Source organism: Macaca thibetana, chromosome 11 (assembly GCF_024542745.1).
Source record: "Macaca thibetana thibetana isolate TM-01 chromosome 11, ASM2454274v1, whole genome shotgun sequence".
In the NCBI taxonomy this organism is placed as follows: Eukaryota; Metazoa; Chordata; class Mammalia; order Primates; family Cercopithecidae; genus Macaca; species Macaca thibetana.
In genome coordinates, this window is record NC_065588.1 from 70027096 (window position 1) to 70099184 (window position 72089).

Sequence of the window (72089 nt, forward strand, 5' to 3'; positions counted from 1 at the left end):
GGCTGGAGTACAGTGGCACGATCGTGGCTCACTGTAGCCTCGACCTCTTCAGACTCAGGTGATCCTCCTGCCTTACTCTCCAGAGTAGCTGGGACTGCTGGTGCATGCCTCCCCGTCCCACTATTTTTTTTTTTTTTTGTATTTTTTATAGAGTCAGGGTCTTGCTATGCTGCCTAGGCTGGTCTCAAACTCCTGGGCTCAAGCCATCTTCCTGCCTTGGCCTCCCAAAGTACTGGAATTACAGGCATTTACAGGCATGAGCTACTATACCTGGTTTAGTTTGTAAAGTTTCTATTAACCTATCTTCAAACTTTCTGATTCCTTCTCAACTGTGTTAAGTTTACTGACGAACCTGTCAAAAGCATTTTTCTTTTCCGTTGCTGTTTTTGGTTTACAAAATTTTCCTTAGTTATTTTAGCTTCCATCTTTCTGCTTATATTATCTTAATAATATTGCTTTCTGTCTACTTTTTTATTAGAGCATTATAATATAAAGAATAATTATTTTTAATTCCATGTCTGATAATTACAACATTGTGTCATATGTAAATCTGGTTCTGATGATTGTTTTGTCTCCTCAAACTGTGTTTTTCCTTGCCGTTTTACATCTTTTACAATTTTTAGGGGGTGGTGAAAGTTGGGCATGTATTAGTAATAGGAACTGGGTAATAGATCTATAGTGTGAGGGTTATGTTAATCTCCTTAGGAGATGGGGATGCGTCTAACATTTATTATAGTTATATGTAACAGATATTTCAAGTTTCTCTAGTGTCCTTATTTTTGTTTCCCTTCTTGGTTTTGGGACTTTGCTTTGTATTGTTTCTCTGAGAGGGTCTGTGTCTTACAGCCATTTCCGCTGTAATCTACTATTACGCTGCTGTTGTTACCCACCGCAGGTTCCTGAGTTCTCAATGCAGCAGAAATTAACATGAGACCAAAACAGTTTTCATTGGAGTTTATGTCCAGGCATAAGGGAGGAAGCACATGAAAGAGGATAATCCCTTGACTAACTCTTCAAAAGGAGCTGGTAAAACTTTTTATTAGGCAAAGTCTGGGAATTGACGTCAAGAGTATGGTATGCAAGCTGGACTGGGCAGCCTGGCTGGGCTATGAGGGGTAGGGTATGCAGAGATGCATTATCTGATTTCAATGCTTATCTTGAGTAATGGGCCAACTGGTGGTCTGATGGGGTCAGGGGCAAGAAGGCTGTAAATGAATTGTGTAGCATTACTTCCTGAGGTGGGAGACTCCACAAGCTTGGTTATCTCCTAAATTCCAGTTCCTGGAATTATTTAAGTAAAAGGATTATTAGCAGTGGGGTAGTGGAGTGGGTTTTGTGATCAGTGGAAATGCATGAAAAAATGCTGTTGTCGGGGGTGTGAGAACATCTTTATCTCAGTATGATGTTAAAGTATGGGAAGGAGTGTTCTATAATCTTCTGATTACAACAAGTCTCTTATAGGCCTGTGTCTCAAGAGTGTGGCTTTTGTGAGTATTTCTGGTTTTTTGTTTGTTTGTTTTTTCTAAAGGGATCTCTCTTTTTTTTTCCTTTCCATTATTTTCCTCCTTAGTTGCAGTATTTCCAGTCTAGTTATTTAAAACCCTCTGTCATGTTGACTACGGATTTTTATTTTCCGCCTTGGGTGAGACAAGAAGACCATAGCAGGCTAGAGTGACACAATGTTCCCTTACTCTAGCTGGGATAAGGTTTCAGTACTGCCCACTAATGACATCTTTTTCCCTAGAGACTAGGCTTTTGTTAGGGAGAAGGATCTATGAGGGTTTTATAGTGATTAATCTTTTCCTCCCACTGTTACAGCCACAAGGAGGATCATTTTTGAATCATGGACATGAAAACCTAGTGAAGTTCCTGGAGGAAAGTTAATAAGAATGTGGAGCCCCACTATGATTATTGCCATTGTATTTGCCTAATCCCATGTTAGTCCACACTCACCCTCTAAGAACTAGTCAAAATTACTAATTAAGCAATATCTTACTCTTCCTACCATCTTATGGTATTGGGCAGCTTCTACTTTAAGTAAGCAAATCACGGATCTTTCATCTCTCTGGATGTGTCTGCCTCTTCAGATTTTATGGTAGACATTTGCTTTGTGACCTCAGTTCTCTGATGGGTTCAAAAAAAGTTATTGATATTTTATTTGTCCAGCTTTTTCTGATATGAGGAAAGGAGTAGTGACTTCCAAACTCTTTATATATTAGGTCTGAAACTAGTACCCTAATCTTTAAAAAAAAAGAATTAAAAATACACGTTGCAAAAGATTGAGTATTAATTTTGAGAATGAGTATTAATTGGTTTTATAAGCTATTAAATATTATGAAAATGTTAGATACTCTTATCAGATTTAACTTAAAATGTTTTTACAATTAGAAACCTTACTTTTTTTCCTCTTCATAATCAAAGTAAGTGGATTAAATAATATTTTTGATTCTTTCTAATATGAGAAATGACTGTTTTTCTTAACCTTTTTAGTCAATATCTTGCTTTTAAATATCCATCAGAAACTGTGACCATTCTTGGTTCACTTTTTCATGTTTGTGTTGAAACTACTGGGAACAATAATTTGGAATCATAAAAATCAATAAGCCTTTTGATCTAACTCCCTCTAATGTCACTTCCCCATCTGGAGTTTTAGGTACTTTTATGATTCTTCTGACTAAAAATATTTCTTTTATATGTATACTTTTTTTTTTTTGCTTCTATTACTTGAGGGAATGATTGATCCTCATCAACTTGCTAACATTTACTTTTATTTGGTTGGCAGGATGCCTGCTCTTGTTCTAGAACTCTCTAAATATTTCTCAGCTTTATAGAAATAGAATAGATTTATGCTACTTGCAGTAAGCTTGAACATAGAATTGTGAACTGTGGTCATCAAACTAGTATGGAAGATAAAGTAGTGCTAATTAGCATGGAAAAGTAGACAATCAATGAAACTCAGACCCAGGATACTGGCTGTGTGTTATTGCATAAGATAGTGTACCTGTCTGAAACTCTATTTCCCAACACCAAAAAACGTGTGTTCACACTGGAAGTTTTCTATGGTTATTTAACAAGCATATGTTGAAAACCAACTCTTTGCCAGACACCATTCTAGGTGCTGAGAACAGTGATGAACAACAAAGTCAAGTTTCTAGCACTCATGGAGATTATTTCTAGAGTGAGGTTAACAACACATAAGAAATAAATGAAGACTCAAGGAATTATCAGATGGTGATGAGTATTATACAAATGATTAAAGAAATGGAATTTGATAGACTTCATAGATGCTACTTTAGATCAGGTACTTAAGGAAGAAATCAAATCTAATGACCAGGAATTAACCGTGCAAAGATAGAAGAAATTGCAGGCAGTAATAAAATTGGCAAAATTTGGATCTGTAGAGAAGACTGTCTTTGCTAGAGGATAATAAGTAAGAGGGAAAACATTATAAATTGAAATATAGAGGGGGGCGGAGCAAGATGGCCGAATAGGAACAGCTCCAGTCTCCAACTCCCAGCGCGAGCCACACAGAAGACCAGTGATTTCTGCATTTTCAACTGAGGCACTGGGTTCATCTCACTGGGGAGTGCCGGACGATCGGTGCTGGTCAGCTGCTGCAGCCTGACCAGTGAGAGCTGAAGCAGGGCGAGGCATTGCCTCACCTGGGAAGCGCAAGGGGGAAGGGAATCCCTTTTCCTAGCCAGGGGAACTGAGACACACAACACCTGGAAAAGCGGGTAACTCCCACCCCAATACTGCGCTTTAAGCAAACAGGCACACCAGGAGATCATATCCCACACCTGGCCGGGAGGGTCCCACGCCCAAGGAGCCTCCCTCATTGCTAGCACAGCAGTCTGTGATCTACCGGCAAGGCAGCAGCGAGGCTGGGGGAGGGGCGCCTGCCATTGCTGAGGCTTAAGTAGGTAAACAAAGCTGCTGGGAAGCTCGAACTGGGTGGAGCTCACAGCAGCTCAAGGAAACCTGCCTGTCTCTGTAGACTCCACCTCTGGGGACAGGGCACAGTAAACAATAACAAACACAGCAGAAGCTTCTGCAGACGCAAACGACTCTGTCTGACAGCTTTGAAGAGAGCAGTGGATCTCCCAACACGGAGGTTGAGATCTGAGAAGGGACAGACTCCCTGTGCAAGTGGGTCCCTGACCCCTGAGTAGCCTAACTGGGAGACATCCCCCACTAGGGGCAGTCTGACACCCCACAGCTCACAGGGTGGAGTACACCCCTGAGAGGAAGCTTCCAAAGCAAGAATCAGACAGGTACACTCGCTGTTCAGCAATATTCTATCTTCTGCAGCCTCTGCTGCTGATACCCAGGCAAACAGGGTCTGGAGTGGACCTCAAGCAATCTCCAGCAGACCTACAGCTGAGGGTCCTGACTGTTAGAAGGAAAACTATCAAACAGGAAGGACACCTATACCAAAACCCCATCAGTACATCACCATCATCAAAGACCAGAGGCAGATAAAACCACAAAGATGGGGGAAAAGCAGGGCAGAAAAGATGGAAATTCAAAAAATAAGAGTGCATCTCCCCCGGCAAAGGAGCGCAGCTCATCGCCAGCAACGGATCAAAGCAGGACAGAGAATGACTTTGACGAGATGAGAGAAGAAGGCTTCAGTCCATCAAATTTCTCAGAGCTAAAGGAGGAATTACGTACCCAGCGTAAAGAAACTAAAAATCTTGAAAAAAAAGTGGAAGAATTGATGGCTAGAGTAATTAATGCAGAGAAGGTCATAAATGAAATGAAAGAGATGAAAACCATGACACGAGAAATACGTGACAAATGCACAAGCTTCAGTAACCGACTCGATCAACTGGAAGAAAGAGTATCAGCGATTGAGGATCAAATGAATGAAATGAAGCGAGAAGAGAAACCAAAAGAAAAAAGAAGAAAAAGAAATGAACAAAGCCTGCAAGAAGTATGGGACTATGTAAAAAGACCAAATCTACGTCTGATTGGGGTGCCTGAAAGTGAGGGGGAAAATGGAACCAAGTTGGAAAACACTCTTCAGGATATCATCCAGGAGAACTTCCCCAACCTAGTAGGGCAGGCCAACATTCAAATCCAGGAAATACAGAGAACGCCACAAAGATACTCCTCGAGAAGAGCAACTCCAAGACACATAATTTCCAGATTCACCAAAGTTGAAATGAAGGAAAAAATCTTAAGGGCAGCCAGAGAGAAAGGTCGGGTTACCCACAAAGGGAAGCCCATCAGACTAACAGCAGATCTCTCGGCAGAAACTCTACAACCCAGAAGAGAGTGGGGGCCAATATTCAACATTCTTAAAGAAAAGAATTTTAAACCCAGAATTTCATATCCAGCCAAACTAAGTTTCATAAGTGAAGGAGAAATAAAATCCTTTACAGATAAGCAAATGCTTAGAGATTTTGTCACCACTAGGCCTGCCTTACAAGAAACCCTGAAGGAAGCACTCAACATGGAAAGGAACAACCGGTACCAGCCATTGCAAAAACATGCCAAAATGTAAAGACCATCGAGGCTAGGAAGAAACTGCATCAACTAACGAGCAAAATAACCACTTAATATAATGGCAGGATCAAGTTCACACATAACAATCTTAACCTTAAATGTAAATGGACTAAATGCTCCAATTAAAAGACACAGACTGGCAAACTGGATAAAGAGTCAAGACCCATCAGTCTGCTGTATTCAGGAGACCCATCTCACACGCAGAGACACACATAGGCTCAAAATAAAGGGATGGAGGAAGATTTAACAAGCAAATGGAGAACAAAAAAAAGCGGGGGTTGCAATACTAGTCTCTGATAAAACAGACTTTAAACCATCAAAGATCAAAAGAGACAAAGAAGGCCATTACATAATGGTAAAGGGATCAATTCAACAGGAAGAGCTAACTATCCTAAATATATATGCACCCAATACAGGAGCACCCAGATTCATCAAGCAAGTCCTTAGAGACTTACAAAGAGACTTAGACTCCCATACAATAATAATGGGAGACTTCAACACTCCACTGTCAACATTAGACAGATCAACGAGACAGAAAGTTAACAAGGATATCCAGGAATTGAACTCATCTCTGCAGCAAGCAGACCTAATAGACATCTATAGAACTCTCCACCCCAAATCAACAGAATATACATTCTTCTCAGCACCACATCGTACTTACTCCAAAATCGACCACGTAATTGGAAGTAAAGCACTCCTCAGCAAATGTACAAGAACAGAAATTATAACAAACTGTCTCTCAGACCACAGTGCAATCAAACTAGAACTCAGGACTAAGAAACTCAATCAGAACCGCTCAACTACATGGAAACTGAACAACCTGCTCCTGAATGACTACTGGGTACATAACGAAATGAAGGCAGAAATAAAGATGTTCTTTGAAACCAATGAGAACAAAGATACAACATACCAGAATCTCTGGGACACATTTAAAGCAGTGTGTAGAGGGAAATTTATAGCACTAAATGCCCACAAGAGAAAGCAGGAAAGATCTAAAATTGACACTCTAACATCGCAATTAAAAGAACTAGAGAAGCAAGAGCAATCACATTCGAAAGCTAGCAGAAGGCAAGAAATAACTAAGATCAGAGCAGAACTGAAGGAGATAGAGACACAAAAAACACCCCAAAAAATCAATGAATCCAGGAGTTGGTTTTTTGAAAAGATCAACAAAATTGACAGACCACTAGCAAGACTAATAAAGAAGAAAAGAGAGAAGAATCAAATCGACGCAATTAAAAATGATCAAGGGGATATCACCACCGACCCCACAGAAATACAAACTACCATCAGAGAATACTATAAACACCTCTACGCAAATAAACTGGAAAATCTAGAAGAAATGGATAATTTCCTGGACACTTACACTCTTCCAAGACTAAACCAGGAAGAAGTTGAATCCCTGAATAGACCAATAGCAGGCTCTGAAATTGAGGCAATAATTAATAGCCTACCAACCAAAAAAAGTCCAGGACCAGATGGATTCACAGCTGAATTCTACCAGAGGTACAAGGAGGAGTTGGTACCATTCCTTCTGAAACTATTCCAATCAATAGAAAAAGAGGGAATCCTCCCTAACTCATTTTATGAGGCCAACATCATCCTGATACCAAAGCCTGGCAGAGACACAACAAAAAAAGAGAATTTTAGACCAATATCCCTGATGAACATCGATGCAAAAATCCTCAATAAAATACTGGCAAACCAGATTCAGCAACACATCAAAAAGCTTATCCACCATGATCAAGTGGGCTTCATCCCTGGGATGCAAGGCTGGTTCAACATTCGCAAATCAATAAACATAATCCAGCATATAAACAGAACCAAAGACAACAACCACATGATTATCTCAATAGATGCAGAAAAGGCTTTTGACAAAATTCAACAGCCCTTCATGCTAAAAACGCTCAATAAATTCGGTATTGATGGAACGTACCTCAAAATAATAAGAGCTATTTATGACAAACCCATAGCCAATATCATACTGAATGGGCAAAAACTGGAAACATTCCCTTTGAAAACTGGCACAAGACAGGGATGCCCTCTCTCACCACTCCTATTCAACATAGTGTTGGAAGTTCTGGCTAGGGCAATTAGGCAAGAGAAAGAAATCAAGGGTATTCAGTTAGCAAAAGAAGAAGTCAAATTGTCCCTGTTTGCAGATGACATGATTGTATATTAAGAAAACCCCTTTGTCTCAGCCCAAAATCTCCTTAAGCTGATAAGCAACTTCAGCAAAGTCTCAGGATACAAAATTAATGTGCAAAAATCACAAGCATTCTTATACACCAGTAACAGACAAACAGAGAGCCAAATCAGGAATGAACTTCCATTCACAATTGCTTCAAAGAGAATAAAATACCTAGGAATCCAACTTACAAGGGATGTAAAGGACCTCTTCAAGGAGAACTACAAACCACTGCTCAGTGAAATCAAAGAGGACACAAACAAATGGAAGAACATACCATGCTCATGGATAGGAAGAATCAATATCGTGAAAATGGCCATACTGCCCAAGGTAATTTATAGATTCAATGCCATCCCCATCAAGTTACCAATGAGTTTCTTCACAGAATTGGAAAAAACTGCTTTAAAGTTCATATGGAGCCAAAAAAGAGCCCGCATCTCCAAGACAATCCTAAGTCAAAAGAACAAAGTTGGAGGCATCACGCTACCTGACTTCAAACTATACTACAAGGCTACAGTAACCAAAACAGCATGGGACTGGTACCAAAACAGAGATATAGACCAATGGAACAGAACAGAGTCCTCAGAAATAATACCACACATCTACAGCCATCTGATCTTTGACAAACCTGAGAGATACAAGAAATGGGGAAAGGATTCCCTATTTAATAAATGGTGCTGGGAAAATTGGCTAGCCATAAGTAGAAAGCTGAAACTGGATCCTTTCCTTACTCCTTATACGAAAATTAATTCAAGATGGATTAGAGACTTAAATGTTAGACCTAATACCATAAAAATCCTAGAGGAAAACCTAGGTAGTACCATTCAGGACATAGGCATGGGCAAAGACTTCATGTCTAAAACACCAAAAGCAACAGCAGCAAAAGCCAAAATTGACAAATGGGATCTAATTAAACTAAAGAGCTTCTGCACAGCAAAAGAAACTACCATCAGAGTGAACAGGCAACCTACAGAATGGGGGAAATTTTTTGCAATCTACACATCTGACAAAGGGCTCATATCCAGAACCTACAAAGAACTCAAACAAATTTACAAGAAAAAAAAACAAACAACCCCATCAAAAAGTGGGCAAAGGATATGAACAGACATTTCTCAAAAGAAGACATTCATACAGCCAACAGACACATGAAAAAATGCTCATCATCACTGGCCATCAGAGAAATGCAAATCAAAACCACAATGAGATACCATCTCACACCAGTTAGAATGGCGATCATTAAAAAGTCAGGAAACAACAGGTGCTGGAGAGGATGTGGAGAAATAGGAACGCTTTTACACTGTTGGTGGGATTGTAAACTAGTTCAACTATTATGGAAAACAGTATGGCGATTCCTCAAGGATCTAGAACTAGATGTACCATATGACCCAGCCATCCCATTACTGGGTATATACCCAAAGGATTATAAATTATGCTGCTATAAAGACACATGCACATGTATGTTTATTGCAGCACTATTCACAATAGCAAAGACTTGGAATCAACCCAAATGTCCATCAGTGACAGATTGGATTAAGAAAATGTGGCACATATACACCATGGAATACTATGCAGCCATAAAAAAGGATGAGTTTGTGTCCTTTGTAGGGATATGGATGCAGCTGGAAACCATCATTCTTAGCAAACTATCACAAGAACAGAAAACCAAACACTGCATGTTCTCACTCATAGGTGGGAACTGAACAATGAGATCACTTGGACTCAGGAAGGGGAACATCACACACCGGGGCCTATCATGGGGAGGGGGGAGGGGGGAGGGATTGCATTGGGAGTTATACCTGATGTAAATGAGTTGATGGGTGCACCACACCAACATGGCACAAGTATACATATGTAACAAACCTGCACGTTATGCACATGTACCCTACAACTTAAAGTATAATAATAATAAATAAATTTTTAAAAAAATAGAGAAGACTGTGATCTGATATTATATGTATTTGTAAGCTAGGTGAGGAGTTTAGACTGTATTGCAAGTATAATCAGAAACCATTGACAATGAATTGAAATTGGAATTTTCTTCCAATTCCATGATTCAGTACTATTTATTTAATCTTCATCTTCATTCTTTGAAAATATGGAAGTTAATATATACTTGAAGATTACAATTGTAAATAACTTGCAAATGAGATAATATATTTGAAGGTATTTGTAGCTGTGTAAAAATTTATATTTATATGTTCTTGTGTAAAAGTCATATAATTTTTTAATACTTATTTTATATATGAGAAAAATCTAGCTCTTGATTTTTAAATTATGTGTCATAAATTATTAAATCAGGCAATGTCAAAGATATGATCTGAACCTAGGTTTTCAGACAATACGAACTCAGCTCTTTTTATCAACTATGTATTTATCTGTGTAAAATGTGAATCATTGGGACCCAAATCTCTCTTCATTTGAAAAGTTGATGCATCTTTCAACTTCTTCCCATTTTTTAATGGATTTACTCAACTCCCAAAATTGTTTGCTTTGCAGACATTTTTCTTTATTTTTGATTTTGTTATAAAACCATCTAGTTTTCTTCTTCTAGGTTTTCTTTTCTTTTTTTTTCCAGTTAGAGTCGTTTTATATGGCCCTGCTATCTGAGCTTTATATTTTATATCTTTTTTCCAAGTCCACAAGTAATCATGTTTTCCCTTACATGGAAACTGTTCATTTCCTTTTTTTTTTTCTTGAGATGGAGTCTCTGTGTCACCCAGGCTGGAGTGCAGTGGTGCGATCTCAGCTCATTGCAACCTCTGCCTCCCGGGTTCATGCCATTCTCCTGCCTCAGCCTCCCGAGTAGCTAGAACTACAGGCACCCGCCACCACGCTCAGCTAATTTCTTTTTTTGCTGTTTGTTTTTGTATTTGCAGTAGAGATGGGGTTTCACTGTGTTAGCCAGGATGGTCTCAATCTCCTGACCTTGTGATCCACCCACTTCGGCCTCCTAAAGTGCTGGGATTATGAAACCATGTATTTCTTTTGTTTATTTAAGAATTCTATTTTTCTTTTCACTTTCTCTCTCTTTTAAGTAATCCATGATAACTGCTAAGGTCTCAAAATCTGTGTTCCTCCTAAATTCGTATGTTAAAATTCTTGCCCCTGAGGTGATAATATGACTTTAGGAGGTGGGGCCTTTGAAAGTTGATTTAGTCATGAGGGCACAGTCCTGGTGAATAGGATTAGCACCCTCATAAAAGAGGTCTGAAAGAGACAAATTGCTCAGTCCAGGATGTGAGGACACAGTTAGATGGTGCCATCTATGAACCCATACACTGGCTCTCATCAAACAACGAATTTTCTGGTGCCTTAATTTTGAACTTCTCAGCCTCTGGAAGAATGAGAAATACATTTCTGTTGCTTAAATGCTACCGAGTTTATGGTATATTTTTATAGCAGCCCAGATAGACTAAGATAATAACTTACAAAAATTTGAAACCTTGTATTATTATTTTCCTGTTTATTTTTCCTTTCACAAAATATATTACTGATAATTTCCACTAAATTTGTATTCATTCCTTATTCCTTGTGAAAAATTCACACAAGTTAATTTATTTAACTTATTAAACATTTATGATTGCTTACCAGGTGTCAAACACTTGCCAGGTATTGTGAAAATAATGCAAAACAGAATACAACTGATCTTCAAATGATGGATTTCCCTTCAGTTAGAGTTTTCAAGTGACTTTTCTTTATTAATTGAACCCTGGAGCAGAGCTATGGCTGCGGCATGGTGACTTGAATTTTGCCTCCAACACTAGGGAGAGAAACATTTTAAACCTCTGATTGTTGTGTCTCTAGCCACAGTTGCTAGCTACTCCTAGGTGCTGGTTGACCCTTTTAGTAGCCTTTGTAGCTGGACTGAGATTAAAAGCTCAGGTGAAAAGCAAGAATAAATATGATTGGGGCCCTTAGTGTGTGTATGCCTCCTCTCTTCATAATGCTACAGATTAAAGGATGAATACGGCTATTTTCTGTGATTTAAAATAACAAATCTTCCTATTTTCTTACTACATGTAAAAATAATGTTATTTATTTAAAAATTCTATAGCTTTCTCAGACAGCCAAAATCCATATACTACAAGAAGTCCAGTACATTTTACTCACCAATAGCTAATAAATAGAACAAGGACAGAACTCTGTTTTGCAACCAAAAGCCTAATCTTTTTATTCACTATTTTGACTACAATTTTTTTTAAAAATCCCATTATACTATCTAACTTCTAGACACAAGTATCATCATGACAACACTCTAAAAGTATGGGTACTTTATTTTGTAATCTGTTTCAGACTTCTTACATGATACACTGGAAAGAACATTGATTTGGCAGTGATCTCATTAAATGATTTGTATGCAATAGTAGCAGCATCATCTATCACAGCTGACTATAAGAATCACCTGACATTTATTAAGTGAAGTTTTATTGGTAACATAGATACATATTTGTCACTGAGTATAAAACTGTTAGTTTATACATAGGCAATTTGTAAAATACGGTACTCCAAAGTTTGTTCTGTTTTGTTTTAATCAGTTATGGAGACAATATGATACAGTAACTAAAGCAAAAGGGAGGACATGGTTAGAATGTAAAGAAGAGTAGTAAATTCCAGGAACTTTTCAAATATAATTGAATTTGGGAAAATATATTTTACATGTTAATCCATTAACTCTTGATGTTGTAAAATGATAAAAATATGCACATTATACAGTGTTCCCTTGAAGATCAAGTGGGATAATACAGATAACTATATTAGGCTGTTGTATTAGCCCATTTTCACACTGCTATAAAGATACTACCTGAGATTGGGTAATTTATAAACAAAAAATGGTTTAATTGAATCACCATTCCACATGGCTGGGAAGACTTCAAGAAACTCACAATTGTGGTGCAAGTGAAGGGGAAACAAGGTACATCTTACACGGTGGCAGGAGAGAGAGAGAACAAGGGAAAGTACCACTTTTAAACCATCAGATCTTATGAGAACTCTCTCACTATCCCAAAAACAGCAAGGGGAAAGTTTTCCCCCATGATTTAATCAACTCCCACCAGGCCCCTCCTTCAACACACAAGGATAACAATTTAACATGAAATTTGGATGGGGACACAGAGCAAAACCATATCATCCAGTCCCTGGCCCCTCCTAAATCACATGTTCTCACATTTCATAACACAATCATGCCTTTACCAGCAATCCCCCAAAGTCTTAACTCATTCCAGTATTTACTTAAAAATCCAAGTCCAAAGTCTCATCTAAGACAAGGCAAGTCCCTTCCATTTCAGAGTCTATAAAATAAAAAACGAATTAGTTACTTCAAAAATACAGTGGGGATACATGCGTTCCCTAAATGTTCCTGATCCAAATGTGAGAAATTGGCCAAAATAAAGAGGCTACAGGCCCCATGCAAGTCTCAAATCCAGCAGAGCAGTAATTAAATCTTAAGCTCCAAAATGATCTCCTTTGACTGAATGTCTGACATTCAGGGCACAATGATGCAAGGTGTTGGCTCCCAAGACCTTGAGCAGCTCTTCCCCTGTGGTTCTGCAGGGTACAGTCCACACAGCTCCTTTCATGAGCTGGCATTGAGTGCCTGTGACTTTCCCAGGTACCTGGTTCAAGTCGTTGGTGGATGTACCATTCTGGGATCTGGAGGATAGTGGCTCTCTTCTCACAGCTCCACTAGGCAGGGCCTCAGTGAGGACTCTGTGTTGGGGCTCCAACCCCACATTTACCCCCTTGCCCCAGTAGAGGCTCTCCATGAGAACTCCATCCCAATAGCTGACTTCTGCTTGGGCATCCAGGTATTTCCATACATCCTTTGAAATCTAGGTGGACGTTCCGAAAGCTCAACTTTTGTCTTCTGCACACCCACAGGGCCAACACCATGTGAAAGCTGCAAAGGCTTGGGGGTTTCATACTCTGAAGTCATGGCCTGAGTTGCACCTTGTCTCACAAAACCATTTTTTTCCCTTCTAGACCTCAAGGCCTGTGATAGGAGGGGCTGCCACGAAGATCTCTGACATGTCTTGGAGACATTTTTACCATTGTCTGGGCAATTAACATTCAGTTCCTCATTACTAACATAAATTGCTGCAGCAGGCTTAGATTTTTTTCCCCCAGAAAATGGGTTTTTCTTTTCTACTGCGTGGTCAGGCTGCAAATTTTGCAAACTTTTATGCTCTGCTTCCCTTTTAAACATAACTTCTAATTTCAAATCATCTCTTTGTGAATACATGTGACTGTACACTTTCAGAAAAATCCAGGTCACCTCTTGAATGCTTTGCTGCTTAGAAATTTCTCCTGCCACATACCCTAAATCATCTCTGTAAAATTCAAAGTTCCATTGATCTCTAGGGCAGGGGCAAAATGCTGCCAGCCTCTTTGCTAAAGCATGGCAAGAATAGCCTTTGCTCCAGTTCTCAATAAATTCATCATCTTCATTTGAGACCACCACAGCCTGGACTTCATTGTCCATATTACTATCAGTATTTTGGCCAAACCCATTCAACAAGTCTCTAGGAAGCTCCAAACTTTCCCACATCTTCCTGTCTTCTGAGCACTCGAAACTGCTCCAGCCTCTGCCTGTTACCCAGTTCCAAAGTTGCTTCCACAGTTTTAGGTTATCTTTATACCAGTACCCCACCCTACTGGTACCCATTCTCTGTATTAGTTCCTTTTGACACTGCTATAAAGATACTACCTGAGACTGGGTAATCTATTACAAAAATATCTTTAATTTACTCACAGTTCTGAATCACTGGGGAGGCATCAAGAAAGTTACAATCATGATGGAAGGTGAAGGAGAAACAAGGCACATCTTACATGTTGGCAGGAAAGAGAGAGAGTGCAGGGAGAGGTGCCAGTTTTAAACCATCATATCTCAGGAGAACTTCCTCACTATCACAAGAACAGCATGGAGGAAATGTCTCCCATGATCTAATCACTTCCCACAAGGTCCCTCTCTCAACACATGGGGATTACAATTCAAGATGAGATTTGGGTGGGGACACAGAGCCAAACCATATTAGTTGTTCTTGCATTGCTATAAAGAAATACTTGAGACTGGGTAACTTATTTTTTAAAACAGGTTTAATTGGCTCTGCAGGCTGTACAGGAAGTATGACTCTGGCATCTGCTCAGCTTCTGGAGAGACCTCAGGAAATTTACAATCATCACAGAAGGTGAAGGAGGAGCAGGCATATCACATAGTGAAAGCAGGAACAAAAGGGTGAGGTGGAAAGCAACACAGACTTTTAAATGACCTGAGAACCCATTCACCATTGCAAGAACAGTACCAAAGGGGATGAAGCTAAACTATTAATGAGAAAAACACATCCATGATCCAATCACCTCCCACCATTCCCCATCTCTAACATTGGGGATTACAATTCAATTCAGATTTTGGCGGATACACACATCCAAATTTTATCAATAACTATACAATGCATGTGAAAATGTTTTACACACTTACAAATCTCTACTAAAAAAGCATCATTTGTTATTTCTTAGAACTCCAATAATAACTTAAATAGAGTTTACCAATGATTGACATATTGTGTGACAGATAAAATTTTTGGCTCAAAGTTTTACTCTTTGACTGTAAGTCTTGTCATTTAAGCTGCTTTTGGTTAATGGTATGTTGGCAGAAGTAACGGAGTGTTGATTTCAAGCCTGGCTTTAAAGAAGCATCACAGATTTTCACTTTTTCTTTTCCACCACTGTTAATCATCATAAGAAGACCATGCTATAACTTGCCTGCTGGCCTAAGGAAAGTTAGAGAATTAAAAATAACTCCTAGGTTTTTGAGCAATGGGCTAGCCAGTGACTTCATTTATAGAAATGGGTAAAATTCAGAAATGTTTGCATTTGATAAGAAAGTGTTTTGAACACATTAAATTTCAGATGCCTATCAGGCACCTGAGTGGAGACATCAAACAGGAATTTACATATCTGGCTTGCAAGTTCATTTGAAATGTTTAGAATAGAAATGCAAATTTGGCACTCATCTATTTTTAGACATATTAAAAGCACAGGACTTGATTAGATCATCTAGGGAGTGAAAACAAGATATTTGACTAAGCCGTGTGGTACTCTTAATATTTAGAACATAAGCAAAGAAAAAGGAGACAATGAAAGAGACTGAGGAAGGATGATAATTTAATAGTAAGGCTAAGATCATGATGGCCCTGAAGATAAACTTAAAAAATTGTTTCATGAGAATAAGAGAAAATGAGCACATATGCAAAATCAAATTAAGAACTTAGCTGGTTAGGAGAGTTGATGACTGAACTAATCATTTGTTTTGGTAAAATTAAATTTCTTAGTGATGTTGTCTAGAATTGTTTCAGTGAGTGGAAGGTGTCAATTAGTTTTAGAAATTTTATTGAAAAGAGGAGCAGAGAAGGGATTAAAAAGGAGGTCAAAATCTTTTTTAAAATATTAAAAAAAATATGTAATACATGTCTGTATGTTCTTGAAAGTGATCCAAGAAAAGGAAAAATGCATTAATGCAAACAGAGAAGATAATTCTAGAAACCATTTATTATTATTATTATTATTATTATTATTATTAGAAGAAGAAGAGATGAGATTCCATTATACACATAAAATTTGGTGGTTTGCTTAGAGAGGAGCAAGAATAGCTATTCTACTTTAATAAGAATAAAAGCAGAATATGTGAGTATAAATTTAGATTGATTGGTAGACTTGGTATGCTGGTATATTTGGGAGATTTGGCATTTACTTCATCATGGCTTCTAAATCTTCAGTAAAATAAATAAAATAAAATACAAGTAAAATAAAATGAAAAAAAAAAAAAAAAAAAGGATGCAAACTGATAATAGAGTAAAATTGGATGACTGGAGGAAGAGCCGGAATTGTGAAATGGTAATCTTGAAGAGTTGTAGCAATAAAGTAGTAAAAATATAGAAAAAGCCACTGAGATTCATGGTCATAAATTTAATGTAAAACCAGTCAACAAGATTATAAGTTTTCTCCTGTCATGTTCTAGCTCAACTAGAATGAAAATAAACTGACAGTTAAAATTAATCAGGAATAGAGATTTTCTAGGTAGTAGTATGGTTGATTTCAGTATATTAGTGACTAATATGGTTTGGGTGGGTCCCTACCCAAATGTCATTTAGAATTGTAATCCCCATAATCCCTACATGTCTCAGGAGAGACCTGGTGGGAGGTAATTGCATCATGGGAGTAGTTTCCCCATGTTGTTCTCATAATGGTGAGGGAGTTTTCACAAGATCTGATGGTTTCATAAAGGGCCCTTTTCCCCTTTCTCCACTCTGGAGTAGTATCTTTACAGCAGTGTGAGAATGGACTAACACAGTAAATTGGTGCCAGTAGAGTCTGTTACTGTTATAAAGTACCTGAAAATGTGGAAGTGACTTTGGAACTGGTTAACATGCAGAGGTTGGAACAGATTGGAGGAATCAGAAAAAGACAGGAAGATGTGGGAAAGTTTGAAACTTCCTAGAGACTTGTTGAATGGTTTTGACCACAATGCTGATAATGATATGGACAAGAAGTCCAGGCTGAGGTGGTCTGCATGAAGATGAGAAACTCATTGGGAACTGGGGCAAAAGTCACTCTTGTTATGCTTTAGCAAAGACACTGGTGCCATATTGCTCCTGCCCTAGACATCTGTGTAACTTTGAACTTCAAGAATGATTTAGGGTATCTTGCACAAGAAATGTCTAAGCAGCAAAGCATTCAAGAAGTGACATGGGTGCTTGTGATGGTTAATATTAAGTGTCAATTTGACTGGATTGAAGGATACAAAGTATTAACCCTAGGTGTGTCTGTGAGGGTGTTGCTAAAGATTAACATTTGAGTCACTGAACTAGGAAAGGCAGACCCAACCTTAATTGGGTGGGCACCATCTAATCAGCTGCCAGTGAATATAAAGCAGGCAGAAAAACGTGAAAAGGAGAGGCTGGCCTAGTCTGTCAGCGGACACCTTTCTCCAGTGGTGGATACTTCATGCCCTCCTGGAACATCACACTCCAAGTTCAGTTTTGAGACTCAGACTGGCTCTACTTGCTCCTCAAGCTTGCAGACAACCTATTGTGAGACCTGTGATCTTGTAAGTCAACTGTAAGTCAACACCTAATTAACTTCCATCTATCTATCTGTCTATCTATCTATCTATCTATCTATCTATCTATCTATCTATCTATCTATCTATCTACACACACACACACACACACACACACACACACACACACACACACACACAGATCCTATTAGGTTAGTCTCTTTAGAGAACCCTTACTAATAGAGGTTTTGGTACCAGGAGTGGTTCTAGAGGAACAGAATATTAAGAATGGGGTTCTTTTGTTGGTTTTGGGGTTTCTGGAGTTGGCTGCTTCATATGATTAGACCCCAAAATGCTAAGGATTCTACTTCTAAGGATTTTGCTTCTATGGAGAACACCAGTAGTCCTTGGCATGAACTGTTTAGAGAGTTATGCAAAATAAATGCATTTGACACTCCTGATTCACCACTCATGAGAGGCAAGGGGTTGAGTGACACTATACATAATACCTTTGACCATATGTGGAGAACCAAGGAACTTAAAGAAGCTGGTTGGTTGTTCCTAAGTTCAGGGAACAAAGTAATGAAAGAAAATGATGAACTCAGGGGTTCTGTCTCTTAGCTTCAAAACCAGATACTGAGCCTCAAATCTGCTAAGATTGCCCTGAGTGAGAGTCTTATCTCCTGTAGAGAAAGAGCTAAAAGTGGAAAAACAGACACAAGGTCTTATGTGAGTGGCTAACCTGCAATGAAAAGGGCATGCACAGCCTTGCCAGATGTCTCCCGTTAAAGTGAGGGCATTGATTAGAAAAGAATAGGACCCTGCAACTTGGAATAGGGATGTGAGAGGACCCTGATGAAGTTGGGAACACTGAGCTCGTAAACTCTGATGAACTTTTTTTGACAGAAGGAACAGCTTCCTCATCCCCAGTAGTGGTAACTTTCCCTCCCCTACCCATGCTGCCATCAGCCTTTCCACATTTGTCTGAGGAGATAAACCCTGTGCTTCCTAAGACAATAGTGATGGCCTCCCCCGAGGCAGTTGCCAGGCCAAATAATGTTGATTCTCTTCAGGAGCCATCCCCAACACCCCTGTTGGCTTCTAGATCTATAACTTTACTTCTAGGCCTAAAGTCCTGGCAGGATCCCTGATGTGAGGTTGAGAGTGTGACCCATGAGGAGGTGTGGTACACTCAAAAAGAACTATTTGAGTTCTCTAATTTATATGAACAGAAATCTGGAGAACAGGCATGGGAATGGATATTAAGGGTATAGGATAATGGTGGAAGGAGCATAGAGTTGGATCAGGCTGTATTTATTGATTTGGGCCTACTAACTAGGGACTCTCCTTTTAACGTTGTAGCTAGGGGAGTTAAAAATGTTCTAGGCCAGGCACAGTGGCTTACACCTGTAATCCCAGCACTTTGGGAGGCCGAGGCAGGCGGATCACCTGAGGTTGGGAATTTAAGATCAACCTGACCAACATGGAGAAACCCCATCTCTACTAAACAACAACAACAACAACAAAACAAAATTAGCTGGGCATGGTGGTGCATGCTTGACTGTAATCCCAGCTACTTGGGAGGCTGAGGCAGGAGAATCACTTGAACCTTGGAGGCAGAGGTTGTGGTGCGCTGAGATCATGCCATTGCACTCCAGCCTGGGCAACAAGAGCGAAACTCCGCCTCAAAAAAAAAAAAAAAAAAAAGAATAAAATAAAAAAAAAAAGTTCTAATAGTTTATTTGCTTGGTTAACTGAAATATGGATTAAAAGATGGTCCAAAATGAGCAAGCTGGAAATGCCTGATCTCTTGGTTTAACGTAGAGGAAGGGGTGCAAAGGCTTAGGGAGATTGGGATGGTGGAGTGGATTAGTCAGTTTAGACCTACTTATCCCAGCTGGGAGGGTCCAGAAGATATATCCTTGACCAATGCCTTGTGAAATAGATTTGTGAAGGCAGCACCTGCAGTTTTGAAGAGGCTTGTAATTGGTCTTCTCTGTATGACAGATCTAACAGTGAGAACTGCAGTCACTTGACTACAAAATTTAAATACAATGGGAATAACTGGATCCCAAGGTAGTAGGTCCCAATTGGCCACACTCAATGGTCAAAGGCAAGGTGGAAGTAGGTATCATAACGAACAGCAGAGGCAAAGCAGTAATCAGCATAGGTTGACTCATGTAGACCACTGGCACTGGCTAATTAATCACAGTGTTCCGAGAAATGAAATTGATTGGAAACCTACTGCATTCCTACTTGATGTATATAAGCAGAAAGCAAAAAGCTTCTAGGTTGAATTTAAATTTTATAATTTAAATTATAAAAACAGAGAATCGTGGTCTCTCAATCAATTTTCAGACTTGAGCCAGTTTACAGACCCAAAACCCCCTGAATGAAGGGGAGGACAGATCCCCTTGACGAAGGACCCCACTATATTACCGACAATTTATGCAGTGACTATTTTTCCTATCCTTCTGCAAGAATACCTCCGGCCTTTTACCAAGGTAACTGTACACTGGGCAAAGGGAAATGATTACATTGAGCAAAGGGAAATGATTAGACATTTCGGGGACTACTGGACACTGGCTCTGAGCTGACATTGATTCCAGGAGACCCAAAAATGTCATTATGGTCCCCCAGTTAAAACAGAGGTTTGTGGAGGTTATGTAATTAATGAAGTTTTAGCTCAGGTCTGACTTACAGTGGGCCTAGAGGATTATATTGTACCAAGAATAATTTATAACTATATATGAGTTAATAAACATAAAGTTATAGAATAGTCACTGGTACAGTATAAAAACTCACGAAATGCAGCTATTACTAATATCATATATTAAGCCCTTCAAGGAAAAATATATATTATACTATAAAATGTCACCCATTTGCTTTGTTTACCATATATGTACCTATTTTTAACTTTTTAATGTCACTTAATTTCAGGTATGACTTTTTCATACATCGCGTAGTTATATTCTACCTTTTGTCACTTTGTTTTATTTTAATAAGTACAACTCCTTAAAATTTAATGTTTTAATTGATAGAAGTTGTGTTGCATTTATTTGTAAGCTTGTCATATGTCTCAATTTTATTTTTTTGGTTTTGTTCTTATTTGCTTGAATCTTTTCCAAAGTGATTTTTAATAGCTTTTTAAAGTTATTTTTCTAGTTGATAAAATTAAGAAAATACTAATTTTGACTTATCTATATCAACAAAAAAAAATTAGCCCACTTTTGTTTTGCTCTATTGAATCCAGTTAAAGATTTTTCTTAATGCTCTGTCATTTTACATACAGAAAATTTTTCATTATTTGATATTTTTACCATCTGCCATCTTTTTTTGACAGATTAACAAAAATGACTATAATTTTTTTGCCATTTATCTTTTTTTAGTACTTCACTTTATTCACTTACACTGTAATTGTTCTTTACATTTTTTTCTCTATTTTCAATCTCCTTTCATTAGATACATATCTTAAATTTTGGAAAGAAAGGAATGAGAAAGACTTCTTAACATTATGGACATGAGAAGATTTTTATTTTTTGTTGAATTCAAACATGTGACTACTCAACAAGGCTTGACATTTGGTGGTCACAATTTTTTTTCACTCAATATTCTGAAAACTGTGCATTGTGAATTCTGGCATTTTGTTTGTGCAGCAATATCACAACCACTGACCTTTCTTCAGTAGTATCCATTAGTTTGTTTATTTGTCTTTCTTATTTTCCATTTCTGATGGCTTAAGTAATGTTTTTCTTATCTTTTCAGTTCAAAATTTTATCACAATAAATCATTTTATTGACATTCCTGAGCAAACTATGAAATCATTATCAGCTTTCTGTCACTTGAAATCTTTAGCTATTTTTTAGTCATTTGCTTCTGATACAGAAATTATTGGTACCTTTCACTACATTATCTAACCCTGACATTTGTCACTCTTTTTTTTTCAACATTTCAAAATCATTACCCTTTATTCTCCACATTCTAGGAGAGATTCTCACATTCATTTTTGAGGTTACTGATTCAATTTTCTGTAGCATCAAACTTTATTTTCCTTCCCTGAAATGCAGTCTTTTTTTATTCATTGTTGACTTATGTTATTACCTTTTAATCTCTTCTGATTTATTCCTTTTGTTTTGGTTTTCTCATTTATAAGAATAAATGCCTTGAAATTCATTAAGCATGTGAACAGCATTCTAAATTTGTTATTTTGGTTTTTGCATTATATAATTTCAGAAGTATATGCTTCTTGTGTGTCTTCCAGATACTAATACATTTACTTATAATGTGTAATGTAGAAAAATTGTTCCATGGTATCGTTTTGTTCTTATGTCTATTACTGTAAATACATATTGCTTAGTATAGACTAAATGCAATAGAAATAGGACCAATCAAATGGCTTAACACAATAGACACTTATATATATATATTGCTCCCAAAACAATGGTTGTTAAATGTACGGGAGGCAGATGATCTTTTATCCATGAATTCATTCAGTGACCAGGCTCCGATTTATTATATCTACACCAATGCATGGATATTTCTTATTCTCTGTGTGCATCTGTCATAAGGAGAAAGAACAAAAAATAGACTGTATAAGTGGTTTTAATGGACCAGATCTGGACCATAATGGCACACGTCATTATGGCTCATGTGCCGTTGGTGGGCACTCAGTTCTATAGCTATGTCTAACTATGAATAAGCCTGAGAAATGAGGTCATCTGTGTGCCAGAGAAGAAGAAAATGGATTTGGTTAATAGCTAGCAGTCTCAGAAATTCTCAAACAAGGCAATATATGGTCTGTCAATATACAAGTCAGAATGAAGCAGACTGAGTAGGGTGTCTTTAGAAATAAATATTAATTAGCAACACTGGCCTTTAAACCTGCTTGGTAACATCACCCTTTCTCATAAAAGCATAAAATCTCAAATCTAGCCCAAAGTTTTTCTGTACATTTGCATATCTTAGCAAATATTTCGGTCCTTAAGTACTAAATAATAAATCAATAAGGTCTTGCCTAAGCTAATATTAAAAGATAAACTCACCCAATTTAGAATTATTTTCTTATTCAACTTCAGCATGACCTAGACTTAAAAATATAAAGTGAAAGGAGAGAGAGTTTGGGTTTTTTTTTTTTTTGGTATTTTATTGGCACATAGTAGCAAACATTAATGGCTGTTACTTTTAAAGAAATTGGAAGTCACATTCCTAGTTTTATAGATGGATAATATGGTAACATGTAAAGCTCCAAGCCAATTTCTAATCTTTAATAGATCTTAGGCTTTTGAATGTTTTCCCTACTGAAATCTTTTTTTTTTCTCACTTGATTTGCTGTATGTAATTCTGAATAAATACAGAATAGTCCACAGAGGAAAATGCATTAAATTCTCAGTAGGCTTTGTTCCTATTAGGTTTTTAAATGTTTCATAGCTTACTAGTTTTAGTCAACGTACTAGTTCTATCAAGCATACATTATCATCAGCATCTATGAATCCTCCTAAATACTACTGGCTTCTCTTTAGAACCCTACCATTCCATTACCAGTTATTCTCCACAATATAAAACATTTGTCTAAATCTAGAGGTATGGTAAGTATAATAGTATTCATGACTGAGGAATATCATTCAGCTTTTGGACTCCACATGTACTGAGATAGGTGTTAGATCTAACAAGTATTATGAAAGATAACATTAACATAATCAGAATGACATAAAGCCTAAGTAATTTTTTAAAATCCAGATTTATCTGCATTGTCATTAGTGCCAATTACTTTTTGCTTTACATTTTCTGACAGCCTTAGCTTTCATTAAACATTTTCATTTTTTTCTTCAATGATGCCACAAGTGTATTTAAAGTGAGTGTCTTGTCCTTTTCTGTTTAAATGTTATTGTTATATAACATACTAGCCCTTGGTGTATGTATATTATTTACAAAAAATATACAAAATTTCTAACTGAATAACTGTGCTGTAGTTTGTCTGAATTTTATTATTATGGGATTCACATTAAAAAAAATAGAACACTTTTCTTAATTACACTTGTTTAAGACTGTCTCACTGAAGGCGTTTCTCAAACTGATGTCCGCTGGAAAATTTTTGTTAGTGACCCACAAAGAGTTACTACAGAAATTGGAGTATTTACAAACATTTCTAGAAAATTCCATTGCTGTAATATATAAGTACGTGATAGGTTTTTAGAAATCCATTTTTTTTTTCACAATTATCCTTCTATGATTGCAGACAGGGAAAATAATCTTTCACCACAGATAGTTTGAGAAGTCGTGTCCAAGAAATATTCAGTACTACTTCCGTTACGCTTCGTTTTCCTGAGTTGCTGCCTATGTCCTGTCTTCCCAGGTCATCCATGATTTATTCCATCATCCAGCTTTTTCTCTCAAAACTGGTCTGTACAGCTGGGTGGTGGCTCACACCTATAATCCCAGAACTTTGAGATGCCGAGGCGAGTGGATCACCTGAGGTCAGGAGTTTAAGACCAGCCTGGCCAACATGATGAAATCTTGTCTCTACTAAAAATATAAAAATTAGCTGGGCATGGTGGCTCACATCTGTAGTCCCAGCTACTTGGGAGGCTGAGACAGGAGAATCACTTAATCCCAGGAGGTGGAGGTTGCAGTGGGCTGAGATACTGCCACTGCACTCCAGTCTGGGTGACAGAGCGAAACTCCATCTCAAAAAAAACAAAACAAAACAAAAAAAACTAGTCTGTACATTGATTAATCTATCCCCTTTTTGTACCCTTCTCCAGCATCCCAAAATCTTTCATTGAGATTTAAGAAAATAATACTGAATCATCAAGACTCTCCTAAATTCTCAGTCTCACTTCTAAGTATTTTCAACAACCACAGGCATATGCATACACCTCTGCTCCATCATTTTCTAAACTATTTCGTTGCTGCTTTTTTTCTTTCACCTTCATGAATAGTGTCTATTTTTTTCAATCAACAAACTTGTTCTAGTTTCACCGGTCTAAAATATCGGTCTAATCTATCATTTATTATCTATCAGTCATCTATCTCTTCTTTATTATTTATCTAATCTTATTATCTATCTAGCTATTCCAACATAACATTCTTTTCCAAATACTGTCTCATTCCACAATTCCCCTTCATAAACATAAATAAATTAATGAATAAATTTTGAAAGAAGGGTCTATCCTTACCGCCTGTATTTTCTCATTTACCCTTCCCTCCTCACTGCATCTCTGCTACTGCAATAAACTGCTTAATTGATGTATCAGCAACATTTAACGCAAAATACCACTTTGTGTTCTTACATCAGTTTATTTCTTCATGTTCTGCTTTCTCTGTCACCCTCTATTTTCTTCTAGCTTATTGCTCACTCCATCTCAGTTTCTGGTGCCTGATGCTCCTTTTATGTCATTTGAGCTTAGATCAGGGCTCAATCATCAAGCCTACTTCTCTTTTCTGAATATATCATCTTTCTCAGGCAATCTCATGTAGTTCCATGACTACAAATAATATCCATGTGCTGAGACTCTCAAATGTCTATCTGCAGCCTTAACTTTTCATCTAAAATGTAGACTCATTTCTGCAACAGCTTACTTGACATCTCCACTTAGATAACTGTTAGGTCTGTACAATTGAAGACATCCTGAAGGAACTCATAATTTTCTCTTCTACATGTGTCTTTTCCCTATGCTTCCCTTTCCTAGTAAATGACACCAGTACTTTGTTGCTTAAACCAAAAAAATCAATTATCTTTGTTGATATTCATACTTTTTAACCTTTCCTTTAGAAAATATTTTCATCTCTACCTCCACAATATTTCACAGATTCTTTCACTTGTCCTCCACTGCTGCATTAACATACTTGGCTGGATCATGGTTATAACTACACTAGACTATATTAATAGCCTTCACTGGTCTTTGTGTAAGCTTCCATCTTATGCTATTCTCCAAGCATCAGTCACACTAAATATTTGAATCACTCATCATGCAAGCATTTAAAACTTTTAGTAACTTTTTGTACAATTATAATAATATCCAAAATTATTGCAATAATGTAAAAGTGTTTGCTTTCTGCTCCTCTCTCAGAAATACCCAAAATATTTCTACACTTGTTATCAATCTAGTCACACTGGCTTTCGGATAGCTCGCAGCATTTGTGTTTGCTGTTCCTTTTGCCAATAATAATATTCTTCCCTGACTTCTCAATATTTATATGTATGTCTTGTCTGAAACCATGTCCCTTGACAGATCCGTCTCAGCCAATCAATTTAAAAGTACTCTCGATTGCTCAGTATCACAACACTCTCTTCTATTTTTATCACAGTGTATATCACTAACCGATACTATCTTGTTTGTGTGTGATTTTGCTTTTCTTGTTTACGGTCTTCCCACCTTCTTCTCACATAAAATGTATGTCCCTGAATTTAATAATAAAGTTTGTCTTGATATATGCTATACTTAGAAGAAGGCTTACTGAATAACTGAAATATTTTTTAAATGAATGAGATTTAGAAGCAGCTGAATTAACAGCTACTGGCCAGAGGTTATTTTAAACAAGAAATTATTTAGGTCATGTTTTATATGTATATTTTATCATTCAAGTTAATTTTAGTATTTATCTAGCGATTCAAACAGTTATGCTAACTTAAATTTTTCTCTAGTGGTTTCACCCAGACAAGAAAATGGTGGGAAAACTGATGTTACATAAAATGAATCATCTCTGGGAGCAAAGGAAAAGAAATGAAAATATAAAAGAAACCAAAGGTTTTATTTTTCTTTTATATTTTCCTTTTATTCTTAGTTGGAGCATATAATTATATATATTGTTGAGACAGTGCAATATTTTAAAACATGTATGCAATGTGCAATGGTCAAATCAGGGTATTTAACATATCTATCCCTTTGAACATTATCATTTGTGTTGTGAACATTAAAAATCCTCTCTTCTAGCTTTTGTAAATATACACTAAATTATTTTAACCATATTCATCCTAAACTGCTATAGAACATTAGAATGTATTCCTCCCATCCAGGTGTAGCTTTGTATCCATTAACCAAACTCTCTTTATCCCCCCGTTTCCACTACTTCTCCAGATGCTAATAACCACAATTCCACTCTCTACCTCTATAAGCTCAATTTTCCTTTAGCTCCCACATATGAGTGAGAACATGTGTTATTTATCTTTCTGTGCCTGACTTATTTCACTTAACCTAATGTCCTCCAGTATCATGCACACTGCCACAAATGAAAGGATTTTCTTCTTTTTTCATGGCTGAACAGTATCCCATTGTGACTACATACCACATTTTCTTTGTCCATACATCTTTTGATGTTGATGCCATATTTTTGCTATTGTGAATAAAGATGCGGAAAGCATGGGGTTCAAATATTTCTTTGATACACTGATTTCATTTCCTTTGGATATAATACTCAGTAATTGGATTACTGGATCATACGGTAGTTATACTTTTTGTTTTTAGGGAAACCTACATACTGTTTTCTATCATATGTGCATTAGTTTACATTCCCACCAACAGAGTTCTCTCAAATGATTATTTTAAAATACAGGTATTATAAATAAATGAAAACTGCTTTAAAAGACCTTACCATTTCAAATGATTAAAAGAAAAAAAATTATCTGCTTTTTACAGATTATTTGTTTTTCAACTATGTGATTTGGGAAGGGACTAAGTATACTGACAAAGCAAAAAATAATGTAACTTCATTAGACATGCTAATTTAGATTCCTCTTAAAAATGCCAAACTATATTTTATTACTTTTTAAATTACAACTAATCTATTTTTCAAGTTCTAATTAAATGCCTAAATGAGAAAAAATGTTCTTGTTTTAGTTTTTAAAGGATTAGTGGTTGTTTCATTGACTGAAACATGAAACATAAATTTAAAAATTTATTTCTGGATGCAATAACAAAATTTTAGGTTTTGAGTATCAGTGAGATGAAAACTTTAGAAATACTGTGTATGTGTTTTATTTTAACCGTGTTCTCTTAAAATGTTGTAAAAAAGTATATTTTCAGTTTAAATTGGTGTATTTTAAATTTACATTTGGGGATATTAGCACCATGCTTTGAAAATTTTAGTTCTTACTGTCAATTATTGAAAGTATTATTTTGTCTTACCAGAAGACTATAATTGCCATAGTTCAAGTTATCATGTAGATACCCCTGTGCTATCATCTTTTACTCCATGAGAGTCTATGTGTGTTGATGTATAAAGATATGCTTACTGTAAATATATAAAAACTTTTCTTCAAACCTTTTGTTTGTCTCTACTCTCTAAATAATTGGTTTGACTTGGGAAAAATCTTATTTTAAAAGTGAAATTTCTTCAAATTGTCAAAGACCATTTATTATTTCACAGAATTTTATTATTTTTAGAAAAGCATAATTAGTGAGGGAACTATAGAACATTTTTATTATTTACATAACTTTTACATCAACTAATTCAAATAAGATACAGCATTTCCTTTGTAATTCATGTATATTCGGTTGGAAAAATAGGGCTAGTTTACTGATGAAGTGAGTAGACACATGGCAAAAAACTGGAACAGGTTCTAACACTGTAGGATCTTAGTTTAATACAGAAACGAGGGTTGATAAAATGAGTAAAAGAGAAACATTAAAATAGGATCCATAGGTCAGGTGTGGTGGCTCATGCCTGTAATCCCAGAACTTTAGGAGGCTCAGATGGGAGGATCACTTGAGGTCAGGGGTTCGAGACCAGCCTGGCCAACAAAGTGAAACCCCATCTGTACTAAAGATATAAAAATCAGCTGGGCGTAATGGCATGTCTCTGTACTCCCAGCTACTCAGGAGGCTGAGTTAGGAGAGTCGCTTGAGCCTGGGAGGCAGAGATTGCAGTGAGCCAAGATCGCATCACTGCATTTCAGTCTGGGCAACAGGGTGAGACTCAGTTTCAAATACATATATAGGTATCTGAATATAATCTCCAAAACATGAATCATAGTTAAATCTCTAAATATCTTTGGTTTTGGTTTTATCTTCATAATTAGCTGATGTAAAAAGAGTGATCAAGGAGGGTAAATCTATTAAAAGAAATTCTAACCAAAATGTTACTTTTCCAGATGATCAAGTCTGCCCTGACATCTATCTACATTTGGGCAAGAATACAAATGAAGATTCACCTGAAAGTTATGAATGAGGCTAAGAAATTGTTACATAATACGTAATATAATTTTCTACCATGAAAAATACACCTTTATAAAAACAGAATTGAAGCACATGTGGAAAGATATGTTTTTTATGTCACTGAAAGTCCACAAAATATCAAAAACATCTGTATTTCAATGATATTGTACATGTCTTGGTGTTCCTTGCTGGAATCGTGATAACTTTATTATTTGAAATAAACATAAATTACTTCCATGGTTTTTATGGTTTTAGGTCTTACATTTAAGTCTTTATTCCATCTTAAATTAATTTTTGTAGGTGTAAGGAAGGGGTCCAGTTTCAGTTTTCTGCATGTGGCTAGCCAGTTTCCCCAACACCATATATTAAATAGGGAATCCTTTCCTCATTGCTTGTTTTTGTCAGGTTTGTCAAAGATCAGATGGTTGTAGATGTGTGGCATTATTTCTAAGGCCTCTGTTCTGTTCCATTGGTCTATATATCTGTTTTGGTACCAGTACCATACTGTTTTGATTACTGTGCCTTTTAGTATAGTTTGAAGTCAGCGTGATGCCTCCAGGTATAGTTTGAAGTCAGGTAGCATGATGCCTCTTTCTAGTTAGGATTGTCTCAGCTATATGGGCTCTTTTTTGGTTCCATATGAAATTTAAAGTAGTTTTTTCTAATTCTGTGAAGAAAGTCAATGAATGGTAGCTTGATGGGGATACCATTCAGAACATAGGCATGGGCAAAGACTTCATGACTAAAACACCAAAAGTAATGGCAACAAAAGCCAAAATTGAGAAATTGGATATAACTGAACTAAAGATCTTCAGCACAGCAAAAAAAAAAAAAACTATCATCAGAGTGAACAGGCAATCTACAGAATGGGAGAACATTTTTGCAATCTATCCATCTGACAAAGGGCTAATATCTAGAATCTCCAAAGAACTTAAACAAATTTACAAGAGAAAAACAAACAACTCCATCAAAAAGTGGGCGAAGGATGTGAGCAGACACTTCTCAAAAGAAGACATGTATGCAGCCAACAAACATATGTAAAAAAGCTCATCTTCACTGGTCATTAGAGAAATGCAAATCAAAACCACAATGAAATACTATCTCATGCCAGTTACAATGGTGATCATTAAAAAGTTGGGAAACAACAGATGCTAGAGAGGATATGTAGAAATAGAAACACTTTTACACTGTTGGTGGGAGTGTAATTTCAGAAGTATATGCTTCTTGTAGAAGACAGTGTGGCGATTCCTCAAGGATCTAGAACCAGAAATACCATTTGACCCAGCAATCTCATTACTGGATATATACCCAAAATATTATAAATCAATCTACTATAAAGACACATGCACACATATATTTATTGCAGCACTGTTTATGATAGCAAAGACTTGGAACCAATCCAAATGCCCATCAATAATAGACTGGATAAAGAAAATGTGGCACATATCCACCATGGAATATTATGCAACCATAAAAAGGATGAGTTCACGTACTTTGCAGGGACATGGATGAAGCTGGAAACCATCAGTCTCAGCAAACTAACACAGGAACAGAAAACCAAACAGTGCATGTTCTCACTCATAAGTGGGAGTTGAACAGTGAGAACACATGGACAGATGGAGGGGAACATCACACACCAGGGCCTGTTGGGGGATGGAGGGCTTGGGGAGGGATAGCATTAAGATAAATACCTAATATAGATGACGGGTTGATGGGGGCAGCAAACCACCATGGCACGTGAATACCTATGTAACAAACCTGCACATTCTGCACATGTATCCTAGAACTTAAAATATACATATAAAAAATAAACATGAATTGCAAATTATTATATATATTCTACATTTGTATTTCAGATAAAACATAAAATAATAATATTATAATTGCTAATTTGGGATCATTTGTGTTCAGTTGACAATAATGTCAAATTATATATTTAAGGCATTATAATTTTCAGTCATTAAGTAATTTCAATTTAGATATATTTTGCTCTATTGAAACAGGAATAACTGTAATTATTAATATAATTTTTCAGACCATATATAAATTCAGATATTAACCATTGAAATCAACTTAAAGCCTGTAAAAAATCAAATATAATGAATTGATAGAACAGAAGCTATTGAAATATTTTTATTTTATTATATGCAACTTTATTACTTATATTCCAATTTTTACTATTAGCAATGTATAAATCCATTCAGTACTTCTTAAACATTTTTAATTGTTTTTAAGCTATAATGTTATAAAGAAATCAGAAAATGGCTCAATTTACTATTTATATTTTTTCAATGAAAATTTACCTTGATTGATAGTAGCCAGGAAAGAATCTGAAAATAATGATTGGGTTATTCATTTGGATTTTTTGTATATAATTCTTTTTCAGTCATGCAAATAATTTTTGTTTTTCTGTTCTAATTTTCTTGGAATATTGAAATGCTACTTTAGTTGAATATTTCACATGCACTACCTTTACCTTTTCTTAATTTCATTCTTAAAATTAAATTCATTTTTTCTTAATTTCATTCTTAAAATTAAATAGCCAAAAGTTATATTTTTAGGTTTTTAAAACTTTTTATAACAACTTATTTTCAAGAATTTATTGTATTTATGCTATTTGAAAAACTTACTGATTTTATTAATCTGTCTTTCCTCTTTATTAAACTATGTCTATTTCCTACGAGATCAAGGCAACAACCCACAAATCTTTAATTTGGACATGATTGCAACAGATGAGAAAGAAGATTTCTCTGGGGCCAAAACAGTGTTAGGAAACTTGATGTTTTGGTTACACATGATTTCATGCCAGTTTTGGGCATTAGATCCTGAGTAATATAGGCATCCATATGTTCTCTCATATTTTTATTTAATTTTATTTTTGAACCTGCTTTTGAAATGTAGGATTCTCTAAAGCCAAAGCCTAGAATAGGGAAGTATAGGAGCAGCTACAGATAGTTCTTTTTGCCTTCGTCATACCCATCCTAGATTGGCTGCCTGACTCCATTATCACTTACTGATTTGGACCTGGTATTTTCTTACAACTATTTATAGTAATAGCCCCTGTGATTGAGTGTTGAGAATCCTGTTGGTTTCTTCCATTGTCTCAGATATTTTACTCTTGTGACTAACTTTGCTGTCTAAAAAGTTTGCTGCCCTGACTACACCTGTTGCCAGTTTGTCTCCTGCAGCAAAAACTGTCCTGTTCAGCTATTGTTTCCTCCCCTTTCTTTGCTAAGCTGATACTACAGCTAAAATCAGCCATAATTTCTTTTAAAACATATAGTTAGAGCTGAAATAAAAGTTTTGACAAGACATAAAATTTAATAAACTGTGATAGTACAACTTCTTTAATAAAACAGCTACTAAGTTGACTTTTTAAAAAAATATATAACCTATAGTACATAGGAATTGTATTATTATTTCACTGCCTATTGAAGGACTAAACTAATATTCAGTTCATTACCCAGATACTTCTATGCCTCATTTCTCATTTGTCATTATGAAGCAAAAATCAAAATATAATCATTTAAATAGAGTTGAAGTTTTACTTCACTTTGGAAAAAAAGTACACACTTTTAAATGTAGATAAAAGTGAAGAAAGTCAATACAATGAAAGAATATAAGCTAAATACTTTTGAGAAAAGAATTTGCATTGCCAAATATATAACAGAATTTCAGCCTTAAAAAGAAAAGCTGTTATTGAGTAAAATGGTCTCTTATGTGGTTGCAATGGAAGGAAGTTTTCCATCTGTATCTGGAATTAATAGCATCTGAAAAAAGAAATTGAATGCAAAATGATTCTTCTACTTGGCAATATGAACATAGATAGATTAGATGCCTTGAGATAAAAAACCACCCAGAAGCAAAGAAAATTAAATGAAACAATGGTGAGTTAGATAACTATTGTGAGCCACAGAGGGAAGATGGAAAGTTGTAATGGATTTATATGAAACCAGGCACCACAACTAGCACTGGAAAGTGCTGTATGGAAGAAAATTAAGAATGCTCTTAGCTAGCTCCCTTGCTAGTGACCTTAAGGAATTCCTTTAGAATAGACCAGTTGACAGACTTGATGGTATTTGCAAGAGGAAAATGAATGTAAGGAAGCACATAGGGACCCAGAAAATGAAAAGAAAAATAAAATTATTTATTGGTAAGTCCTTTGACCATTGCATGAATGTAGAAATTTTAAAAAATAATGAGAAAACAAAACAGAAAAGAAAATAGAATCATGTGATTTTTAGAAGAAATGAGACTCAAAGATCAGTTTATCTAGCCTCTCAATCATTAAACGAAGTTCTAGAGTAATGAGAATATATTTGTTCCAAGGAAAATACTGTTAATTAAAAAAATTTTAAGACTGATATTTCCACAAATCAAAATAAAACACTACTTAATTTATACCCTATATCTTTATAATGACTTTCAAGCTAAAAATGATGTGATTTTAGGCGACTTAAAAAGTTGTTGTATATGTGATACTGTTATTAAAATAGTAATTGCTTTAGCTGAGTCAGTGTGCCTCTTACCTACAATTTTTGCAGGAAAAGCTGAATTTAAGTAATTAAGTTTGACAGTTAAGTATTGCACATAACTTGTTACCAATATATTTTATATATCAAATCCCTATTCAGACCCTGTCACAGGAAACATAATTTAACTGATAATATTTTTTAAGGATGTGGTATAAACACGCGCTAAAGAGAAAGCAGAAAGTAACAACTTTTAATGAGTATAGAAGTGTAATAATTTCTAGGGTATTTACTCTTTAAAAATATTTATGGTCTAGGCACGGTGGCTCACGCCTGTAACCCCGGCACTTTGGGAGGCCGAGGCAGGCAGATCACCAGGTCAGGAGATTGAGACCATCCTGACTAACACGGTGAAATCCCGTCTTTACTAAAAATACAAAAAATTAGCTGGGCGTGGTGGCGGGCACCTGTAGTCCCGGCTACTGGGGAGGCTGAGGCAGGAGAATGGCATGAACCTGGGAGGTGGAGATTGCAGTGAGCCAAGATCACAACACTGCACTCCAGCCTGGGCAACAGAGTGAGCCTCTGTCTCAAAAAAAGGAAAAAAAAAAAAAAAAAAAAAAAAAGAATTTGATACTTAACCTGTATACTAAACTCTATAAGAAATATCAATATTTTTAAATTTTTTACTTATAATTAACAAAAAAAAAACTTGATGTGAAGAATAAATGTGCCTATAATGACAAAGTACTTTTTAATGCATTTATGTAGTTACTTCATTTAAACTTGCTGATATGGTTTGGATGTTTGTCACTTAAAAATTTCAGGTGGAAATGTGATTCCCAATTTTACAGGTGGGGCTTGGTGGGAAGTGATTGGATCATGGGAGTGGATCCCTCATGAATGATTTAGCACCATCCCCTTGGTGATAAGTGAGTTTCTCACACAGTTAGTTCATGTGAGGTCTGGTTAAAAGAATTGAAGGCCCCTGCCCTTCTCTCTCTCTCTCTCTCTCTGGCTTCCACTCTCTCCATGTGACCTACTTACTCCCCCTTTACCTTTCACCATGATTGTAAACTTCCTGAGGTCCTACCCAGAAGCAGATGCTGGCAACTTGTTTCCTGTACAGCCTACAGAACTGTGAACTAATTAAACTTACTTTCTCTATAAATTACACAGTCTCAGGTATTTAGTGTGACACACTTACCTAGTAAGAAATGTGTTGATATGAAATGTATTGTTTTTATTTAAAATTGTAATTACACTTTTAATTCCGTTGCTCATTCATGGATGCAACATTTCAGTAGGTATATTTTACTTAGAGGACTGTGAGTGTTAGAAATTTTTATTATTTTACATGAAAGATAAGGTAATACAATTGTATCAGTAAGTGTAGAAATTTTCCAATGGTAATAAATGCCTATATAGTTTCAAGGATTCTCTCTCTGTGTTTATGTTGACTGTCGAAACATATTTATGGGACATATTTGGGCTGAGCTGAATGCTTTTACATTTTAAGAACAACTTCTGGGAAATAATTTGTAAACAGATGAAAATAAAACTCTAAAGAGTTGTTCCTGATTAAATCCTATGATCAGTGCTACAAACATATTCATTCACGACACTGTGGGCAAGTTCTTCAGCACATCATTTAATATCATCAAAATTAGGCCTCCTTTTCATGGTTTTGCACAGCAGTCAAGTATTTTAAAATTCCATGTATATATAACCTTGTTAACAGCACTGAGGTTTTCTCATACATGTGCATTTGCCTAGAATATTCTGTATTCAACTCTCCCATTTTTTTATAGTAGGGTGAATTCCAACTGCTCCTTCAAGACACAACTTGAAATAAGACAGAATTATACTCACTCATCACTCAACTTTGCTAATAGTCCCGTTGTCTCATATATATATATACACACACACACATATATATGTGTGTGTGTGTGTGTGTGTGTATATATATATATAACTGTCCTTGTAATTATTAGTTTGATATATTATAAGTGTAATAATGGATACTCATAAATGTAATTATGCATAATATGATTATTATGTACAATTATCTACTGCTCACTGGAGATGACTCTACAAATTGAAAAATTAGAAGAATCAGTTCTGTGATATAAGATACTATAGAATAAGAAATGCCTAATGTTTGCAAAAAGAAAAGAAGGATGCCTTGGAGATTTCTAGGAGATTTCTATCAAATAAAGGAGGTTGACTTTCATTATTTAAAAAATGGTAATGAGTGACAAATATAATTGTTAAATGAGAAGTGAAACTTAAATATACTTTTGAAATATTTCCACCAAGAATAACAAATATTTCTTTTTAAGTTTGGGGCCTAAATGGTTGCCATGAGCACTTACGATTTTAGAGGAAGAACAGAAGAAAACAAAAGAAACTGTTCTCTACATATGCAGTTGATTAAGAATCTATTAGTATACAAAGAGAAGAGAAAAACATCAATATTTTTATAAGCTACATTATCCATATTATAAGAAGTTCTCTTTCATACATAAAAAGTTATTTCCCTGATTGTTTCATAATTGCTCATACATTAAATATTTACAGTTTTGTTCTTTCTTTAAAGGTAAAGAGAAACTGGTGGCCACTATTTATAGAATGATTCTATTTGCTATTAAAATTAACCAAATACAATTTTTGTCTTTTCAAAGTATTTTAAATATTTTGAGATCTAATGCTATGTTGAATAGAGCAATCTGTCCACGAATTAAGTGTTTCCTAAATATATTGAATATACTTTAAGGCAACATGCCTCTATTTTTTATGAAACCAGAATGCTCTAAATAAAAAGAAGGGCCAAAAATTAATGAAAATATTTGAGAAATATTATTTTTGCTATCCCTTTTCAATCACACCAATCATAATACTAGCTAGCTAACATTTATAAAGTACTTAAAATGTACTAGCTATTGTTATAATCAGTTTACATATCGTAAATCATTTAACCATTGCAAAAAATTTTGTACAGTGATTTGTTATCCTCATTTGATGGATAAAACTGAAACACAAAATGATAAAAAGCCATGCCTATTCTCATATGATAAAGAATTCTGGAGATTTGAATGTTACCAGTCTAGCTGAAAGTGCAGCCAAATTCTTTGTCAGTTTATAACAAGGATGGTCTTTACTCCAGTTTCCAATAACTTGTTTATCTGTTTCATCTGAAGCTTCATCAGAGTGGTCTTATTTCTCGTATTTCTATCAGCATTTGGGTAATGGCCACTTAACTAATCTCTAAAGTGTTCAAAACTTTCCCCAGTCTTCTTTTCTTCAAATCTCTCACTACAATTCAAATTTTTTCTATTGTGCTCCTTCAAATTCTTCTAGTTTCTTCTGATCATTACCCAGTTTCACAGCTGTTTTCACATATTCAGTTATTTATTAGCGACACCACCCTCCTGGTACCAATTTTCTGTCTTACTTCACTTTCTGTTCTTAGAATACCTAAAACTGACTTATTTATAAAGAACAGAAATATACTTATTACAAGTATGGAGGCTAAGAAGTCTCAGCTTGAAGGACTTCTTACAAGGGAAGAAGAAACAAAATAGAAATGGGTTTTTTAAAGGCTGGGGAGGATAAGGGAGAAGGGGAAAAAGAAGAGATTGGTTAATGGATAAGAAATTGTAGCTAGATAAGATGATTACATCATAAAATTATTTATCACTGTAAAGTGACTATAGTTAACAACAATTTTTTGTATATTTCCAAATAGCCCGAAGACAAGATTTTGAATGTTCCCAACACAAAATAATTATAAATGTTTGAGATGGATTTGCTAATTATCCTGATTTGATATATTACATTTTGTACACATATATTAAAATATCACACTGTACCCTATAAATACGAGCAATTGTTATGTGTCAATTAAAAATAAATATAAACTAAACTTTGAAATACCTCTTTTCTGTATTAAAAAGATAAACTACATTGTATTAATGAGATTTTCTTTAATTTCTTTAAGAATATGTCCATAAATATCGAATTAATATTAAATATATCTTTCCAGGAATACTGAAGACCAATATTAAATTTTTATATTTGTATTTATTCATTTATTTAAAATTTTCATTCCAGCTTTTACTTTAAATTCAGGGGATATATGTTAAATTTTGTTACACGTATAAACTGGGTGTTGTGGTTGTTTTATATGCAAAATATTTTATCACCCAGTTAGTGAGTATAGTACCCAATAGACAGTTTTTCTATTCTTACCTTCCTCTCAATCTCCATCCTCAAGTAGACCCTGGTGTCTCTTGTTCTTTTTGTATCCATGTGTACTCAATGCATAGCTCCCACTTATAAGTGAGAATATGTGGTATTTGGTTTTCTGTTATGGCATTAATTCCTTTAGGATAATGGACTCCAGCAGCACCTATGTTGCTGTAAAGGACAAAATTTCATCCTTTTTTTATGATCGCATAGTATTCTATGGTGTATATGTACCACATTTTGTTTTTCAAGTCCACTGTTGATGGGCATCTGATTCTACATCTTTGTTATTGTGAAAAGTGCTGTGATGAACATATGTGTGCATGTGTCTTTTTGGTTGAATAATTTGTATTCCTTTGGGTATGTTTCAGTAATGTGATTGTAGGGTCAAATAGTTATGTTTCAAGTATTTTGAGATTCTCCAAACTGCTTTCCACAGTGGCTGATAAGTTACATTCCCACCACTAGTATATAAGTTTTTCCTTTTTTTTTTTTTTTTGCAACTTCGCTGTCATATTTTTTTTTTTACTTTTTAATAGCCATTTTGACTGGTGTGAGAAGGTATCTCATTTTGCATTTGATTTGCCCTTCTCTAATGATTAGTGAGGTTAAACATTTTTTCATATGTTTGTTAGCTTCATAAATGTCTGCTTTTTAGAAATGCCTGTTCACATTCTTTGCCTATTTTTATGGGGTTGCTTTTGGTTTGTTGATTTGTTTAAGTTCCTTATAGATTCTGGGTATTAGACATTTGTCAGCTGCATAGTTTGCAAATATTTTCTCCTGCTCTGTAGGTTGTACATTTACTCTGTGTGTGTGTGTGTATATATGTATGTATGTATGTATCTGTCTGTCTATCTATCTATCTATCTATATATTTATATATATTTATGTGCAGAAACTCTTTAGCTCAATTAGGTCCTACTTATCAATTTTTGTTTTGGTTAGAATTGCTTTTGGAGTCTTCATTATAAAATCTTTGCCAGGGCCTATGTCCAGAGTGGTATGTTCTAGTTTTCTTCTAGGGTTTATGAAATTTTAGGTTTTACATTTAAGTCTCTAATCCATCTTGAGTTTATTTTTGTATATAGTGTAAAGAAAGGGCCCAGTTTCAATCTTGTGCATATGGCTAGCCAATTATCTCTGCAGCATTTATGAAACAGACAGTCATTTCCCTACTGTTTGTTTTTCTCAACTTTGTTGAAGATTAGATGGTTGTAGGTGCATAGCTTTATTTCTGTGTTCCCTAACCTTTTCCATTGGTCTATGTGTCTGTTTTTCCAACAGTACCATGCAGTTTTATTTACTGTAGCCTTGTAGTGTAGTTTGAAGTTGAGTTGTATGACATATTCTATTGGATTTCAGCCCAAACTACAACACCAAAAATATTTTGCTAATATAACCCCAATAAAACCAATGGGAAGAATTCAGCCACAAATTAAGACCCCTGCACAAAACTTCAGACCTCTGAAAATATCTAGAAATAAAACCAACTAAATATATGCAAATGACACCACAGTTAAAGGAATATCAGCCCACACAAATGAGACATATCCAGCACAAGAACTCTGGCAACTCTGGAACCCAGAGTTTCTTACTTCCAAATGATCACACCATCTCTTCAGCAATGATTAACCAGAGTGAAATGGCTGAAATGACAGACAGAATTCAAAATCTGGATGGCAGCAAAAAGTTTTGAGATTCAGGAGAAAGTGATAACTCAATCCAATAATTCTAAGGAATCCAATAAAAATATTCAAGAGCTCAAAGATGAAATAGTCATTTTAAGAAATAACTAAACTGATGTGATAAAACTGAAAAACTCACTATGAGAATTTCTTAGCACAGTCAGAGGTATTAACAGCAGAATAGACCAAGCTGAGGAAAGAATCTCAGAGGTTTAAGCCCTGTTTTTTTGAATCAACTTATGCATACCTAAATAAAGAAAAAAAGAAAAAGAAGAGAATGAATGAAACCACTGAGGAATATGGGGTAATGTAAAGAGTCCAAACCTATAACTAATTGGTACCCCCTGAAAGAGAGGGAGAGTAAACAACTTAGAAAATCTATTTGAGGATATTGTTCATGAAAATTTCCCCAACCTTGCTAAAGAGATTGACATTCAAGTTCAGAAAACTCAGAGAATCCCTGCAAAATACTGTATAAGACAACCACAGCCAAGAAAAATGTCATCAGATTCTCCAAGGTCAACATGAAAGAAAAAAATATTAAAGACAGCTAGAAAGAAGGGGCAGGCCAACTACAAAGGAAATTCCACTGGGTTAGTTGTGGAACTTCCAGCAGAAATCTTAAAAGCCCGAAATGTAAGGGTCTATATTCAGCATCCTTAGATAAAATAAATTTCAACCAAGAATTTTATATTCAGCCAAACTAATCTACATAAGCCAAAGAGAAATAAGGTCCTTTTCAAACAAGCAAACACTAAGGGAATTTGTTATCAGCACACCTGCCTTAGAAAAGATCCATAAGAGAATCCTGAACATAGAAAGGAAAGACTGTTGCTAGCCACCACAAAAACACACTTAAGTTCACAAACCCCAGACACTATAAAACAACTACACAATCAAGTCCACATAACAACCAGCTAACAGCATGATGACAGAATCAAATCCACACATATCTATATTAATCTTGAACATAAACGGGACAAATGCTCCACTTAACAAGAACAGAATTTGAAGTTGGATAAAGTATCAACACTCAAGTGTATGCTGTCTTCAGGAGACTCATCTCACATGCAATGACAACCACAGGCTGAAAGTACTGGGATGAAGAAAAATCAAGCAAGCAGAAAACAAAAAAGAGTAAGAGTTGCTATTCTTATTTGAGAGAAAACAGAGTTTAATAATGATCAAAAAAGACAATGAGCATTACATAATAATAAAGGGTTCAATTCAACATGAAGTTTTTATTTTCTAAAAAATTCATTAGATTCTGTCCCCACAGTATCCCCTCAGAGGATTTTACTATTGGAATCATGAATATCATACATTGCCTTTGTAGTTTGCTTTATAAAAATTCCACTTGCCTGTCACTGTGGTAAAAATTGAAGAAAAATGTTAAACTACTTAAATTCAAGGCAAAGGCATTTATGGAAAAAAGGAAAGTAGACATAACTTCTTATTTCAGAAAAAGATTGATTTTTGGAACCAGAAAAATGGTATAATAAGAAATTGTATCATTGGTATAGGTTCATATCTAGTTTAGAAATTTTATTTTGCAAGTTATTAAATTACTGTTGTATTGATATTTTCATTATCTTCATAAAATGTTGCCTTAAGGATTTATTTATCATTTATTTGCTCAGGTGTAAGTAAAAATATAAAATTTTCATACTTAAAAATTTTTACTAGGATACAAGACACTTAAATATAACATCTACTTAAAATTTTGTAAGTAATTCAGTTATTTAAAATTACACATGGAAGCATAAAACAAGACAGTACTTAATTATCTTACTATAAATATTCTGTATCATTACACAGATAATGAACACTTACTCTAGTCATACATTTTGACAGTCACAGGTTTACAAAAGATTCTCATGTTCCGGGGAGAATGTGATAATTTCCAGAGATCAGAATTGTTAAATTTAATACACTCAAATAATTTTTGAAAATATTTCTCCCTTTTCCTTTGTTTGATATGGTTCCAGAAAGACTTGGAATATTTTCAAATAAAATAACAGAGTTTTAAAATCTACATAGATCTTTGAGATAGCTAATACAATTTCTTCAACTTATTAAAGAAAAATTATAGGTACATCTCTAGTACAAATGTGTAAAAAAATATGGCTGTGTTATTGGCATATGTACCTTGAGCTTGGCTGATTTATCGATAAATTCCACCTGCCTACAAGAATGAGATCATAGTAGGGTATGTCATTCACTATTTATAAGTAAGTTGAGGAATGACTAATACAGTAAAAGTAATTCTATACATATGTAAATAGGATGGTTGTAATTTTTTTTTTTTTTGAGATGGAGTCTTGCTCTGTTGCCCAGGCTGGAGTCCAGTGGCACAATCTCAGATCACAGTAAACTCCGCCTCCCAGGTTCAAGAGATTCACCTGCTTCAGTCTCCCAAGTAACTGGGATTACAGGTGTGCACCAATGTGCCCAGCTAATTTTTGTATTTTTAGTAGAGATGGGGTTTCATCATGTTGGCCCAGCTGGTCTCGAATTCTTGACCTCGTGATCCACCTGCCTCAACCTCCCAAAGTGCTGGGATTACCGGTGTGAGCCATGGCACCCAGCCGAATAGTTGCAAATTTTTATACATATATGCATACTTTTCTATTTATAAAATGAAGTGGGTAGAAGTGATGCCATCTAATTTCCAGCTTCATAATCCTTAGAGTATATGCTCACTCTTTTCCTAATAGTTTGCAACTAGTTTATTAATTTATATAGCGTTATTATATATAACCTTATATTCTGAATCTCCTTTCTATCTCAAATATCCATATTTATATTCATGTAGCGAACAGTTCAAGGTTATTCACACAAATTAAACTTTACTATTTCTCTGGGTACCATTTTTACTTTGAAAAATTAATCCTGTATTTTCAAGTTTCTTCATCGATAACATTCTTACAATCCAGATTATGTCACAGAGTTAGGACAGAATAATGTAGACTGAATGTTTATGATCAACCAAATTCACATGTTGAGATCCTAACCCCCAATGTGATAATATAAGGAGGAATAGTCATTGAGAGGTGATCAAGTAATGAGGCTGGAACACTCATGAACAGGATTAGTGCCTGTAGTAGTGTGTTCTCAAACTTCTATAAAGAACTACCTAAGACTGGGTAATTAATGAAGAAAAGAGGTTTGATTGACTAATGTTTCCACAGGCTCTACAGGAAGCCTGGCTGAGATGCCTCAGAAAACTTACAATCATGGTGGAAGGAGAGAGAGTAAAAGAGGAAGTGTACACACTTTCAAACAACCAGACCTTGTGAGAACTCACTCACTATCACGAGAATAGCAAAAAGGAAGTCTGCCCCCATGATTCAGTAACCTCCCACCAGGCCCCTCCTAATGTGACATTCGATTTGGATGGTGTATTAGTCAGGGCTCTCTAGAGAGACAGAACTAATAGGAGATATATATATATACACACACACACATATATATATATGATATATATAAAATACTAAATATGCTTATTAAATATTAACTTACAGAATCACAATGTCCCACAATAGGCTGTCTGCAAGCTTGAGGAGCAAGGAGAGCTAGTCCGAGTCTCAAAACTGACGAACTTGGAGTTCGATGTTTGAAGACAGGAAACATCCAGCATGGGACAAAGATGTAGGCTGGGAGGCTGGGCTCATATCTCTTTTTCGTGTTTATCTGCCTGCTTTATATTCACTGGCAGCTGATTAGATGGTGACCACCAGATTAAGGGTGGATCTGCCTTCCCCAGCCCACTGACTCAAATGTTAATATCCTTTGGCGAAACCCTCACAGACACACCCAGGGTCAATACTTTGTATCCTTCAATCTGATCAAGTTGACACTCAGTATTACCCATGACAGATGGGGAAACAGAGCCAAGCCATATCAGTGCCCTTATAAAAGAAGTATCAGATAAATTTATTGCTCCTTCCACTATGTGAGAACAAAGAGAAAAGACAGCTGTCTGTGATCAAAAAATGCTAGCCTTCACCAGACACTGATTATGATGCCACCTTGGTCTTGAACCTCTAGAACTGTGAAAACTAAATCTCTGTTGTTTATCATCAACCCAGTCTATAGTTTTCTATTATGGCAGATTGGATGGACTAAGGCATAAAAATGATCTTCATTTATTCATTAATGATTTAAGTACATACTGAATCCTTCTATGTAACAGGCACATTGCTGTGTATTAGGAATGGAGTCGTGAGCTGGAGAGGCAATATTATATGCATTTTCAACCAATGCATGTGAAACCAATATTAAAAACTATAAAGAATACATACTGTCATTGTCAAGCTAACTTATACTTGTCTTATGCAAAGGTAAGCATACGAATTTTAGCAGTTTTATTTGAGGATCTTTTACCACAGAGGAACTTAAAACAAGTTTTGAAGATTTGTTTCCTGCAATGCTGTACATTATCCAGCAGGAACAATTCTTATAACTATATTTTTGTCACCTGAAGTTTCTTACTGGTTTTTGTTTTTTGTTTAACGACTGTAGCTCTAGGCAAAATGTTAAATAGACTTAGCTTATTAGTATGTGCTACTTGATCTTTGTACCTTACAGTGAAATATTACAGATAAAGTATAATACAAAGCAGAATTCACCTATTAGCTGAAATAAAAGAACTTTTACAAATCCATAAATTTGGGATTACAACTATTGCTGAACCTACCAAAAAAAAAAAATAAATGTTTTGAAACAAAGACCTATAAAGATTCAGTCAAGATTAATGTAAAGGTAATTAGCTACACACTCAAGTTGATTTCTCCACATGGCTTTAAAATAACCATGAGTAAGGCAGTGCAAGCATAGAACAAGTAAAATAAATAAAACAGAGTGAAAAACTAAATATAGGAGAGGATTTTAGGTGTGATTACAGCCAAAGGAGCCAACTATAAGCAAATATATAAGATAATATTTCAGGTGGCTTTATTTTCAAAGAAACCATGAGTTAAATCTAAAGTGCTTTTGATTTTCTAAGCTTTAACATCTTAAGGCCCTAAACCTGCATAATAGGGAATGAAATACAAAAATCTTACAGTTTCATGGAGGAGCTATTACAATATCTGTTTCAGATGCAGCCATGGAGAACTGTTGGGAGACAATTTTCCATGGGTTCCTTGTTTTCTTACAAGATCCAGACATTCAGAATAAGGCCATGTTAGAAAGCAAACAGCCTTAGAAGATAGATATAGCGAATCCCTCTTGAGAGATTTAGAAATGTACCACTCACAAATATTCTAGCATAATAAAGATAAAGCCCATTGTTTTCCCTCTCAGTGATGTACTTATTTTCTAGGGTAATGGTTAATCTCCCTGCTTCCAGAGAGAATAAAACATGGATATGCTAGAAGCTTCATAAAATAGTAGTATCTCTTAAAAGTTGTGTTTTTTTTACTGTCTTGAAACTTACTGTATGGGCAGGTAACATCTGGTTCTAATCTTATTGGAAATAGACCAGGAAGAAAAATGCTGCTCTGACTGATGTTTTTAACCGACTGGGTCTTGTGACTTTCTGTCAGTATACTATGTCTGGCTAACTTATTATCTCACAGGAAGGCAAAAATCTCAAACCCTGCATATTTTCTTATGTAACAAGGAAAATTTAAAGCCACTTTCATGTTGGTTTGTCTGTCGTATTGTAATAGCTTGAGTTACCATATTACAATGGTATGATCTCACAAAACAGCCCAAACTAATGTGTCTTCAATCTTAAGCTGTTTTGTCTTAAGTTCTCTGAATTGTATATCTAAGCAGGTTTCATACCACAGTTCTTGATTCTCAAAAGGATTAACAATATAATTAGCAGATTTTATTTTTCCAGAAACTTCATTGAACTAAATATTAATATATCTATATCTTATACATCTAAACTGTTTTATTAAAATTAATCTCAATACAGGGACTGTTTTAAGATCATCCTAAATATTTTATTTTCCCCCTTTGTTTAAACAGCTCTATATTTAGAACATGTTTTGGTTCTAATGAAGAGCATAATTTTGTTTATTTTTAGAAAAATATAAAGTTTCTCTACTCAAGAAAGCCACTCTCTTCCATTAGTATACACATTCAAGAAATAAATACGTGGGCTATTGAAGGAAAAAGCAGATACAGTTGGCCCTTTGTAACCATGAGTTTCATGGATACAAATAATTAAATCAACAGTGAATTCAATCAACAGATCAAACATATTCAGAAAAAATTCTACAGTTTGAAAAAGCAAAACGTGAGTTTGCCATGCAGTAAGAACTATATTGAATTCACACACATGAAATAATATGTAGTTATTATGTTAGGTATTTATTACTAATACAGAGATGATTTAAAGTATATGGGAGAAGCTACACAGGTTATATTAAAAAACTAGGCCATTTTATATAAGGGATTTGAGCTTTCGCAGATTTTGTTATCCATAGAGTTGCGGTGTGCGGGTGGTGGGAAATGGGTTGCTGGGACAAATCTCCCATAGATACCAAGGGAAGACTGTATTCACTTATCTGGGCAGATCAAGTCAGGTAATTAATACCATAGACATAATTGCCTTTTTGCACAATATTAACTTTAGGAAATCATCATAAATTAACCTTCCATTATTTGCTTCTGTCTGGGCAAAGTATAAGCCTATGAAGATCTTTTAAGGGTTGATACCATCTACAAACTTTGTCACTCTTGCTTACTAAAATTTTGATCTGACATGATCATTGTTTTTTCTTCACATTGGACTGGAGATACTAAATGTAAGGTTTAGTATCTGTGTAAATATAGTCCTTCTACGTGTGGTGTTTTAAGTGAAAAAATAGAATGTTGCCAGTGTTCTTTATCCACACAATTTCATAGAGGGAGTTTCATCCATGGCTTTTTCTCTATAATTATAACACATTGAAAATCCAAAATCTTCTCTTCTTTGCTAAGATACAGACAGTTATAAAGGAAAGAGAAATAAGAATGTTGGATTTTTTAAAAAGTTAGGTCATTGAAAGTTTAGAGAACAAGTATCCAAAATTTTTACCATCACTAACCTCAAATAAGGTGTCAGAGCTACAGAAGGCTAACATTAACCACTCCTATTTTCAGATAGAAAAGCATCCAGTACATGGGCAGAAAGAATAAAACTTATCTTTCATCTAAGAAGTCATATATCAGTGTCTTCAGGTCATTGTGAAACATTTCTTAAACTCTGAAGTTTTCTTTAACTCCATTGCAATCACTCTTTTATTAGATAACAAGTGATGGTTAGACTTCATCCAATGAAAAAAAAATAATTTCTCATTGTAGCTAATACAAGTAGATAACCACAATGAATATCTAAATAGTTGGATACCATTTTTTAAAAAGGTGAAGTGATAATTTTGTATCAAAGCAAGGTTAATTGTATGCCTTATCTAAACTTAGAGCATGCAACAATTTTCTATTTAACGCACTGGAAAAGAAAAAAGTTATTAAAGTGCAATGTAATTTAGTAATTTAAGAAACCAATAATATACTGATTCTGGGGCAATGTACATTATATTTCTTCACTTCCCATACTTTGGACAATTTGTAATTGTCAAAAAATGGACATGTGATATTTTTACTCAAGATATTTCACACTCGATCGCAGTTTCTAGTTAATCAGCAATTGTCTAACACAGATTGTCAACAGAGTAGTTCTGTGAATATTTAAAGTGGAAGAAGAATTTATTTACTGATTTTAGGATTTTGAGAAAGTTTACATATGAAGGAAAAGAAAGAAAACCTATATTTGTAGAATAATACTTTTTTAATTAAAAAGAGCAAATCAAAAGATGTATAAATAGGTCTTGAATATTAATTAAAAAGTATTTTTTACAAGGCACTGGATCTTCCACTGTGAAAGATGTAAATAAATATATTATCACATATCCTATAAAAATTAGTCTTAACATTTAGTAGAAGGGCGATATATACATATATTTCAAACTATATATAGTTATATAAACAATTTCAAAATATATATACCTATATGTACATGTATATATTATACATATATGTACATATATATGTGTGTATGGGTGTGTGTGTATCTATATGTATATCTCTCAAAAGGGAAAAGCCAAGGTGTAATATTTCTTTATTATTGCAACATTCTTACATAAAAAGTAGCCATAAAACTCAGTGGTTTATCACAAAAAAAATGCACTTATAAGCTGAACTTCTGCTGGGATCTTCTGAGCTATGTGTGACTCTGCTGGGTTGAGTTGGGTTTAGCTGAGTTCAGTTGGGCCTGCCTATGGGCTGCAGGTCACATTCAGGTCTTATTCACATATATTCACATATCTTCTTATTTGAGGACTCAGGTTGAAGGAGCAAGTGCTATTCAAGATATAAAGCTCTCAAGGAAGAGGGCAGGTTTTCAAGAAGATTATGTGTATGCCCATAATATCTTTTAAATTAATTCTATGCTCAGAATTGGTCCTTTGTCGTATCTTCCTAGCTGACATATGAACAAGCATGACAGATGACCAAGCCCCAAATCAGTGGAAGGTGGAATGTATTTCTCGTTTCCTGTGAGTCATGTGGAAGTATAAGACAATGGACAAATACATATAGGATAATATCCTATTTCAGGGAAGCAACAAAGATTGGAAGCAATCATTCAATATATTACACAGGAATTTTTAAAAAGCCCAAACAGTGCCTAGAGAGAGCATATGATAACCCTGTTTTATCAGCTTCCTTCCCGAACCACTGTCTTCCACCTAATAAGAAACTATGACTTCCTGAATTAAATGAATTACATTATTATTCAGATTTGGATCCCTGGTTTGGATCCCCAGGTCTAAAGGTAGATAGATAGTGAATAAGTGGGCTATTTCAATTATCTTGTAACTGGAATTTAATCCTCCAGCATGTCACCTTCTAATCTATCCTCCATTTATTTTATTTTCAGAGTGATTTTACTCAATATTGTATAATTGTCAGACATTTATTTAAAACTCCCTTTTTACACCTCTCCATTGCCTTTAAGACAAAATGTATACTTGAAAACTTCTAATACAAAGGCAAGTTAAGATTTCTTACCTCCTGCAAGCCCTCAGCAATCCCTTCCTTTGACAAAATGATATTCTATTCACCATGCTTCTACACATTTGGTGCCAAATCTTATATAGTGGTTTCATAGATAATACAATTATATTTTATATGTATTTTTATATGTACATTCTAACATATATTTCAGTATTTACTCTAAAATTGTGCCTTTATTATTTTGGCCAAACAAAACAAGATAGATTCCTTTTTGACTCGCAAAAGAGTTCTAAAATTAAATTTTCAAATATCTCACTTTTCTATTTGTCTCTTAATATTAACCTTAAATTTTTTTAAGATTCATTTTGTGTCATAATGTGTAACTTTCCTTCTCTCCTTTAAATCACTCTTTTAACTTTCTTTCCTTAACAGAAATCAGGCTTATCTCTGAGAATACCACTTCAACTGAAGAATGCTTAACTGATGACTATTTATTTATTTTTTATAAACCATGTGCTTTAAAGATAACACAGAAGATTGGCATTCTTTTTATTCTCCATTAGAAATTCCATATTACTAATCCTGCATACATTTTCAGAAGAAAATAATCTCCATCTCTCAGTTGAATAAAAATAAAATAAATTTAAATATTTAAAAAAGAAAAGAAAAGAGAAAGAAATGCAGATCATTTTAAGATCGAGTCATTGAGCTACACCAGTCTCTTCCTCTTCTTAACACTGTCATCTGTGACTTTCAGTTAGTTCCCATCACTCCTCAAAGATTTTATATGTGGTTTAGATACTCATCTTTATCCCAAGCCCTAACTTCATATGTATTGACATTAACATTCATGTACACAACATGTCCAGCTGCAGAGCTCCTTAGGTTTTGCAATTTCTTAACAAGCTTCTATGGCTTCTCACTTGTCACTTACTTTCACGGTCAGACTTTCAGCCTTTTCATAACCCGAATCTGCTCAATCTTCAAAAATCACTAATTCAATAATCTCACTTTATGGCCAATGTCTCATTTCCTTAAGTCTTGTTCAACTAATTTTATCGATTTTTTACTTCATCAAGATTTCCAGTTTCTTGAAATTGGCACATTTTACAAGTTTGTTAGCTATCTCATTTTTTTTCCTACTCAGCTTTATTCATTTATTTTTATGTCCATTTGTTCAAGAGTATATCTAGATATATAAATTTCCATTATCTCTCTGAAACTTTTTCAAATCTATATTGAAAATTTTATCTTCTGTGAACTGAATAATCTTCACCAAGACTGACCCTGATCATCCAATTGCTTCATGAGATTTTCCCATAACAGGACAAAATTTTTTCCACTATGAATTTTTAACTACCAACCTTAATTAGGATCTCCAATTTGTTCTGCAATCCTACATTTGTGGCTCTCTTCCCCATCTCTTATTTGACCCGTTTCTAACTCTCTTCCGATTTCCAGTTTTCAGTTTCTTTCCATTTATTCCAAAAAGATGACCTTATACAATGTAAAACTGCTTTGTGCCTCATATTTCTTTCATATATACAGCTCCTAAATGTTGGCTTGTTGTTAATTAGCTTATATCATTATGATTATTAGTGGTATTTTCTTCCTTCTCTCCTCTTTCCCCATGTTACAATAAAATTCTGACTTCCCATGTTTCTCACATAGTTGCATCATTTACATTGGCTTTTAAATCAATTCGAGTGTATCCTATTCAAAATGAAAAAAATTAAAGAATGCAACAAAATCTTACTTTTCACCTCATATTTAGTATGCTTTCTTACCTAGAGCAAAGTTCTAAAACATCTTATCCATATGTTATGCCTTATTCCATTTTATTTTTAATCTCCCCCTCACTACATCATTCTGTCTTTCAGCTTCCATCTCTCTATAGATAAAATTCTTACCAAGGTTAACAATTATTTGTTTGTCACTAAATATATTACTGCTGAACACTCCCACCTTCTCAGAACACTCTCTTTATACTGTATTTTATTTTCAAAATTCTCCCGATTTTACTCATACTTCTCATCCTTTGTAATCCACAACAAAATGGTAAATTTTCTAGAGTTTCAGTCCCAAGGTCTCAAGTTGTCTCAAGCTAGACTGTTCTCCTAGGCAATTCCTTCTTTATATCTGACTTTCATATATATTAGTCAAAAAACCAAAAACATTTATCTGATAAGAATGGCCTGTTAGCTTCAGATACTTTATCTAACTACGTAACTAACATTAATTCTTATATATCTCGAAGACACTCTTATACAACAAAGACAGAAACTAAAATTATGATCATTACCCACATACATGATCCCTTATCACAGTTTTTCTTCACAAATGGAACTATTATCCATCAGGTTATGTAAACCAGAAACCCAAGAATCATCTATGACATCTGCCTCTCATTTACCCCAATATCCATATCACTGGAAAATTTTATTGATTTAGCTTACTAAAAATCTCATGAGCTTGAACACTTACATGAAATACTATGAATCTCATAATCTTCCCTAGTCCCGGCTACCACCATTTCCTTCCCAGTATAAAAACGTTGACATTTACCCATTTCAATTTTTTAAAAATCCAGAACAGTCTTTTAAGTGAGCAAATAAGGTCATATTACCCCAATACATAGGGTGGTTCAATGGCTTTTTACTGTTATTAGGGTGAAGACAACATGACTAAACACTGCTTAAATGCTCTGAGTGTTTGGGTACCCACCTAATTCTCCAACCTCATCTACACCACATTCTCCCTAACTGCAGCAACACTGAACACTGCCTTTCTTTTAGTTCCTCACATTCACCATGCCTCCTTTTACATACACTATTCCTGCTGCCTGGTTATAATTCCAACCTCTCTTCCATCCATTCATCTGAGGCTTCTGGTTTTCATGAAACTACCACTTTGAAGGAGGTAATTTCTCACATAGTAATTACTAATTAATTGATTATAGATCAAATGATCAATTATAAACTTTTATAGCTCCATCTCTTTTTTATAGCCTATTACTTTATGACACTAATAATATAGCAGATAATATTTCTATTTTTTAATTATTATTGAATCTTTAATGGTTGTCAGAGTACCCGCCCACACAATAGGTGTTTTGTAAATGTTTGTTGAATGACTAAGCAAAAAACTAACAGAGTGGCTTGTTCAGTGATGGTTTGTAATAAATTATTTTTATTGAGATGGAATTAGACATACCTTGGCAGTAAGCTGGTGTTCCATAAATGTCAGCTTGAAATGTGTGAAAAACAATTTTGGACTTTGTGTTTATATTATTGGGCAAACAAGTCTATTTATTCAAATAGACTGGCCATCAAATGAAATAGTGACTTGAAAGTTATGTTACTGGTCAAAATATTAGATATTCTGCCATATTTCATTTTTGTATTGATAAAATATGTTTCTGACAAACTCATCTGCAGGAAGAATGGGCTTTATTACTGTTTCTAACTAGACTAATAATATACTATTTTATTTTTTCTAATTTCTTCCCCAAACTTTTAGAGATAATAGGACTAAATTTTTTCTTCTATTTATTTCCAATTGTTTCTATAGCCCTGTTTTTGTTTTTGTTTTGGCCCTTAGTTATATTTTTACCAAACTACATTAAAGATAATTTTCAATAGAATTATCTATTTTCTTGAGCATACATTATTTTATGTATTTTTATCTGCTCATCACAATGCTAAATATAAACTTCTAATAATTATTTTTGAATTAAAGTATACATGACTACATTGATTTTACAGCACTGAAGAACTTCCCAGTAAAATAGAAACTATGATTCTGTAATGGTCAAAACATTTTGTTAGTTATAACTGTTCATTAAGCACACTGAAATCTTGTTAAATGATTGTTCACTATAAAATGTACGGAAAAGAAAAACATGGGCTCTGGAGAGAGGTAACTTTTTCTATATTATTCTAAATCTGTTTAGTAGTTATGTTTGATACAGTCATAGCGAAAAAGTGGCATTTCAGTTTTTTTAAAATAAATTATACCATACTGGTCTTTAAGAAAAAAAAATAAAATTATCTTAAGGAGGTACATTTTTTCATATTTCTGTTCATTATGAATAAATCAATACTTCAGCAACAAACTATACTGCCTATAAATGAGCATTTCATTGAGACAAAATAAATATGAAAAATAAATATAGATGGTGTTATGTCAGTTAACTTTTTTCTTTAATTTAGAAATCAATTTTTGTTTGGGCATGGTGGCTCATGCCTGTCATCCTAGCACTTGGAGAGGCCACAGTGGGAGGATCCCTCGAGTCCAGGAGTTCGAGACCAGCCTGAGCAACACAGAGAGACCTCATCTCTACAAATAGAAAAAAATTAGCTGGACATGGTGTCATATCTGTGGTCCCAGCTACTTGGGAGACTGAGGCAGGAGGATCACTTGAGCCCAGGAGGTTGAGGCTGCAGTGAGCAGTGATTGTGCCACTACATTCTAGCTTAGGTGGCTGAGAGAGACCCTGTCTCATAAAACAAGAGAAAAAATCAATTTTTAATTCAAGAAATATTTCCAGTAATTTTTCAAACACCCACTGTTTAAATTATAAGCCAATAAAGCAGAAAGAATATTCATCTTAGTTATTTTTGTTACAAAATATCAAATAGTATGATTACTCTGATTACAATTTTTAAAAGCATTATACAGTATGATACTTATAAAAACACTTTCTGGAATATTCTCTAACCTTAACCCAAGTACACTGGAACACAAATTAACTATTTATATGTAAATGGCCTTTAGATTTTTTATATTCAAATGCCCAGATAATAATCTTTGAAATACTTATTCAGTCATTTTGTTTACTGACTTTTACATAATTTCCTTTGCCAGAAATGATTTGACGTGGCTAATACAGAAATATTTATTATTTAAAATTTGCAATTAATTAAAAATAACACATTAATAAAGATTAAAATTAAGCCAGAAATAATATGACAAAACATGCCATTAAATCCTCAGCAACTGTAGAAGTTGAGAAAGAAAGATGGCTTTGAGTTCTTAGGAGTTTAGCAATAAGGATAATGTAAATTCAAGATTTACTGTGCCTATAACTAAGATCATTTGCTCAGAATGTCATCATTTGTTTAACTGAATCTAGAGATACCTCCTTCTCATGAGCCCTTTTAAAGGGCATAATATGATTTGGTGGGCACAGTATGATTTTGTGGGCAAAGTCCTAATCAAAGAAAAACAAACAAAACAAACCAGTCCCTAAAATGACAAATGCCAATATTGAAATTAATAGGGCCATTTGTTAAATAAATTTTCATAATGCAAGGGGATTGTATGTATCTCTCTCAAATATCACATAACCAGTTACAGAAAGGATAATGGCATTGTGATTTAGGTACTCTGTTCTATAATAGTGAGCCTTAACTAACTAATAAATTTCAGAATGTAGTTGAAAAGTTGAAGTGATTAAATTAAAATCAGACTTCCATAAATGTTAGTTATCAAGATGGAGCTTTTGACTGTTATCAGGCATGGTTTTGTTTTGTAACATGGCGTAGGAGTAGACATACTCTAAACTGTTACGGAAATATTTGTATTGTCTTGTTAGATGTCAATGATATTTTCTTGATGTGGACTCCTGGTTCCTAGTGTGAGAGGATGCAGAAAAGCTGTGAATATCTGTATGAGAAGATTTCCTCATAGTCAAGAAGACCACTTGGGCCACACCATGAATGGGCCACTACCAAAACTTGGGTAGTATTAGAGGTCATTGAGGTAGGAGGATAACTCCTTATGGAAAAATACCTCTGTTTTCACCCAAGAAGAAGAACCAAAAACCCAATCTGAATTATCTTTTCTTCAAAATCTAATCATCCTATACATCTTTGAATGATCTTTTGAAAAATGACCTCTCAAACAGCAAATTTGCTGCCAGATGTCAAAGACGCTTATTATCTAAGTTCTAATAACCCTATTTTTTCACAGAATTATTTTAACAACTTAAAATGTGACTGTTGGCCCGTTTGGTGGCTCATGCCTGTCATCCCAGCACTTTGGGAGGCTGAGGTGGATAGATCATCTGAGGTCAGAAGTTCGAGATCAGTCTGGCAACATGGTGAAAACCTGTCTCTATTAAAATACAAAAATTAGCTGGATGTGGTGGTGCAGGCTTGTAGCCCTAGCTACTCTGGAGGCTGAGGCAGGAGAATCACTTGAACTTGGGAGGCAGAGGTTGCAGTGAGCTGAGATGGTGCCACTGCATTCCAGCCTGAGTGACAGAGGGAGACTGTGTCTCAAAACAAACAAACAACAACAAGAACAACACACATTGACTGTCACTATTATCCCCAAATACCATAGTTTGTTTTTGGAGATGACTCTATTATTATAATTCCACACATTTACTACCTGGGTTACTTAGTGTCTCTTAGTATGGTGGCACCATCGAGCAATATCTGATTTGTTTAGTGATGAACTATAGCATTCTAGAAAGAATATTGCCATAATCATAGATCAAGATATAAAAAACCCCTATGGATAACTATCAAAATCTTACTGGAGATTGTAGCTAAGACTTCAACCAACTACTGAGCAGTAGAAATCTTCTTCTAAGTTCAATTCGATCTTCTTCAAAGTAAACTTTAATTAATTGATTAATTTATGTTAATCAATTTACTAGGAAAGCAAATCCTAAAAAGGCATGTGGTTTTGTCTGTTCAGAACTGTGCTTTATCCTCCTTTCATTAATGTTTCAGCATTCCCCCAGCCATAGAAAAAAACTCCCAAAAAAGCTAGCCAGGTAGTCTATTCAAACACGATTTATTAAGAAAATGGTCTACTAAAAGTATCTTATAAAAAAGCATCTGTATGTCCTGCTGACTCTGACTACAAACTATATCTCAAGTCAATTTACTAATCATCATCTTCACTGATATAATTCTGGCACCAGTGATTGTTGTCTCTTTCACAGACTATTGGTATAGTTAACAAACTTTCTTTTCTATTCTCCAGAAATCATTTCCATACAAAAGCCAGATAAATCATTTTAAAACCTAAGTTAGACCATACTCCTTTTTGTCTAAAATGCATGAATACTTACCTATTAAACATAGAAAAAACCTTAAATTCTTTAACATGGCCTATGAACGCCCATGTGATTTAGCCTCTGTCAAAATCTCTACCCTCAACATTTGCTGCTCTTGTTTTTTCTCACAATGTTCAGTCTCACTGGCATTTTAGGAGTTCCTTGAAAACACCAAGACTTTTATCATTTCAGACCTAGGTCCTAAGACACAGGCTGTTCAGTCTTATTCCCGTTTGTTGTAGTGATATGTAGAAATGTCGTAACAATTAGTACACAACATTGACACTTCTATTTGGAGAGGCCCTGTTAGTGCAAAGCTCAGCACTTCTCTTTGATGGTTGTGGCAAGGTTCTCCTTTATCCCCACTGGATATAATAAGTTAGGCCGTACACCTGGGTTGTTCCTGGCATCTATCTTATACTTGCTGCAGCAGCCTTGAACAAAGACACAATTATGGATGGCACCACGGAGAGATAAAAATACACTGAGCCTTTGATAATTATATTAACCTTCTAAGTCAATCTCTGCCTCTTGGTTTATTGAGACAACAAATTCCTTATTGTTTCAGTTGTAGTTCATTTTTTTTTTTTTGCATAAAACCTTTTGATATTATTATAACAACAGTGTTTTCATAATCATTGTTATTACCAAAAGGAGGCAGCAATACTGTGACTCTGTGGTTGATCATTTAAGATTTCTTAGCCTTCTAAACTACTATGTTTTTAGGAACTGGTTGAATGCTAACTAGCTATCCTATGGGACAATTATTTAAATTAGACTTATTTTTTTCCCAGCTCAAAAATGTGGAAAATGTAACTATCTTAATAGATTGTTATGAGGATTAGAAGTAATGTATGCTATTTTCTTGCACAGTGCCTAGCACAGAGTAAACCACAATAATTTATGGCTATAAGCTATCATAATAACAAAATCCTACCTTAAAGCCAGGTTCACTATTGTTTAAGAAGTTTAGGAGAGAGAAAAATCATTTAGTTAATTGTTCTTTTTTTCCATTATTCTCCAGTGTCAACCACTTAATTTATTACTTTGCTGTATTTGAAGATGTTTTTTCTTAAGCCAACCAACTTTGATGCAATGAATAAATGCATATAAGTGGAGATACTGAAAATGTACTCAGAAAATTGGTTTTCTTGAAACCACATAATTACAACTGTCAATCTTTATTTCTCCAGTGTTAAGGGGAAACTCACTGGTAATGACCACTACTGGTGAGTAATTAACTCCCTCTGATCTAGATCTCAGAATTTCTTGATAGTGTGTGGTGCTTATGTGAAATTCACTACTACAAAGATATAGCAAAAGCAACACCAAAAATACAAAGAGACTCTTCAGAAATCAAAATCCCAGCAGGTTCAAGTTTTAAAGTAATCTACATGCTGGCAGATCCAATAAACCTGCTGATTATTGGCTACTCTCTCTAAATCCCGCTGCGTCTTACCTACTCAGCTGAAGAGGCTGCTGTTCTAAATGATTGCTAATAGTACATGGCAACAGGATATATGTTGAGATCTATTATTGTTATCAGGAAAATGACAAGAACAGTTGCTACTACCCTGGAAACAGAATGAGGTATTGAAATATCTTGTCAAATGTATTTTTACTGCATAATTCTGTGCAAAAAGCAGCCTAAGTGTATACTTATTTATTAGATCCTATTGTGTGCAGTAGAGATTTTTCTCTTGTATTAATATTTTAATTTGAAATGTTATTTGCAAAATGACTTTTTCAAAAACTGTATTTTGGAAGCATATCAGTGAAACCAGTATCTTTTAGACTGCATTACTGATGAATAGTTTTTTGGTTTTTTTTTTTTTTTTTTTTTGAGATGTAGTGTCTAGCTCTGTCACCCAGGCTAGAGTGCAATGGTGTGATCTTGGCTCACTGCAACCTCTGCCTCCCGGGTAAAGTGATTCTCCTACCTCAGCCTCCAGAATAGCTGGGATTACAGGCACCCTCCACCACGCCTGGCTATTTTTTGGATTTTATTAGTAGAAATGGGCCTTCCCCATGTTGACCAGGCTGGTCTTAAACTTCTGACTTCAGGTGATCTACCAGACTCAGCCTCCCAAAATGCTGGGATTACAGGCCTGAGAAATCTTGGTCTAGACTGATTTGGGTATTTGGGGCTAAAATCTTATATAATATATTCTTTTCAATAAAATTTTTGAAGATGTAGAAATAGCAATGCAGATTGTTGTACGTTTCGTATCAATGAACTGGTACTGTGATGTGGCATTTAGGTACTTTTTTTATGTCAGGAAAATAGACCACAGGAATACATATTTATTTCTGTAATTTAAAAATATTTAAGAAAACTGATATTATGGGTTCTGCCTTCGCCTTTCTTGTTGCAAAAAGACCATCTTCCTACATTTCCTGTAAAAGTATTCAAAGTCTATATCCTAATAGTGCTTTTTTAAAAAAGTGTCATATATAGTTCCATGAAACTCAACTTTTAAAGATTACAGCACTGAGACAGTGAAATTATGAAAGGTGATGTTAGGATGCTCCCTAAAGCATAGGGTATGATTCAAAATCATGACACATTTTAATTGTGTTGCTCTCTGTGCAATATAGCACAGGACAGGCATTCTCAGTTTGGCATGTTGAAGTGGTTATACATTTTGCAAGTTTCCCTCAGAATCTCCTGATTCACAGGACTAGTGAGATCACCAACATAATTTAGCTAATTTCCTTGAAAAGCAGTCAGTAGCATTGTGGGAGTGCCTAGAAACAATGCTCAGAAGAGGCCAGGATTCATCTTTAGAAGTGGTGTAGAGATAGGCCTTGGAGTTAAACTACAAAGGTGTAACTACAGCTCTGTCCTTTAGATGACTTCATGTTTTAACCTTTTAAGCTTCAGTCTTCTAACTCAGGTTAGTGTTGCAGTAATAAAAGAAAATAATACAGGTAATCTTTAAAAACACTGTACTCAATAAGAGTAAGTTGATGCTAATTTTACTTTTAGTAACAGTATGAAAATTATTATTATCAATTTATTTGGTACAATCTCCAATATCAGAAAAGATTCACTTCAAAGTTTTTCCCTTTATTCACTAGCAAAGAGTAGGGTATAGTAGCTGGTCTAATGGCCTAAAAGAATTATTCTGAGGGACATCTGGATTCTACCCTTTCTTCTAGTTCTACAAACTGTTTTAGGAAATGTATTTTCCTTGAGATATACAAAGACTATGGAGCTAAACTTACTGGATGAGAAGAAGGCTCCAGTCTTGAGTCTCTTATGAGCCACACCTGGTTCAGGTGAGGTGGTCCACAGCTTGTCTCTAGCCAATGCTAAACGTGGAGTTTCCCAACCTTTTTCATAAGCCTGAGATTGGAAGAGAAGTTAATCATCCATGATGTCGGTTATGTCCTTCCTTCAGTCAAACTTAGAATAGACAACTGTATGTCCTAAAGACACATGAGGATTTTAGAGGCCATGATGTCTACACCTTCATTAAATAAAAATTAGTAATCTACTTATTGTGTACCTTGATTTCTTCAGATAAGAAACCACGATTAATTTAAATATGCTTATGTCTGATCTTTTCAAATAGCTATATCTATTATTGACATATGTCAAAACAGAGTTAAAACTCTTTAGGAAACATAAATTGTTCTTTGTTCAATAATCATTGAATATTGATCGACAAAAAGAAAAAAAAAATGTTTCTCCCTTTCAAAAGCACTAACAATGGTCAACCTGATACATTGGATAATATATTTTACTAGTGCTGTTGCACATTACTGATAGTTGAACATGTCTTAATTATATTGTGTCAGAAAGTCAACCTAGAGTCAATAAATTACTTGTTATTAATTAACAATTTAATTGAATGATTTTCTCTGTTTCTAGATAAAGAGCTCAGGTAGACCACAGAACATCCTTTCTGGAAAGCAATACTATGAGCAGAAAGTAAAGAACAGAGTAATGAAGATGAGAGGGAACCAAAGTGAACATAACTTTAGAGAATTTTGACAATATTGGCCATAGTGTTGCTTTTGCTATTACATGGTAACATCACATACTTATCATTTTTTAAGAGCTTTAAGCATTTATTTGTTTTTTGTTTCCAAGGGTTGTTAGGCACAATATTTAATATTTATCTTTTTTGATAGATATTAGGAAGAGCTAAGAATATTTTCTACAGACTTGGTGCAAAGTAAGAGTCCTAAAATTTCTTAATATAATGATAATAATAATAGCAAACACTTGCATGGTGGCTACTGGCTGTCAGGTACTATTCTAATCATTTTATACATATTAACTAATTTATGGGATGATTACCTCAGAGTAACCTAATGAGGTAGTTCATAACATGCCAAGTTTACAAATGAGGTAACTGAATCAGAGATGTTAATTACCCAAATCCATGAATCTAGTGGATTTTAGAGCCAGAATTCAAACTCAGGCATTTGAGGACTAGAGTGAGTTTATATTTTTATGCAAGATTCTAATCTATTGAACAAAACAAACCAACGTTTTACTAAATGACTATAGATTTTTCTCCACTTTAGTTTTTAACTTACCATTTTCAACTTTCAATTTTTGAAAATATCATGTCATTACATGTAAACTCAGTGTAATTAAGAGAAATATTATTGGGGATTAATTTATGGCTATAATGCCTAAGTTCCACGTTTGTCTTATGAGCTGCTGATTGCTGTTGCTCAGCATTGACTCTCGCTGACTAATTAGTCCAGACACCAAAATGTTGCCTACTGTTTAACTGAGAGTGTCTATAACTTTTGTTTTCATTGTTTATATTTCTTACATTTTCCTGGCTTTATCTGGAGTATTCTCTTACTTAACTACCTCACTTGTAGTGTCTGCCTTTTGATCATGCACAGCTATTGCACATAATTCTGGAGTTTATAAATTGTCAAAGCCAGGAAAAGATAAACTTTCAGTCTTTCAAATGTCCCAAAAAATCAGAATCTTGCAGGCCTGATATTCTTGAGAGTTTAAAAAATCTCAGTGATAAACTTAACATTTGTAGCAATGTCCATCTTCAGAGATTGTACTAGTGTTCTCATAACATTTTTCTTTTTCTTCATCACTTGCTTTCATAGTCTTTAACTCATATTCATTTCATCTCACACAAAATTATAGAATACTAATTAAATACCATAAACATTGTACTGGGAAACTCCCTTTTATTATTCCAATACTAGATATTGTTCATATAAGATCTTCATTATATATAGTACCAGAAGAATACTTATTTTTCTGGTTTTATTGTAAATAATATTAAGAAATTTTAGCATTTGATAGAGATAATTTAGAAGTATATACTGAAGTTTAACATTGACCCAAGCTAGCTTTCATTTGTTATGGAGTCATGATAGTATGCATAAGTTTAAATAATTTAACAAGTACTGTTCATTCTTCTACTTGTTTTACAGCTATACGTGTATTATCTGGAGCTGTGTCTGTCCCTATAGGGTTAGTCTCATGAAGACTTGAGTCTTTCTATTTCATTAGACTTAGTCCAAATTACTTAAAGGAGTCTAAATGAATCTGCTTCTCTTTTGTCCATCACAATGTCAACCACTCTTGGGAATAGGTTTAGTCATTTACATACCCACAGAGTTCTGAGCCTCAGCTTCATCATTTACCCCTGACAGTGAGCTGCCTGTTTGTCTAATGACCATTGTGCCCCTGTGGTGTCTATTTGCCCCTCCAGTACTCTCTTAGAAATTACTCTAATTGCATATCCTCAAGGGTTCACATTTATTTTGTTTAAAGTTTTCTTTAGTTGTATTTGTTTAATGTGGTTATATTTATTTAGAATGGTCTTTTCTATGTCACACAGGAAAGGTGAAGTTTGGGGCCTTCCGTTTCTTGCTCATCTTAGTTGTTGTGAGAACCCTCAACCCCTGTGAAGATCAAGCTGTCAGAGTCTGTTGGGCAGTAGAGAATTGATGAGAAATGAAAGATACATGGAAGGATACTTTTAGTAGGCTAAAGGAAATTAGCTAAGATAATTTTTATGGCTGAGTTAACCTGTCAAGAAATTAGAAGAGAAAAGAGTTCAGAAATATGTGCTGAGACTTCCATGTTCTTACTCCTACCTCAAAAACAGAAATCAAATTCTAAACACTAGACAGGATCCTAGGTAATATTCTTTCAACTGACTCCAAATCATTTATTTCCCAAGCTGGAATTTGCTCCTAGTGCTTTGTTATATTATCTCTAAACTTAATGATTAATAGACCTTAATTAATACTGTTTACAAAAATTATGGACTTTGTGTTATGTTTTTATGTGCTTTCTTAAAATAGAAACGATCTCTGTATTATCATGGAAACTAAGTTTAATTTGCATAGTGTTTCCCATCTTAGTCATTTAGGTTGTCTTTTTCTTATAAGAAAATCCTATACTCAGTAAAATATGATTACCTAAGACAAGTAAATTGGTAACAAGAGATAATAAATTGACATCATAATTTAATCAAGTCAAATTAAAACCAAGATTCTTGTTGAAATTTTCTGGCTTGGATTTCTAATTTATAATTATTCTTATAACAAATCACATCAATTAAACCATACAGACAATATAAATTGACTGCTAAGTTTAAAATATAAAAAAAATTCTTGTTAATATGACTAAGACAAATAACTAAGACAAATAACTGTGTCTTCTCTCTCAACGAACTTATTTTTATAGTACAAATAAAATAATTTCAAAAAGCAGTGCTCAAAGAAAAGAATAGGAGAAAAGAACATAGCAGAAAAGTCAAACAGAAAGTATATGGAAAAATACTAAATGATAAAATAAATCACAGAAAACTGATGTTACACTTGCAGAATAGAACTCTGAAGAAGCTTAGGAATTGAAGGCACTAGGTACTTTTGAAAGGACTGTGTATTTTCCTGAAATGGAGACAGATGAGTGGGTTACTGATATAGTTTGGATGTTGTCCCCACCAAAATCTCATGTTGAAATGTAATCCCCAGTGTTGGAGGTGGGACCTGCCTGGAGGTGATGGATCATGGGGATGAATATCTTATGAATGGTTTAGCACCATCCTCTTGGTAATGACCTTGCAATAGTGGGTGACTTCTCCTAAGATCTAGTAATTTAAAAGTGTGTGACACCTCACCTCCACTCTCCCCTGCTCCTGCTTTCACCAGGTGTGTCACCTGGTGTCAGAAGGCTCCCTTCTTGCCTTCTGCCATGATTGGAGGCTTTCTGAAGCCTCCCCAGAAGCTCAGAAGATGTTGGCACCTTTCTTTCTGTAAAGCCTGTAGAACCATGAGCCAATTAAACCTCTGTTTTTAATAAATTACTCGGTCTGAGATATTTCTTTACAGCAATACAAGAATGACCCAATACAGTTACATATTGTGGAAGGGTCAGTAAGATACAGATCTTCAGTACTGTGCAGCGCTAAGTGACTGCCTATACCTAACAACCCCAACTCTGACAAAAAACATGTTTATATTATGGTGATATTTGTTCTGTTGAGCTCAGAGATAAAAATACTGCCTAGAAACAACATTAAGTGAAAGTAAGTGACATGTTGAAAAGAAAATATTCACTGAATGTTGAGGGACCTCCAATGCAGAGATCAACTTATTGTTTTAACATCAGCTACTAAAGCATGCCAGTTGTCATGTACCAATCGGTTTTCAAATGTCTCACCACTAAATATAAACAATAGCCCAGATTCAGACATAGGGAAGAACCCTTAATATAAAAGTTGGAACACCAAATAAACAAACAACAGAAGAAAAGAACTTAGGAAATATGGAGTAAATGTGGGAAACAAAAGAAATGATAAATATACAGAGTGATGTATAAATGTATGTATATATACAGCATATATACAATAAAGTAAGAAAATTGCGGAAATTGCAATGAGGAGATGACATGGAAGATGGGAGAGTATAAAAAAAGAAAACAACAGACTTAGCTTAGGAGATGTTACATCCCACTTGGGAATTAGAAAATGAATAGAGATTAGAGAATTCCAAAAAGTCACAACAAAACAAACAAACAAACAAACAAACAAAAATAGAGGACAGAAAATTATGTGAGAAATAATACAAGAAAAGGCCCTGGTACTAAGTACTTGTATTTTCAGATTGAAAATATCCAGAAAGAGTCCAGCACAATAAATCAAAACCTATATCACCAAGGTATCTCATCCTGACATTTTAAGATCTAAAGATAAAAAACTGAAAAGCTTCCAAACAGAGAACAAAGATATTATTAAATAAATAAAGCAAAGTCAAATACAAAGGGTGAACAGAAGAATGTTATGAGCTTTCTGAGAAGCAAAGTGGAAATGTAGGATTGATCTAAAAATTCTTAAATGATTTTCAAGTCAGAATTCTGTAACAAATTAGGAATTTTTGATAAATCTACAATAGTTTATACCTCACACAGACCCATTATTATGATGCTGCTGAAGACCATACTCCTGCAAGGTGAGATATTGAGAAGTTTAAAGAAAGAAAGAGACAATAGGATCTATGAAACAGGCATGCCATGTAGGAGAAAGGAGAAAGAAAATCCCAGCATCATGAGGAAAACAATTTCCACAGTAATGATAAAGCAACTGAGACTGGAGGAGATAGAGGCAGGGTAGCAGGAGGGATGCCTTCAAATTGAAAAAATATATATATAAAAAATATAATATAATATATTATATATGTAGTATGTATATTCTTTATCTATATTATATAGTACATATATACTATACATAGTACATGTAGAATAGTATATATAGAATATATATATTCAATTTGTATATATACATACCATATATGTATATGTATATACATACTATATATAATGTGTACATACAGTACTATATACTATATAGTTATATATTATAGTTATATATAATATACACAATATATAATATATAGTTATATATTCTATAGTTATATATACTATATACTATGTATATTATATATTATAGATATATACATATATAGTACTATATATACAGTACTATATATGTATATATAGTATAGATGCACATATATACACACATATATATACACATACATGCACATATTAAACTTCGTTACCTATACTAGAGTATTAAAATTCAGAGAATATTAAATGATGGAAATAAAAAAAGGAAAAAATGCCCCCAAATTTTAATCGTTCTCTCTAGATAACATAAACATTTAATTCCTAGCAATTTATATCATTTCAGAACATTATAGAAATTAGATGTAATCAATGTTTACATGATTATGGTAATGTAAACCATAATATTTACTAAATAACTCTAAACTTTATTGAAAGAATGTGATAATGGAAAATGTTTTCATTTGATGCAGCATGAGTGGTCTAAAACTTCATTTTTTGTAGTAGGAAACTGATAGACAATATTTATTAATGGAACAACAAGATACAGCAGGATAACTATGCACTTAGGAATAGGGTTACAGATAGAAGAAACATCTAAAATTAATAAAAACACTTTGAAGTGCTTTCATATTTTTTATCAACTATGTAATTCTATTTAATTTGTTATAATATATACAGATATACACACACATAACACACATATGTGTGTATAGATTTGGGTGTATATATTTGTGTTTATACTACATATATGTAAACATATAGCCCTTCTTCATCTTACCCCTCTTGCCATCTCCACCTCATCATCTCCTTAGGTAATGTAATGATAAAAGACAATTCCAAAGATTAGAATAATGACTCCAACATTTTGCTAGAGTTGATTCATATTTTGATATTTTTCAAATGATTTTAAAGAGAATTTCAAAAATAGCTATCAAAGAAGTAAGCATATACACTCTGACATCAGAAAACCTAAGTTCAATTTCTGGTTCTCTTATTTACTAGGTATATTTCCTCAGGCAAATTAACCTCCTTGGGCTTTACTTTCTCCATTTGTAACCCGGTATAAAAATAGTACCTATTTTATAAAGTACTATGAAGACAAAATTAATCAACAAAAAGTAATTAGTGTAGTGCCTGGCACAAGACAAGCACTACACAAATAATAATTGCTATTGTATATACCAAAAAGGATATTGTTAAAGGTATAGCAATACAGTAATTATTTAAATTTGCTTTCTAATCCATTCTTTTAAGGAAAGCCACTATGTACTTTATTAAGACAGAAATATATAGATTAAATCATTTCAGATATTTATAACTCTAGGACAACATTCTTTAATATACCATTTAAATAATGAGTAATGGAGGGTTTTTTTTTGTTGTTGTTGTTGTTAAACTGGATGCTCTGAGGGAAAGCATTTTTCTATCTTAATTGTTCAACAATGGGACCCTCGAAAAATGTTTGACCTATTTTCTTTTCATTATTTATTATTTTTGCCTTTCTCATTTTTGTTTTTTGTTTGCTTGCTTCTGTACCCAAATTGTGGAATAAGTTACATTATTTCCGGTAACACAGAACAATGCAGTATTAAAATACCATTGTCTGATACAGCTTTTTTCGCCATCATTATATTTTCTCTCTCTCTCTCTCTCTCTCTCTCTCTCGCTCGCTCTCTCTGTCTCTCTTTTTCATTAAGCGTTCATTAAGGAAAACCAGAGGCACTATAGATGATTCAGATAGTATAAGGATCAGACCTTGGGCAGTTGTGATGTTGGTGGAAGAGACTCTGCACAGACATTGTTTCTGTGTCAATTATTTAGCCAAATTTGCTACCAGTCAGCCAATGCAGCAGTGAGAAAGGAAAACTGGATGTGAACAAGAATGTGACAAAACTGAAATCTGTGAGTATGATGAGAACCCCAAGGGGACATGGGAAAGTTAGTGCACATCCCCAAAGAGCTGCACATGCGCTTACCGGAAGACTCCGAAAAACTGAAGAGGTGGATGTGGCAGGATCTAGTGGAGTTACAGGTCTGGTGCTGCTCCTCACCGATAAAGTTTGCTAGCAGACCAACAATAATTCATGTGAACAGCCACAGTACCTGGGTGAACCTGCATCAACTTTCAGAAGATAAAAATATGGCTGCTAAATCTAAATCTCACAAAACAAATTTATGTTATGAACCATATATGGAAATAATTCTGGGAAATGTAGTTTCAGCTTAAATTGTGGCAGTACAAAGCTGTCCTCTATCCTTTGTCAATTTAGCATCAATTCCCATCTCTCTTAACAAGAATAACTTTTATTATTATTATTATTATTATTATTATTATTTTGTGTGTGTGACAAGAGTCTTGCTCTGTTACCCAGACTGCAGTGCAATGGTGCTGGTGCCATCTCGGCTCACTGCAACCTCTGCCTCCTGGGTTCAAGTGATTCTTCTGCTTCAGCTTCCATAGTAGCTGGAACTAGAGGTGTGCGCCACCATGCCCGCTAATTTTTTGTATTTTAGTGGAGATGGGGTTTCACCATGTTGCCCAGGGTGGTCTCAAACTCCTGAGCTCAGGCAATCCACCTGCCTCGGCATCCCAAAGTGCCTGGATTACAGGCGTGAGCCACTGTGCCCTGCTCAACCAGAATAACTTCTAAATAATGATAATAACGTATTCATTATCTTGCCTAATGGGATACATCTTTACCTTACACAATTGAAACACGCCAGCCTTGTCATTAAAAGAGAATACACATTTTTATTAGACTTTGGTTAATATAACTTCCTCATTTTAACTATGTCAGACTCCTTCCTTTGATATCTTATAACCTACATCTGAAATATAACGTCTATTATTATGAACACATACTACATTAAATGGTAGGGGGATGGAAGATGGGTAAGAAACAAAACTAGTTAATAGATACATACACAAAACTCAATAAATTAAAGGAAAACAGTCAAATTCTACTAGTCCTCATTTTGCAAATGATTATGTGATAGTGGCTGGTTTTGTAACTACATTTTACACTAGTATAATGAACTAAATGTTTGTGTCTCCCCATATTCATATGTTGAAGTCCTAACTCCCAAGGTAATGGTATTAGGAGGTAGGACCTTTGAGAGTGATTAGGCCATGAGGGTAGACACTTCCGTGGAATGCATGCCCTTACAAAAGAGACCCTAGAGAGCTTTCTAGCCCATCACGTGAGGACACAATGAGAAGACGACAGTCTGCGATCCAGAATAGGGTTATATTAGTCCATTTTCACACTGCTATATAGAAATACCTGAGACTGGGTAATGTATAAACAAAAGAGGTTTAATTGATTCACAGTTCCACATGGCTGGGGAGGCCTTAGGAAACTTATAATCATGGCAGAAATTGAACGGGAAGCAAAGCACTGTCTTCACAAGGTGGCAGGAGAGAGAGAGACGGCGTGCATGTGAGTGCAGGAGAAATTACCATTTATAAAACCATAAGATCTCCAGAGAATTCACTAACTATCACAAGAACAGCATGAGGGAAATTGCCCCTTAAATCTAATCACTTCCCTCTGGGTCCCTCCCTCAACTCGTGGGGATTATGGGGATTACAATTCACGATAAGATTTAGGTGGGTATACAGCCAAACCGTGCCAAGGGCTCTCACCAAAACTTGACCATACTGGCACCTTGATCTTGGACTTTCAGCCCCCAAAACTGTGAGAAACAAATTTCTTTTGTTTATAAGCTACTCCATTTATGGGCTTGCATAGTAGTCTAAGACGACACCCATTCTGTATTTTTTTTTTTTTTCTTTCATGGCTGGCAGAGATGGCCCAAATTTATATCTGAGGAGGTATGTTCCCATTGTCCATCTTGGCCTATAGAGAATAGCTGCCAAAGGCCTCATTAAGGATGCCAGGACTCCCCTCATAAATTTAATTCTCATAGAATTGCTTTTAAGAGTTTCCACTGAAGTCCCCTGGGATACAAGTTCCCCAGTTTAATATTAGTTTGTGCAAAAGTAATTAAGGTTTTTGCCATTTAATGTAATGGCCAAAATTGCATTTACTTTTGCACCAAACGAATACTTTGTCAATATGCCCTTTATCTCCATTTTCAGGCTCCATTACCTTACCAGCTGATATGGTTTAGCTTTGTCCTCACCCAAATCTCATCTTGAATTTTAGTTCCCATAATCCCCATGTGTCATGGGAAGGACCCCATGGGAGGTAACTGAACCATGGGGGCGGTTACCCCCATGCTATTTTCATGAGAGAGAATAAGTTCTCATGAGATCTGATAGTTTTATAAGGGGTTTTTCCCTTCTTTCCTCCACACTTCTTTGTCCTACCACCCTGTGAAAAAGGTTCCTTTCTTTCCCTTAGCCTTCTGCTATGACTGTAAGTTTCCTTAGGCCTTCCCAGCTATGCAGAATTGTGAGTCAATCAAACCTCTTTTCTTTATAAATTACCTCATCTCATGTATTTCTTCACTGCAGCATAAGAACAGACTAACACAACAATCAATGCCCTAATTTTGTCAGAGATGCTTGGAGGTTGGGAGGTAAATTTTGCATGAAAGTTCAGCCATCTGTAGCATTAGGCTTTAAGTTTGATTTTCTAAAATCTTGATCCTGGGACTACAGAATATGTCTTGATTTTAGGGCAGTAGAGAAAACTTTCTAGTCATTCACTTGAACTTCAAGCAGAGGATTTAAAGTCCTGACCATATCGTTTTCTTTCCCCCAAGTTCTTCAGTGTACTTAGAAGCAACCAATCAGCCTATTATACTCATTTTTTACAAAGTATTCTACCTGATCCCTCAAAGCCTTACCTTCTATAAGCACTTGATTAGAAATGGCTATGGGTGATAATTTAAGTATCTGTTGCTACTACTTGTAATGAGTTAACAGTATCTCCTTTATCAATGCAAATAGAGCCATTAATGCCTTTAAACCTAATCAAATCACATAATAAATTCTAGATAAATCAGTGCCAATTCAGAAACTACTGAAATTTCCAAGTAGTCAAACCCTTGAATAATTTAATTTATGAATAGCATTTATCAGTGGAATTATATATTTTGTAGTTCTCAGAGCAATATATTATAATAATCCACATTGCCCTATGTGGCTATTTTATTAATTACAGTTATTTGAGGAAGACTCAAGGGTAAATTTGATTATATACCATTTTTCTCATATACACCTATTTAAAACTTAAAAGAACAATAAGACTTATTATGCCCTTATGTAATATGAAGATCCCTTTATGTGATAAAGGCAATGCTCATGAAATGGTTAATAGAATTTACTCAATAGCATCTAATGGTTAGTCTATGATACTGTTGTTCAGTTGTAGATGACAGTGTGTAAATACTTCCTGCATTTAGCCACATTCCTTTGGAAAGATCCCATAACTTTTAGCAGTTTCCCGAATTACCCCCAAAATTGAAACAAAAATGAACTAATGAAATCTAGCTTGAAATCAAATGGTTGAGCTGAAAAACATTTAAAATAAAAGAAAGTTTTAATGGCACTATTGAAATGCTATAACTAATGATATGCTATAGACTTTTTTCATGGTCATAACCTTTCTTTTCTTCTTAAATTAAAACTTATCTTCATGGTATTAATCAAATAAGTACATAATAATAAAGGAGAAAAGATTTTTAAAACAAAATCAGCCTTACTTTATATTGTCAGTATTTTAGATTCCATGTGTACACTCAATAAGATAATGAATAGAAAGACAGAAAGTACAATTAGTGCAAACAACATTTATTTATTTTTTACACATTCAACCTTTGAATTTCCCTTTTAATTTAAATTTTCAAGCATTTGTTAACCACCACAGCCACACTTTTCCTTTTAGCCTTTTGATTATAGCCACTATGATATGGTTTGACTGGGCCCCAACCCAAATCTCATCTTGAATTGCAGTTTCCATAATCCCCACATATCCTGGGAGGGACCCAGTGTGGGGTAACTTAATCATGGCGACAGTTACCCCCATGTTCTTCTTGTGATAGTGGGTAAGTTCTTACCAGGTCTGATGGTTTTATAGGGGGCTCTTCCTGCTTTGCTGTACACATTTCTTACTCCTGCCACCATGTGAAAAAGTTGCCTGCTTCCCCTTCCACCATGATTATAAGTTTCCTGAGGCTCCCGCAGCCATGTGGAACTGTGAGTCAATTAAACCTTTTTCCTTTATAAATTACACAGTCTCAGCAGTCCTTTATAGCAACATGAGAATGGACTAATACACACTAGATAGGTGTCTGTTCTTCACCAGTTCTTGTTTTATGTAGGATGATCTAATTAACCAGATCTCATAATGTTCTGAGACTTCTATTGGCAAGTCATACTGATGACTTCTGTTGGCACCAACTTTAATCTGAGTTTCAGAACCATATTTCTAACTGGCCAGGCAATATGTTTTTATTCAATATGTCTAAAATTAACATCAATTTACTTTTGCCTACAGATTTAAGAAAAATGATGTAATTACATAAATACTAAACATTTTAAATTACAAAATAATATTTACTATCTCATATAAATAAACCTAATCTGCTGGTCTATGGCAAAACATCTACTCACTAACAAATTCTCTGTTTTACCAAAATAGAGAAATATTTTACCAAAAGTACTTCTAACTGCTTATCTGCTTAGCTTGAGGGAGCCATATGTTTTTAGTACAGATAATGATATAGAAAACTACTAGTATGCAAAGGCCTATCAAGGAGGAAACCATGTGTCCATTAGCAATTATTATCTCCTTGGAGGTATAAACTCTTCTGACATAAAAATCTATTCCTTTTGGAGCAGAAAGATGTACTTTGGCTCATATATTTTATCCTTCCCTTTCATCTGACTCCTTATGAGTTTAAACAATATCTTGATATGCAAAGTAATCTACTTTATAAATATTATTTTATCAATATGAAATTCCAGCAAAGTAATGTGTTTTGTTAATTATGTAATATGAAAAGCTCACTTCTAATTGTTTTCATCATAAAGCAGCAAACCTGAGCATTGTTTTTATGATCACCAGTCATAGTGATTAAAGAAACCTCAAAATATATACATATATTTTAAAAGCATTTTGCTTGAGACAATTGTAAATTCATATGCAGTTGTAAGAGAGACTCTATGTACATTTCACCTAGTTTCTCTCAATGGTAACATCTTACAAAGATATAATATAATATCACGACCAAGAAACTGAGATTGATGTAATTCATCTACATTATCTAGATTTTACTAGTTTTACATGAACTTGTATATGTGCATTTGTTCATATGTATATGTGTATATGTGTATTTAGTTCTGTACAATTTTATCATATGAGTAAATTCATGTGATCAGCATCACAGTCAAGAGGTTTGAATTGCATGTCCCTAATGACTAATGAGGTTGAATATATTTTGATATACCTGATTGCCATGAGAATGTCCTAGTCAGTGAAATATGTTTATATCTATTGTCCTTTTTCTAATAAGTTGCTTTATTGAGTTTCTTACGTACTCTAGATATGTCTTTCATTGGATATGTGGTTTACAAAGATTTTTTTCCCAGTCCATAGCTTGCCTTTTTATGAACTCCACAGGGTCTTATGTAGGGCTGTTTTTAATTTTGGTGAGGTACAGTTTATCATTTTTTTACTCAAACTTTGATATCATGTCTAAAGACTTTTTCTTAGTGTTAGGTCTTGAAGATTTTCTCATGTTTTTCAAGTATTTTCTAATTTTATGTTTCACGTGTAAGTCTAGGATAAATTTTTAGTCTTTTAGTTCATGTTTCTAAAGTATAGTTTTAAATCTTTTTTTTTTTTTTTTTTTTTTTTTTCTATGG